At 38.9% G+C, this 72,089-nt stretch overlaps 3 protein-coding genes and 1 long non-coding RNA gene across 4 annotated transcripts; all 4 read right to left on the reverse strand.

The window, feature by feature from the left end:
- Window positions 1–9,389: 9,389 nt before the first annotated feature.
- On the reverse strand, window positions 9,390–11,645 carry LOC141592571 (putative polyamine oxidase 5). Its single transcript, XM_074413303.1, has one exon. It carries the CDS (start codon window positions 11,333–11,335, stop codon window positions 9,707–9,709), a length of 1,629 nt encoding a protein of 542 aa, XP_074269404.1. The 5' UTR covers window positions 11,336–11,645; the 3' UTR covers window positions 9,390–9,706.
- Window positions 11,646–34,011: 22,366 nt separating this feature from the next.
- LOC141590545 (uncharacterized) lies at window positions 34,012–36,661 on the reverse strand. The gene is made up of 5 exons (XM_074411126.1): window positions 36,588–36,661; window positions 36,323–36,480; window positions 36,092–36,211; window positions 35,898–35,987; window positions 34,012–34,068 (listed from the first exon to the last, which is right to left on the reverse strand). Exons 1-5 carry the CDS (start codon window positions 36,592–36,594, stop codon window positions 34,012–34,014), a joined length of 432 nt encoding a protein of 143 aa, XP_074267227.1. The 5' UTR covers window positions 36,595–36,661.
- Window positions 36,662–36,676: 15 nt separating this feature from the next.
- Window positions 36,677–37,190, reverse strand: LOC141591249 (uncharacterized). The gene is made up of 3 exons (XR_012520758.1): window positions 37,032–37,190; window positions 36,806–36,932; window positions 36,677–36,717 (listed from the first exon to the last, which is right to left on the reverse strand). It is a non-coding gene; the product is annotated as an uncharacterized LOC141591249 (long non-coding RNA).
- A 22,513-nt stretch (window positions 37,191–59,703) lies between these two features.
- On the reverse strand, window positions 59,704–62,700 carry LOC141590546 (uncharacterized). The gene is made up of 5 exons (XM_074411127.1): window positions 62,163–62,700; window positions 61,529–62,025; window positions 61,171–61,415; window positions 60,549–60,894; window positions 59,704–59,904 (listed from the first exon to the last, which is right to left on the reverse strand). The coding sequence occupies exons 1-5, from the start codon at window positions 62,698–62,700 to the stop codon at window positions 59,704–59,706; spliced, it is 1,827 nt and encodes a 608-aa protein (XP_074267228.1).
- Between the last annotated feature and the right edge of the window lie 9,389 nt (window positions 62,701–72,089).

Here is a 72,089-nt window from a genome sequence, read left to right on the forward strand (position 1 = left end):
AACCACTCGATCGAGTAAGCGTGATTTTGACTTTGGTTGATCGCGGACAATTATCACTCGATCGAGTGAAGTCTTCCCCAAAAAGTGCTCGATCGAGCCTAAAGCCACTCGATCGAGTACTATGTCCTGCAAAACACGCTTTCCAAAGCTAGAAAAGCATAAGGAGTTCGTAAAACAGTGTCTAAAGTTCAACGTAAAGCTAAAGAAAATAAAATGTTCAACACAAGTATAATAAAACAGTCTGGGCTGCCTCCCGGAGAGCGCTAGTTTAAGAGGTCCCGCACGACCTTTTTGGCATCAATTAACTGGCGCGTCAAGCTCGTCGAAGCGTAAGACTTCAACGCGATTGTCTGCTTCATTCGCCTCGTGGTAATGCTTCACATATTGGCCATTCACCTTGAATCTATGACCCTCGGAATCTTCGAGCTCCACGGATCCAAATTTGGTAACAGCTGTCACCGTATAAGGACCACTCCACCTGGACTTGACTTGCCAGGGAATAATCTCAATCGGGCATTAAACAAAGAAAGACCTTTTGCCCAACATGAAACTCACGAGGTAGGATTCTCTTGTCATGCCATCTCTTCGTCTTTTCTTTGTAAATGCGCGAGCTATCATAGGCATTAAGCCTAAACTCTTCTAACTCATCTAGCTGCAAAAGACGATTTTGACCACACAACTTAGGATCATAATTAAGCTCACGAATTGCCCACCGGGCCTTACATTCCAATTCAACAGGTAAGTGACACAATTTTCCATAAACTAACCTATAAGGTGATGCACCAATTGGTGTCTTAAAGGCAGTTCTATAAGCCCATAATGTGTCATCTAGCTTAAGACTCCAGTCCTTCCGTGATTTAGAAACTACCTTAGACAAGATCTCTTTCAACTCGCGGTAAGAGACCTCAACCTGACCACTAGTTTGGGGATGATACCTCAAACCACGCCGGTGTTGGACACCAACTTTAGACAGAATAGAAGTGAGTTTCTTTTCCCATCACTAATGACGACCCTAGGGACACCAAATCGGGGGAATATAATATTTTTAAACATCTTTATCACGGTCTTAGCATCACAATGAGGTGAGGCAATTGCCTCAACCCATTTCGACACATAGTCTACAACCACTAAGATATACCTGTTACCTTTACTGGATGGGAACGGTCCTTGGAAATCAATGCCCCAGACATCGAAGACCTCTACTTCTAAGATGCCGTTTTGTGGCATCTCATGTCTCTTTGAAATGTTCCCTGATCGTTGGCAAGCATCACAAGCTGAAACAAAAGACTTAGCGTCAGCAAACAAAGAAGGCCAGTAAAAACCAGACTGAAGTACCTTAGCCACGGTGCGCGATGGACCGTGGTGACCACCATATGAAGAGGAGTGACAGCCTTCCAGGACTATTTTGGTCTCCCACTGCAGAATACACCGTCTGTAGATACCGTCTGCACATTTCTTAAACAAGTAAGGATCATCCCAGAAGTATTGCTTAGCGTTATACAGAAAACGCTTCCTCTGCTGATGAGAAAGGTCAGGTGGCAGCTTGCCACTGACAACGAAGTTAGCTATATCTGCATACCAAGGTTCTTGGTTAACAATAGACGATATAACAGCAATTAAAATATCGTCAGGAAAACAATCATCAATAGGTAGAGAATCTTCCTCTTCTTGTCGCATCAGTCGCGACAAGTGATCAGCTACAACGTTTTCAGCTCCTTTCTTATCCTTAATCTGCAAATCAAACTCCTGAAGGAGGAGTATCCATCTCAGTAGCCGTGGTTTAGCCTCCTTCTTAGCAAGGAGATGCCTCAAAGTTGCATGGTCAGTAAAAACAGTGACTTCTGACCCAACTAAATAAGTACGAAATTTCTCTAAGGCATAAACTACAGCTAGCAGCTCTTTCTCAGTGGTAGTGTACTTCACTTGAGCCTCATCCAGAGTTCGGCTCGCATAGTAGATAGCACTCAAAGCCTTGTCTTTCCTTTGGCCTAGCATCGCTCCTAGTGCGTAGTCACTCGCATCACACATAATCTCAAACGGCACGTCCCAATCGGGAGGCTGTATGATCGGCGCAGAGACTAAAGCCTGCTTTAACTGTTAAAAGCGGAAAACGATCGTCGATAAACAAAAAAGGGGCATCCTTAAGTAGCAACTGTGTAAGTGGTTTAGCAATATTTGAGAAGTCCTTGATAAACCGGCGATAAAAGCCAGCGTGACCAAGGAAACTTCTCACCCCCTTAACATTAACAGGAGGTGGTAATTGCTGAATCACTTCCACCTTTGCTTTATCAACCTCTATTCCCCTATCAGAAACTAAGTGCCCTAAGACAACTCCCTCGTTGACCATAAAGTGGCACTTCTCCCGATTCAAGACAAGATTAACCTCAATGCGGCGCAACACTTTCTCAAGGTTAGGCAGACAGTTAGAAAAATCACTTCCATATACACTGAAATCGTCCATAAAAACTTCCATGATAGACTCAATATACTCTGAAAATATTCCCATCATACACCTTTAAAAGGTGGCAGGGGCATTACACAGACCAAAAGGCATGCGATAAGCAAAAACGCCTTGAGGACAAGTAAATGTAGTCTTAGCCGATCGTGCAGGTGGATAGGGATCCGAAAGAACCACAGTACCCGTCTAAATAGCAAAAAAATTTATGAGAAGCTAACCTTTCTACCATTTGATCAATAAAAGGAAGGGGAAAGTGATCTTTCTTGGTGGCGGCATTGAGTATCGTAATCTATGCACATCCGCCAACCAGTCACTACTCGAGTAGGTATTAATTCATTCTTCTCATTCTTAACAACGATTGTCCCTCCTTTCTTCGGGACCACCTGTCTTTGGACTCACCCATCTAGAATTACCGACGAATAAATAATATCTCGCATCCAGCACTTCATTACCTCGGCCATCACAACATCCTGCATCTTCCGGGTTCAGTAGGCGCGACCACTGTCTGCAAGGTTTGTGATCTTCCTCCAACTCTATCCTGTGCATACAAATATCGGGACTAATCCCCTTGATATCGTCCAGTGAATAGCCCATTGCTTTCCTGTTTTTCTTAAGCACAGCTAACAGAGAAGTCAGCTGATCATCATTAAGTTTGGCACTAACAATGACTGGATATTGCTCTGTATTGTCTAAGAAAACATATTTAAGATTAGAAGGGAGAGGCTTACGTTCCTTACCTTTACCTCAATGGAGCAAAGAGTGCTAATCATTTGTTCCACTTGCTCTCCCTCAGCTTCGGTAAGTTCAGGCTCATCTAAATCATCAACAAGCAAATCCAACACAGCGTCATCGTCGTCTGGGCTATCTGCGCACTCATCAAAAAGCATAAGAGCTTCTAGTGGGTCCTTCATAAAAGAACCCGACCAGAAATCATAGATAGACTCGTCAATAATATCAACCGAATAGCAAGTATCCTCTATCATTGGTCGAGCCAAAGTACTAGGCAGACTGAAAGTGATCGCGTCATCCCCTACTGCTAGAGTCAAACGCCCATTTCTAACATCAATAACAGCCCCAGCTGTACAAAGGAATGGTCTTCCTAGGATAATTTGGGTCCGGGTGTCCTCGGCTATATCTAAAACAATGAAATCTCTTTGGGATAAAGAGCTTGCCTATTTTCACGAGCACGTCCTCTAAGACACCTAAGGGCTTCCTAACGGATCTATCACCATCTCATCGTAGGGTAATGTTAGTCACTTTAAAATGACTCATGTTCAGTTTCTTGCAGACAGGAAGGGGCATGACACTAACACTGGCTCCTAAATCACAGAGAGCCTTATCAATGACCATGTTGCCTATAATACAGGTAATAGAAAAGCTGCCCGGGTCTTTCATTTTGGGCGGACTCTTATTCAAAAGCAAATTACTAGACTCTTCCATAAATGAAATCGTCTCAAATTCACTCAAATTTCTCTTACGCGTCACAATATCTTTCATAAACTTAGTGTAAGTGGGTACACAGAGTAACAAGTTCGAGAAAAAGGGACAGTTACCTGGAGGTTCTTCACAACGTCCACAAACTTACCGTACTGTCGCTCGATCTTTGCGTCCTTCAGACGGCCTGGAAAGGGTATCCTGGTGGCAACGAGTGGACCCGCAACTTTTCCTTTACCTTTATCAATGCGTGACGTCTCCACAGCAGGGGAAGATGACACGGTAGCGGCATTAGATAGCAAAATAGGATCTCCGCCATTTAAAGCACTCAATCGAGTACTTATATCACTCGATCGACCATTCTCTTCTTCTGTTTCACTCGATCGACCAGTTTGGTCACTCGATCGAGTGATTTCTGCAGCAAACTCATTCGATCGAGTAATAATATCACTCGATCGACCAACAGCAAATTGTGCACCACTCGATCGACCAGTAATTTCACTCGATCGAGTGATAGGATGAATTGATTCACTCGATCGAGTAGAGAATTCACTCGATCGAGTATCTTGATTACACGCTGCAAGTATTTCGGTTAAGAATTCCTCTAGATCGTCCTCCTGGTATCTTGACTATCAAAACCTCGTCTTCTTCATGAGTAAGGTCATTTTGAAAATTCATTGCCGATGGATCGCATATTGGAAGAAGCTTGGTTTGGTCTTTCGCGAGTGTTAACTGCGCGACTTGTTCTTTCAATTCCGATGTGACCGTTTCAGATTGCCGTGATATACTCATCAAAATAGATTTTAATTCGGCAATTTCTTCACTTGCAGAAGGAGAAACCGGTTGCGGAGCTGGCGTGGAAGGGGTAGAGACATTCTTTATTTCTTCATACAACTGAGAAAAAGGAACTCCTTGCTTATAATTCCGATAAGCAAGGGCACGCTCTACACTTGCCATGCATTCAATAGGACCATGCCCTTCCTCGCCACATCTACCACATGGCTCTATATGCTCAGTAATCGTAGGCATCTTGGCAAATAGACTTACAAAGCAACGAACAATCTGCAAAACTAATCAAAACTTTGCAGAAATGAGATCAGCCTCAAGGAATAAATTCCTTGAGACAAGGGACAAACTTAACTAAAGCAACAAAATTACGCCACCTCTCCGGCAACGGTGCCAAAATTTGACACGTCTGTCGCGTACCTGTCAAAAATACCAACTGGCTCTAACTAATATAGTTAGGGAAGTCGGGTCGAATCCACAGAGAGGTAGGAAATTGCAGCTTAATCTAAGTTCGTCAAAGTAACCAAATGGGGGGTTTTTAAATGTGATGTTCTAAACTAATAAGAATAAGGTAGAAGAAATTAAAAGGAAGGAATCAAGCAGATAAGGAGAAACAACTAAGACAGGCGGTTCACCATAATCATTTAGTCAAGTAATCTAGGTCTCAGGTCAATGCAAATACGGTCTAAGGGGTAGCGAACGTCACCTTTCGGTCCTTAATTCACCCTAAAGCGTAAATAGCTTAGCTTTCGCTCTCACTACAATACCCTATTGTTCGCTACTAGTCTCGCCTTTTCCAACCTTTCGGTCCAGGTCAAGGATCACTAAGAATTAAAGATCTAATTGCGTCGACTCAATTAGACGGATACAGTTAATTGTAGCATTTAACCAACAAAGACTATACTAGCATTAACCCAATAAATCGATTACTATTCCCTCATGATTATGGATCCCCTATATAGTCTTAGCCGAAGGAAATTAGCTACTCATTATTACTAAATTAACAATAACGACATATGAATAATTGAAACTAAACATAATGACAGAATTAACAAGAATTGAATTAAATCAATTATGATAGAAACCAGAGAGAGAAGAAATTAAAGGAATAAAAATGTATTAAGGGATTAAAGTAGAATAATAGTACCAATCGTTTCCAAATCTTAGTAGCAAAAAGTATAAAGGAAGCACAAAATCCAAAGAACAGTAGCAAGGTATATAGTGAAGTCAACGAACGAAGGAAGAGATCCCTCTAACGTAGTCCCCCTGCTCTGTCTTATACGAAAAATCCATCCTAAAACCTAATCTATGGACTAATTACAAAAGCCCATAAAATGATTAGGCGGAAATTAACTAAGGCAGGAAAAACCACTCGATCGAGTAGAAATAAACTACTCGATCGAGCAAACCAACACCAAACCACTCGATCGAGTGGAAATAAACCACTCGATCGAGCACTTCTTGTAAAACCTCCTCGATTGACTCCTTAAACTGCTCGATCGATCAATCTTGAGTATATAAAGCATTCGATCGAGTAGAAAACTACTCGATCGAGCTATATAGGCACGCTAGACTTTGAAACGCCTTCCGAAACCAGCTCACGCGTCTTCCAAATGTTAGATTTCCAAGCTCCAGCTCCTCATCCTCCATAAATGCATGCAAATGGAACGGATTAAGGCTCAGTTTAGCTCCTCTTTTGTCAATTCCTGCAAATTACAATAAACGGACCAAAGTAGAATATTCGGGGGTATTTGTAGCTAGATGCTACATAAAAAGTGCAGAAATGCGTGTGAAAATGAGGTGAAAACCTTATATAAAAGGCACGCATCAACGGGACAGACATAAATTTCACACTGATCCTCCAAACATGACAAGTTACCAGTGACATGATTGGAAGCTCCTGTGTCGATTATCCAGCGAGACATACCGCTCAAACGATCAGAGGCAAGGATAGAATTTGTAGAGGCTGCTGAAGTCACGACATTAGCATGAACAACGGGTGATCCCCACGACCAGCCGCAGCACCATAGAAAGAAGACACAACATTAGCATGAACAACAGGTGATCCCCCACGACCAGCCGCAGCATCATAGGAAGAAGACTTGACACCAGACCCTAAACCTTGGCTAGACCTCAAGCCACGCAAGCCCCCTATTCGAGCACGACGAAGATCACCCAAGTTACACGACCTATCGCCCCACCAGTCGGAAATTTCTGGGTCTTAATATAGCAATTAGTAATGTCATGGCCACGATTTTCATAATGATTACAATAAAACTTACGCCGTTCACCACGCTCTTTGTCATGTAAAGCAAGCCAATCAACCGCAGGACGAGACGCGGCTGGTGTAGCAAAAGCAACTACCTCAGACACATCGATGGTAGGTTCAACAGGCGCACGCAAACGTTATTCCTGAATAACGGCTTGAAACGCCCTATTAAGGGTAGGCAACGGATCGAGTTGAAGTTGCTATGACCGTATAATACTATATAAAGTAGCATCGAGGCCCATAAAAAAATTGATGCAATCGTTCATTATCAAGCTGCTTAATTGCACCGGGTCCAATTTGACACTCACATTTACCGCATTTAAATGCAAAGGGCGGTTCATGAACAATAATTTTCAATTTACCGTAATAAGTGGTAACATCCATACCTTTAGATTGCTTACAATTGTTCAATTGCGTCTTTAGACTGTGAATTTTTGTGCCAACCACAACCGCAAAATGGGCCTCCAATTCGGACCAAAGAACTCCTGCGTCTTCAACGTAGGGTACGGTATCCAGGAGCGATGGATCGATTGTGTTGCGAATCCATTGAACCAGGATACAGTGCACCACTTCCCAATTTTCGAGAAAGAATTTATCAGTTGGCTTTTTTATTATGCCATCAACAAATCCGAATTTCCGGTGAGATTCAAGGACATTTTCATTGAATTTTTCCAATCGTCGTAATTGTCACGACGGAGAACAACGTTCGATATTTTTGCACTTGGAACGTCATGGGAACCAAGGTAATAGGGACTAGAGAAGTCGAGCTTCGGTGGCTCGAGTGATTCACCGCCACCAGACATGACGGCAGATCGTATGATTTTCATGGTGAGATTAGATTAGGGTTTTGTGTGTGGTAGGGTAAAGAAAAAAAATCCCCGATACCATGTTAGACGATATGAGGGAAAATGTTATATTCTCATTAGCTAGCCAAGTCGGCTTATATAATTACACATATGGGCTCACTTGCTATGGGCCGAGATCATAGTACAATATCGCTTATAAAATATCTATATCCCTAATAGTAATACTGGGGATGGTGGATTTGAACCTGAGACTTAGGCTATGTTCTTTTGAATTTTTAGGAACTGAATTAAACTAAACTGAATTTATTGGAGCTGAACTGAACTAAACTGAACTTATAGGAGCTGAGCTGAACTCAACTTATAGGAGCTTAACTGAATTTATAAGAGCTAAACTGAACTTATAAGAGATGAACTTATAGAAGTCGAACTGAATTTATAAAAAATTTGCGATTTATATAAATTAATTTTTTTTTACAAGTACTACAATACTCTCGTACATTACAATAAAAAAATAATACATATTATATTTTTTTCCAAACCATCTATTTCCATATCATCATCCTCCTCGTCACTTTCATTGGCATCTTCATTTCACTGACATCATCGAATCCATTGTCTCGCCAAATGTCTTTTACACATAGCTTCCTTACGCTTCGTTCCAAACATGTCTGAATCTGTTGAGATTAATGAGGTATATGTGAATTAAGGATAAAAATATTAATGAGATAGGTGAACTTGTGTATAACTAATGAGTAGGCAGTTTAGCTAAACAAATTATAAGGGTCGTTTTGTTTTTTTATGAATAATGTGTATAGGATAATTTTAATATGGTTTTTTTTTTTGCATTGATATAAATGAAAAACGTACTTCCTTCATTCCAATCAGTTCTATACATTTAATTAAAATATAACTTACATATATTTAACAAATGTATAGAAATGATTGGAATGGAGGAAGTACTATTTTTTTCAATTCGTCAATATTAGAAAACGGGTATGAATTTATAGTTAATCTAAGTTGTATGAACTTGTTTAAACTGAATTTATAAGAGTTGAACTGAACTTATAAGAACTGAACTTATTGGTGCTGAACTGAACTTATAAGAGTTGAACTGAATTGAACTTATAGGAACTGAAATGAACTCATAAGAACTGAACTGAATTGAATTTATAGGAACAAAAACTGAACTAAACTTAAAAGAATGATTTTAAGCCCAAAAAAACAGGGCCTAATTGTCCTTTAAGCCTCCTTCTTAACCACTAAGTTAAAATATCTTCTATACGAATCGACTGATGTTGAGAGCTCGCAATCTTGGTTCATTGTGTTATATTTGTATGGCCTTTATAGAGGCAATCAATCTTGCTTGTTTCTCACTTTTCAAAATCTTATTCAAAGTGTCATTGTTATAACAATCACTAATACTTTGGCTCCTAATTAAATTAATGTTGGAATCTGGTCCACCTTACAAATCTTGTGGTCCAAATAAAATCTTAGGTCTTTTGCTTTAAAGAGCAAGAGACTAAAATACCTACAATCAAAGTAGCTTACCAATTAAGATAGGTTTAAACAACTCTAAATTGCTTTTTAATCTTTAGTCATTTTCATATCTTCCTAGCCCTAATAAATAAAGATAAAGTGTCATCACAATGAACATAATAAACAAAGGAAACTTACATAGCTAAGGAAAAATACACTCTACCACGATATCGTGCCCTACACGCGCCACACTCGCACCTCCGCTTGTTGTCGAGCGTGTTTTACGTGTCGGTGTCTCCCTAAACAAAGTGTACATAATAAAGGGGACAAATCCCAACAAAATTTCTTAGATAAAAATAAATAAAAGGAAAATGAGTTCTTGAGTTGTCTAATTATACAAACAATAATGAACAAATCTACTAGTACATTAGGAATTCTCAACTTGTAGCAGCAACATTGCAAATGGAATTTTGAGGACTAAACAACCAAATTGTACTGCTGAAGAAGCCTGTTAGCTTCTCTTAGACCACTGTAATAAGCACCATGAGTTGTGGAGTAATGGGTTCGATGTGTCGCTTCGCCTGCAAATAGTATTTGAAGAGGGTGTAACCCACATTCCTCAGGCATTGGCAATGGTTGAGCCAAGGTATCGAAATCGTCGCCACTAGATCGCACTGAAACATAGCTATATGACCCTAGGAATAAGGGATCAGTTCCCCATTTACTCCTCAAAACCCTTTTGAACTCGAAATTCGACTGACTTAACGCCCCATTGCCATTGCATTCATCATGGGAATGGTTGCTCAACTTTGAGACAAAGCTTGAGACAGTCGTTGAAACTCCCTCGATTATTGCCTCATCATCAAGAGATTCGAGCTCTAGAGCTTCTTTCCCTGCAAACCAAGATAGCAAGACACTAGAATTGCTGTGAATTGGGTATATAGAGGCTGTTCTTCTCATCCACCATGGGATCTTCCTATCCTTAAACTTGGAATCCGACCTATGAAATGCCATTTGCATAAAAGGGAACTTACAATCAATACCTTGACCCCCATTTTGATCTTGATTGTTGGGTGTGCTTAACTCTAGGAACAACTTGTTTACGACACCAAACCCGAGTCTAGAAATTGCCTCTTTTTTCAAAGAAGGAAGTGAAGGGCTAAATAACCCTCCAAGTTCATCACAAATTGTAGCCTTTAGGACTCCTAATGAAACCGTCACAATTACATGATCAGCTAGCATTATTGACCCATCACTGAAATGCAATTTCACTGGCCTGTAACTATCACCAATACTATGATTACCATTTTCAGATCCTACAAATTGATCCCCATTTTGCTGCCATTCAATTTTGACCACTTTCCTTCCCAATTGAATCAATCCAGGGGGTAAAACCGATGCCAAAGCCTCAACAATGGTTAAATAACCTCGAGGGATCGTGATTTCGTCTCCTGGAAACATCCGATACTCGCTTTCAGCAGCGTAATCAAGATTGAACAGATCACCAGCACCAGTATAAGTTCTCTGGGTATTCTCATACACAGCAAAAACTGCTTCTTCCAACATTTTCCTGCTCCAATTTCCACAAACTGTAACATCCTCACCATTTTCTTTAGACCCTAGATATTTCTCAAGCCCAAGCTTAAGAAATGAACCAATGCTGCTCATTTCCGACCCGCCAACAACACCATTCTCACTCTTCCCTTGAGCAAAACTCATCAAATTATCGAAAAGCGATGAAATGGGCTCAACAATAGCAGGATTAACCACAAACCCACCTTCAGTTCTGGTCTCAGCCATTGAAAGTCTCTCCTCATGCAACCCATCCATACATTCCCATGGCTTCTCAGACTCCAAAGATTTGATCTTTTGAGCAATCTCATACACTGGACTCCCACCAATCCCATGAATCCACGTGGCACCCATCTCAATTCTATCACCCACAAACTCTCTAGTGTTAATCCTACCACCAATTCTCTGCCCACCTTCAACAACACACAACTCAAATGACTCTTTTGTCCCTACTGCTGTATACAGCTTATGGGCAGCTGTTACCCCTGCCATTCCTGCACCAATTATAACAATTTTTGGTCTTTTAACCGCCATTTTCACCTACCCTTTGAGCTCTAAATCCCAAATCTTCACTTCCCTGGCTCAAAATAATATCTTTTTCTCTCAGGCAAAATATCAAACACCTTATGTGCACTTTAGAATGTGGTAAAAATGCAAGGGAGAGAGGCACAAATAATTGAAAGATGGTGTGTGGGTGTGGTGAGAAAGACGGTACTGATAAGGAATTTATAGAGGTGGGACTAGTGTTATTTTGTGGGGACGAAGATTTGATACCGCAATCAACACACTAAAGTTTACAGTCCTCTCTCAGTCGACCATTTTTTACGTTTACTTTCCACACACAGTGAAAGACCACGATTAGACCTGGTAAATCAGTTAGGCGCTTCTTTCCGCTTTTTAGAAATGAATCAATCAATCAATTGAATTGAATGGAGCTAATCGAATCTGAATGAATGAATCAATCGAATCAATAGAGTTGGTGAAATTAATGAATCGAATAAAAAGCAATTGAAATTTGAATTAATTTGAAATAATCATATTAATAATAATAATAGTATTCAATATTATGGTTATTATCAACTATAATATATTCATATTCATAGTATAATAGTAATACTAAAATTAATATTTATAAGAAAAAAATTATAATATTATATATGAATAATCATAAATTATAATAACGAAAAAATAGTATTTTTCTACTAATAATATTTTTAATAACAATAATAAATAATAAGGTCATATTAATAATGATATTAGTAAAATAATTGTTTAGAATAAAAACACTCAAGTAAGCGTTGCTCGAATTCAGGTCGAGTCAACGCCCTACTCTCATATGGCATCTCGAGCCTATGCTTGCACTCTTCGGATGGATCTTTCACGCGTAACAAAGGCCTCAGAGGGTATGCAAAAGGTTCTTCTCTGATGCCTTACGGTAATGATGGATAGTCGGGACCTTGCTTGAAGCTAAGGTCTATGTGCCCTCTTGTAGTAGCTCGAGTAGTCTTACTTTTAGAGAGAGAAAGTTGTTGGTGAGAAGTTTTTACCATTGATTGGTGAATAGTGAGATATTTATAGGTTTTATGTGTACCTCAAATGATGGTTTGGCAAGCACGGTTACCATATTCGCTATGAATACGCCTTACCGATTCGCGATTCGCTTATAGAAAATGTGTTACATGTATTTTCAGTAATCAACTTGATAGAATTCACTTTTAACGATTTGTGATTCGTAGGGTACCAAGCGAATTTGTAACCATGTTGGCAAGCGTGTTGACTTGTAAGACCACTTGCCTTAGTCGGTTCGGTGTGCCTCATTAATAATATTAATAATAAATGTTATGAATTTTAATAATAATACCAATAAATGTTATGAATTTTAATAATAATACCAATAATAATTATAATAACAACGACAATAATAATAATAATAATGTTAAACATCGGCATAACCTTGTCCGGGACACTCTTTTCGACATCTGCTATAGATCTGGTATTACTGCGGGGAAGGAGGTTGATATCGGTTTGGTTGATGGGCATGGTGGCTCTCTTCGTCCTGTGGATTTATTGATTTATTCTTGGGACATGGGGCGTGATGTGTGCGTCGACCTGACAGGTTCTTCACCTTTGACTCACACTGGGTTGGCAGATTTTGTGCCGGGCCGAGTTGTCACTGATGCTGCTCAGCGAAAGTGTGCTAAGTATGGAGATTTGTGCGCGGTAGCGGGTTATGGTTTCCTACCTTTCTCTTTCTCTTCACTTGGGGAGCTGGGTTCGGATGCTGTTGCCTTGCTCAAGCGGATCCAGAAATTCTCGGTATCTCAGGATGCGGGGGCTCGGGTAGCCGCTTACATTTTTACTAGACTTAGCTTTGCAATTGCTAAGGGTGTGGGGGCCCAGATTGTTTCTCGGCTCCTCACCAATTTCATGTAAACTTTTATTTTTATTTTAATGAAAGCTGCGCGCATCCCATAATAAAAAAATAAAAAAAAAAATAATAATAATAATAATAATAATAATATCAACAACAACAACAACAACAACAACAACAACAACAACAACAACAACAACAACAACAACAACAACAACAACAACAACAACAACAACAATAACATTAACATTAACATTAATAACATTATTATTCATTTTAATAATAATATTCATCATCATCATCATAATAATAATAATAATAATAATAATAATAATAATAATAGTAATAATAAATAAATAAATAAATAAATAAACAAATTATTAACAATATTATTAATTATAATTATAATTATAATAAATAATATTAATATTAAAAAAATAGTATTATTGTTAACAAAATTAATAATAACTATTATTTAAATTAGTAAAGCTAAAATGAACTGAATTTAATGGAGTTTGCTGAATCAATCAAATCGATGAATGAAGTTGAATCAATCAATCGAATCAATGGAGTGAATCGAATCAATCGAGCTCAATCAATCAATAGAGTAAAGTTGAATCGAAATGGTGAAAATAAGCCGAGAAAAACAGGCCTTAATCGGTCGTATTTGGGTCGGGTATTATTTTGGGTTGGGTTTTATTTCGGGTAATTATTATCAAGTTACTTGTGAAAAATAACTAGTGTGTAACAATAAACATTTAGCACCAGGTTAATTTGGGGTCGGGTCAAGCTCGGGTCTTGAATTCAAGTTTCGAGCTAGATTATTCAGGTAAGGTCAATTTTGCCGGATCTAGTTACGAATTACGACATACTCCCTCCTATTCGGAATAACTGTCCCATTTGGACAATGACACAAAAATTAAGGAATGGAGTTAAAATAATGAAAAATATTGTATATGGGTAAAAATATAAGAGTGAAATAATGAAAACTAATGAATATGATGATTTAGGGGTGGTTGGAGTGGTAAATAAAGAAAAGAGTCAAGGGTAGGAAAGTCAAAAAACATGTCCAAATATGGCAAATGGGACAGTTATGTGAATAGACGAAAATGACAAATGGGACAGTTATTCTGAATAGGAGGGAGTAGATCATACTATAGAAAAAGTGAAACAATAGCTTGCTCAGGGTTTAGATTGTCTTGTTTCTCGGTAGGTCTCCCTTAATGTGTAAATCTTAATACAGTTATACATTTATATTTCCTCTAATTCTTTGAAAATGTCCCGTTTATTTTTTTCACAAAGAATAAGGGTATGATGATTGGTAACGGGTCAGTCGGGTCAGGTTAGTTCGAGTTTCTCATTTTTTTCCGGGTTAATTCGGATTGGGTTGGGTAATTTCGCGTTTCGGGTTTGTTTCGATATATTTTTCGGTTCATTTTCGGGTCAAGTGGATCGGGTTATTTCGGGTTCGGTCATTCTCGGGCCAATGATTAAGATAGGAAAGGTCATTTCAAGTCTTTTTGGGTCAATTAAAATTATGTTTTGTCGGGTCATTTTCGGGTTGGTTGCTTTCGGATCTAGTCATTTTGGGTCGTATCAGTTACGGATCAAGAAAGCTCGGGTTATTTTCGGGCCGGTTCAGATCAATTCGGGTTGGGTCACACTCGAGTGTTGTAATTCTGGTCAATTTTAATTCTCGGGTCAGCCTTTTTCGATCGGGTTAATTTTATCGGGTTTAGTTATACCAGAGTATATCTATATCTATCTATATAATCTAATTAAAAGGCTAATGTGACAAGGCAAAAATAAATGTGACATGGCAAATTAAATGTGACATGGCGCAATATCATAATCCACATATTATCAATCTATACAATATAGTTTAAAAGACTACATAAAACATTAAATTTTATTCCATGAGCCATTTTTACAATTAATTTGTATTTTGTATTTGATTATATAATATTTGCTTAGTGACAAATTACAATACAATATTGACGTCTTGACGGATAATTCTTACTACAAAAACACACATTGAATGATAACTGAGTTAGTGCCCACCAAAAAAAAAAGTAAAAGCATATTTGGGGAGGTGTATGTATATCTATAAATAATTTTCTATAATATAAAAAATGCCACATGAACACCGAAACTTTGACTATTTCTAAAATAAACTGTTTATTTTGAATGAGACCATTACAAGTAACTAAATTACCCTACAAAGTAATATTTACAAATTTTTTGGATCAACTTAAAAATAGTTTAAGTATTTGTGACTTAAAAATTGAGAAAATATTGGGGTCATACAAAAGAATGGTCTCACAAAAAAGATTATATTTATGTAGAATTTAGAACATAATAAACACACATATTTATTATAATATTTATGTCATAATAATGAAAAAAAATGATGCTCAAAAGTCATGAACTTTGCTCCATATTTATGCCTATATTAAATTTGATAATAATGAAAAAGGATGTTCAAAAGTCATAAAAAAATATCCTCAATTTTTTATATATTTTTTATGGATGATAAAATTTGTTAGACAAAGAAAAATCTAAAACATTAAATGCAAATAGCATAACAAACATTAAAATTTGCCATTTTTAATTTCTAGATAAATTAAACAACAATTAAAAATTAAATAAAATTCATACTAAATTTTAAATTTCTACTTTATTGTTAGAATATTCTAAGCAACGGACAAATATCACATAATTCTAATTTTACGCCGTTTATAAAATAATACAGAATTTGTAAGATTAAGAGCAAATAATAAAATAATTAACATTAAACATTGATCTTTTAATTTTTCAAACTAAAATAGGTTAAAGGACAAATAAAAATTTACATCACTCTATATTTAAACTGTTTATATGTGCAATTTCCTCTTAAATTTTATTGCAATAAACTTGCTCAATTTTATTAATCGGATACATATATAAATCTGTAAATATTATTTATAAATAAAAAACAAGGCAAAATATCTGTCATCTTTTAGTTTCGTAAGATAACCCCCTAAACAATTCTCATGCAATGTGAATTTTGCAAAAAAAAAAAAAAAACAAACCTTTTACATTTCATTTCTCCTTACTCTATATTTATGTCTATATTAAAATGCTAATAATGAAAAAGAATGCTCAAAAGTCATAAAACTTTGCTACATATTTATGTATATATTAAATTTGATAATATTAAAAAAAGACGCCAAAAGTCATAAAACGCATCCTCATTTTGCTATGAATGTTTGATGGAAAACAACATTTGTGAGCCAAAATAAGCCAATATCTTTTTGCCCCCATCGCCAAAAGAATTATAAATATGTGTCCATAATCTTTCTTATCATTTTATCAGCATCAAGGTAAGTGTATTAAGGTTTTAAATTAATTAATTATTTATTTATTTTTAAGTTCCATTGGTTATGAAGTACTCTTCACATTTTTAATCTTCTCGTATATGTTGTTTTGTTCCATTTAGGGGCTATCAAGATTTGTGGAGTTGTGCTATTCAAAGGTAAATACACTAACATCTTTATGATTCAATGCCCTCTTTTTTTCATTATTTACGGAAAAACATAAATTAATAACGATAAGGTTAATATTACATAAATCAAATTCCACCATTTTGTTTGTTATTAATCACTCAGTGGTTTTGTTTTTTTGTTTTTGTAGGGATATTTCATTGGAGAAAGAAGAAGAATAAGATACTAGAATTGCATAAATAAATACTTCCTCCATTTCACTCAATACTATATTATAAACTAACTACAAGATTGACAACACAAATTGAATATGAATGACTAGTTGTTTTTAGGTTTATAATTTTTTTTTAGAATTTCAGAAACTTTCAAAAGTATGTTTTATTTGAGTATGTGTTGTTTTTTTATTCATCATTTTTCCTTTGAATAATAGCTCTCATAGAATGAAATTGGATTGCGAGAATCTCACTCTTATTAACAAGTTAGACAAAAAAATCCTATTGACATGAATAATGGATAAATGTAAATTATTATCTAATATTTATGCGTACATGTCATATTATCTATCTAATGTATATATACAAATAATATAATGAGATTACAATGAAATTTGTAGTAGGCTACTATATATTTAACTCATTTTATCATTTATGCAAAAATTTAAATTTTAGGATTTTTGACAAATTGATATAGATGATATACTAAAACTAGCATTTACTAAACTTCCTAACTATGTTACTATAAAAAAATACTCCCTCCCATTCACAATAAACCTCCCATTTCATTTTGGCACAAATATTAAGGAAACACACTACCCCACCATATAATTAAATTTGAACCATACAAATACACTACCCCACCATACAATTAAATTTGGACCACACAAACACTTACCAAAAAAGGAAATAGGGAGGTTATTGTGAATTGACGAAAAAGGAAATAGGGAGGTTTATTTTGAATGGGAGGGAGTATAATTCAACATTATGCATTAATTTGGCATTTCATCTTCACTTACTAACTTATTTATTCTAAATGACAAAGAGACGTTCAAACTTTCACATAGAAATTTTAGTACAAAATCTATACAATCTAATTAAAAGGCAGCATTAACCATTTAAATTTTTTTACATGGGTGCCATGAATTGTTGAACTCATTGATGACTTAAATGTATTTTTTTTGTTTTTTAAAACCACATGTTATTAGTATATTAATCAAAACAACAACTAAAGTACAATATATAGTTTAGTTGTCAAAGAAATAAGGCGTTAACTAACGAAATTTTATGTATTTCAAAACTACATTTTTTAAATGGATTAACTAATTGTTCGGACAAATATAAACAATACGATAAAAATAACAAAATTAAAATAGATAAACCCGTGAGATCAGAAACCTAGTTCTTAAATCAAATCCCAAATATCAAAACGTACGGAATTAATAGGGATGAAGCGAGTATAGTAATTTGAGCTACTTGGGGAGCGCTCCGAATTCTCTCCATTACCTAAAAGAAATGGATCTCCATTATTTTTAAACGGTCCAGATTAAATCTTGGTACGATCTAATGGTTGTAATTATTTCATAAAAGTAATGTTTAAATGAGTGAAAAGAGAAAATATATTAGAATAAGAGTGTATTAGAAAAGTAATAGAGAGAAAGTAATGGAGAGGATCCAAATTCTTGGGGAGGGGGGACAGTAAGCACAGCAAATTGCCAGTAGGACTAGGAAATAAAGACAGTACCCTACTTTTGTTGGTCTCAATTTGATGAATAGGGGTGTACACTACCCTCTGAGTCTAGGACTAGGAAAGTGCCCCCTACGGTTGTTTTAAGCTCTACGTCAAATGTTCGTACCTACGTTTTTGTGTATGGTCCTTGCTGGGTTGCCTCCTTGGGGACGACTGACGAGTAGTCTACTATTGGTATATTTAGTACGTTGTACGAATTTTAGATAATTGCTCACAAGTAGATGATTTAGTGTCGAGTGGTCACTCCATCAAGGTTTGTATTATGAAGAATATGTGAATTCTTACCGACGATTTAGTAAGACCATCTCCAAGCAGAAGGTCGAGATAATCGGGTTACCAATATTTTTCTTCTTAATTACACCTTAATTATCTCGACCCACTTTTATCCTTCCAAGCAGAAGGTCACGACCTAGATCAGCAACCCAATTATTTTCCACTTTCCAGCCAATGAGAGACTGTCACCTATCGGGTCACCATACTCAACCAAAGGTCACCTTCCCTTTATTTTGACGATTGTATTTTTTTTTTGTTTCCAGCCAATGGGAGAGTGCCACCTACCCGGTCACCAACAAGGTCACCAACTCAACTCAAGGTCACCAATTGACCCTGAGTTATTCAAGGTCACCAAATTATCATCTTAATACTCCTTAATTACCGTCATTAGCATGACCCAACAAGGTCACGACCCAGTTGGTGACCTTGCTTGGGCATGGTCTAAGAAGGTCGAGTGGTCACTCCATCAAGGTTTGTATTATGAAGAATATGTGAATTCTTACCGACGATTTAGTAAGAGGGTTGGATGATTAATGCGAGATTTTTCTTAGAGGAATTAAGGAATCTTTAATATAGAAAAGGATTCCTTAATGAAGAATGTGAATTCTTATAGACGTTTTAGTAAGAGAGGGTTGTACGAGGAATGCGAGATTTTTGAGGAATCGGGAAATCCTTGGATTAGAATTTAGGTTATGTTTGACATGATATTACATGTTGCTTATTTGACTAAATAATTTATTTGACCCAAATTTTAGTTACCTGATTTTTTTTGCAAGTGTTTGACAAGTATCTTATTTAACCAACAAATAAGCTACATACAATAAAATGTTACCCTAGAGTAGTATTTGAGATTTCAGATATCTGAAATAAGTTTATCTTCTACTCCCTCCAATTCATCATAATAATTCCCTTTGAGATGAGCACAATACTTAAGAAAAATGAATAAAAATGAATAAAAGATAAATGTGGGGTTTGTTGATAAGAGAGAGATGAATTATTAGGAGTTAAATAAGGAGTTGTGGGACCAAAACATAAGGAAAGTAATAAAATAAGAATAAAAGAGTAGTGTGAGGTTTGGTAATAGGAGAGATGAGTGAATAAAATAAGAGTAAAAGTTACCAAAAAAGAAAAGGGAAACATTACTTGAATAATCCTTTTCGGAAAAGAAGGAACATTATAGCGAATTGGAGGAAATATTTTTTATCTTTTCAATCTATAAACCCTATTAAATAATTATCATATTCTTATACGTCATTTTACCAAAATCAACTATCTTTTCAGTTAGTTTGCCAAACAATTTTTATATTATCAGTTACCTTATCAGCTTTTAATTTTCAATTACCTTATCAACTATCTTTTCAATTTCAACTACTTTTTCTATTATTTTTTTTTTTTACTAAACAGAGCCTAATAATGGAAGTGAAAATTTTCATATGTAGCTTATATGTATTGTTTATATATTGTACTATCATAGAAAAACGGCAACTATATATAGCAAAGTAGGATGAGCGATTGAAAATATTTTAATGTTTTGACAATGAAATATAAATCAGAGGCAATTATATTTTGGAAAATGAGATGGTATCATCCGATGGTACTTAAATTGGGCGCCACAAGGATTATTATTATAAATTATGTAGCTATATATATTCATTTCCTTCCCTTAAAATTTGACTTTCAACCAAATTAGTAGAAAATGGTAGCTTGGAATTTAAAATTGCATAACTAATTATAGTTAATAGTGAATAAATAAATAAAAACGAGTAGAATTTCCATTAAATTGTGCAACTTTTTTAAGAATGTCACAACAAACAAGATATGTGTTCAAGCATGAACTTAACATGTAAATGTTGCACATGTGTAGTTGATTCATAGCTAAGGCGGTGGATAATGATATACTCAGTGTTCGGACTTTCTAAATTGAAAATTAGGTAGTTAGGCCTGCATTAACTTTTGAACTTTTATTTGCCTTTTTAAATTGATTCGATTTAGTTGATTCAATTTCTATAAGTTCAGTTTAATTCCTATAAGTTAAGTTCAGTTCAGCTCTTATAAGTTAAGTTCAGTTCAGCTCCTATAAGTTCAGTTCAGTTCAACTCCTATAAGCTCAGTTTAGACAATTTCATACAACTTATATTAACTACAAATTCATACCCGTTTTCTAATATTGACAAATTGAAAAAAAAAATAGTACGCTTTTCATTTAAATCAATGCAAAAAAAAATCTAATATTAAAATTATCCAATACATTATAAAAAAAAAAATGACCCCTATAATTTGTTTATGCTAACCGTCTACTCGTTACTTATTCACAAGTCCACCTATCTCATTAATATTTTTACCCTTATTTCACCTATACCTCATTAATCTCAACAGATTGAGACATGTCTGAAATAAAGCATAAGGAAGCTATGTATAAGGTATGAAATAGCATAGTAAAAGACAATTGGCGAAACAATGAATTTGATGGTGTCAGTGAAAATGAAGATGAAGATGAAAGTAACGAGGAGGATGATGATATGGAAATTGATGGTTAGAAAAAAATTTAATATGTAATTTATTTTTTATTATAATGTATTGTAGTACTTGTATAAAAAAAACTTATATAAAACGCAAAATTTTTATAAGTTTAGTTCTTCTATAAGTTCAACTCATATAAGTTCAGTTCAGCTCTTATAAGTTCAGTTTAGCTTCTATAGGTTCAGTTAAGTTCAGCTCTTATAAGTTCAGTTTAGTTCAACTTATATAAGTTCAGTTCAGTTCCTATAAGTTCAGTTCATTTCAACAACTTGAAGTCCAAGAGAACAGGGCAAATTAGACATGAAATTTCGAGAGCTTGTTACTCCTCGAAATCTCGAATGCGTCATCTTCGTCCAGTAAGGGCATCATGGATTCATAGCCACTTTATTGGATACTCGAGTTCGTATTTGATTTATTGGTAAGGCAAATCAAATTAAGAGAAATCAATTGTTATACGAGTATATCATAATTTAAGAACTTATACGGTTTATCATATTGTATTTTCTCTTTGTTGGCCTGTCGATAAAGAATGAACCCTATCGATGAAAAACCAAAAAGATGAAGAGCACAATAAATAATGAAGAAATAATTTAGTGTAAGGTACTGGTTAAATTATTTCGGTGTAAAACAATATAGATAAAATTTAGTAATTGGAGTTTTATTTTAATTGAATAGATATTAAATAGATATAAAGTTACATAATTACCCTTCAAACTTTGGCGTAAAAACGAAAATTTACATTTTTTTTCTTTAATTATGATGGCGCTGAAATTCGGTACCACAGGATGACGCCCTATCGTCATCCTCTATTTTTGGGTCATTCTCTATTTATTACAGACTAGTTTTTGGGTTTTCCAATTTTTTTGTTATTTATATCCATTTGCGTATCAGCATTGTGCATAACACGATCCATAGATTTGCCCTATCTAGCGGAGTTTGAATCTCTTAGCTTGAATGGTCTTCATTGTCAAGTAGCACAAATTCTCATTTGTGTCGGGCAATATCAGTTATAAGTTTGTGACGGGTTAAATAAAATCCACTTAGCTAGATGAAGACAAGACATTTGTGATTCTCTGGATACTTTTACTTTTGTCTTATCTACTCAAGTGAATAATACTTTACCCGTCACAAGCTTATAACGGATATACCCGTCACAAGAAAGACTTATTAGTCAAGTAGTGAGCACTTCCTGCTTTTGTGTAAGAAAGCAAGAAAGATAGACAATATTACATTTTGAGATTTGAATACATATGTATGTTATATGAAATATTAACCTAGCAAAGTTAAACCATATTCCATCTAACTCAACAGATTGTTCACCTAATCATCTACTTTAATGGTTTATTGCCAAAATCCTCAAGTACGCAGTTTCGAATTATAGGCATAGGGTTATTATTGATGATATTAACTATGTAGGATGAGTCCAGATTCTCTCCAGTACATGGAAATTGGAAAGAACTGGATGGTTCAGTACTAAGGTAAGATGATGATACGTGAATGGCCCCAAAATCAAGGGTGTGATTTGCCCCCAACTAAAATTTGTGTATTTCCCAGAATTCTTCATCAAAGAAAGGTCAATTACCCTTTCCCCTCTTTCCTCCACTACTCCTCCACCAGTTGCCGCCTTGCTGAAATGTTGCCGAAAATGAAGTTGTACTAAAAGGGTGGCATGGTGTGGTAATAAAAAACGGCGACACTGATATCGATTTCGGTTCGCTACCACTTTGAGCTAATGGTGACGGTGAACATTTGATCCGGTGACTCGGTGAGGGATGACGGTCCGATAAAGGGTGACGATCCGGTGGTTTGTCGTGGCTAGAAGGGGGTGGTTGTAATGGTGGCATGGTATAGTAATGCTAATTTATCTTCTATCACCATTGATTTAATTAACATGAGTAATACCACGGATTTCTGACCATGGGGTACTCGGCCGAGTAGCACTTACTCGACCGAGTAGGCTATCGGGTGTGCCGAGGTTCGATTATGGAATGTCAGTACTCGACCGAGTAGGCTATGGGGTGTGCCGAGGTTCGATTATGGAATGTCAGTACTCGACCGAGTAGTCTTTGTACTCGGTCGAGTTGGGCGTGTCGGTCGAGTACATCGAGTACTTGGCCGAGTAACCGGCCTAACGGATTAATTTTCGCGGTTTTGATTAAAATAGTTGGAGAAGTATATAAATGCGTGTTAACAGTTTCTTAATCATTCTCTTAAAACCTAAACTACGTATAACTTCTCCAACCATTCTAATCACTGCTAGGGCTAGATTGAAGGGTTTTACATCTATTGTCCACCCCGATTTTATCGGTAAGCATCGTACTCTTGTTATTATTGTTATGTTGTAGTTGATAAACCCTAATTGGATCGATTGGGGGTTTAAGGTAGATTTTGATTGTATGATGTGGTTATAGGTGATGAGTTTGTAGAGGAGCCTTTCTGATTGATTGCTGTGGATGATTGGATTGTGAATAAGGTAGGGTTTCCCTACTTAGTTGGCTGTGTAATTGGTTAAATTGTGTGTGATTAATTGTTGGCATGTTACCTTTTGATTAGAATTGATGAAGGTTGATTGGATTATATTTGTTGGTTGGTTGTTCTTGTGGGACCGTGTCAGGAGATGGTTCCATTCCCATGTTTGCCCCTTGTGACTTCACAGGGGGGGGGGGGGGGTTGTGCACATTAAGGACCTGGGTTCGCTCGTTGCGATGAGCGGGGCTTAGGTGGTACGGTTGTGGCCCCCACTAGCGGTATGGATTACCTGTTGCGATGGGTAACCTGACAGGACTACACATCTTAGTGTGTAGTCAGTTATTGGTGATTGTTGGAGTTGGAGTATTGGCTGATTGTGTTGTTTGTAATTGTTTCCGCTGCGTATGCTTAATTTGGTTATACAGTTGACTGACTCCGTTTTATGTTTTCAAAAGTGTGGTGATCCATTCGGGGATGGTGAGCAGTTTACCTAGCAGGTGACAGATGTTTAGATAGCTCGCGGGATATGGATGGGCGGAGTCATCACTTGTTGTGTCATTTAGTTGTAGTTGAGTTTAGTTTCATGCCTTTTGGTTTTGGTTATACCGTTTTGGAGTTTTAAGAGTTGTAACCTTTTTATTTCGGTTGTTTTAATAAAAGTTGTTTCATTATAGTTTCTATGATGTGTACTACCTCGGATAACCGAGATGGCAGCACCCTTATATGCTAAGGTAACCCTTGGTAAGACACTTTGGTATATGGGGGTGTTACAAAGTGGTATTAGAGCGACAATTTTGGAACAAACCAATGAACAAAATGAACATAGGGCGTCTAATAAAATGAACCTGGGTAGGAATTGTTTGGTGTTACCGCAGAGGTTTGAGAGACGTTCTATGGCCGCACTATGATCCTTACAAGTTCGAACTGGTCACTACGAGGTGTGTCGTGGGGATCGGTGTTGATAGGTTATCGCACATCTAAAAAAGATAAATACCCTAGACACAAATGGATGCAGTAGTAGGGGTCGAACACAAGGAGACGGAAGTTGCTAAACAAGTTGTCATGAAGTGAATTCTATCAAGGACGGTTATCGACTGCTTGTTTGGTTAGGTTTGTAAAATAATGATAAAGCAATGAAAGAAATCAATAATAAAGAAAGAGCTTAGGGAAGTTGGGTCACACATGCAAATTACGTAAATACTCATGTCAGACTAGGAAATTGATAGTACGATAATTGTTTAGGCTTAAAGACAACCACCTCTCGGCTTTATTGTCAACCATAGAACGGGTTCTAGCAAGCTCTCGTTATGGCTAGATCGGTCTACTAAAACATGCTTGGTCTAATTCAATTTCGTGTCTCTCAATATATAGAAAGAATAAAAAAATTTAATCTAAGATAGTGGCCAACAATCAAAGACTAACAATTCAATACAATCATGTGATAGAAACTATTACACGATTACTATAGCAACCTAATTCAACAATTGCAAATACTATTTATGCATGGCTTCCCTACTCCCTAGACAAATGAACTACTCTTGCATAATGAAAACTAAACCAATGACATATGAAATGATAAACATGAACATACTAACTAGTAATGAAAATGACAAATGAATAACAAAAGTAATATTAGAAATGAGATTACCTTGATAATGGAAATATAACTTGGGAATGAAACAAGATAACAATTGAAAATAACTTGAAATGTAACTTGCATATAACTTAAAATGTTTAAATGAAATTATTTATAACATAAAGGAAACGCTTAAAGGAAATGTAATCTAAACTATACTAAGAACTTGAAATAAAGGGTATGAAAAACATCTAAAAGTGGTGTAAGAGTTCTGATGGAGGTCCCAGATCAACACCCTTTATATATGAATAAGAGGTGTAACGTAAACGAGCTAAGGAGGGGCAACCCCGATCGGGGACACCCCATCCTGATCTGGGACGTGTGTTTCTTGGTCTTTGTCTTAATTCCGCCCTAACTTCTTGCTTTATAGTGATGCGAAATCCAATGCTTGCATGTTTATGAGTCCGTATAAGGCATTCTAGGGATCATATGACATCCAATGCATGCTCTTAACTTGGCTTTTACTTGGACTTCATTTCTTTACTTGTCCACCAACCAAAGTTGGTTTCATCAAGCTCGGGATTTCCAATTTCTTCCCGAGACGCTCTTACATGGTCAAGACTTACTCTTATTAGACCCGTGAACTCGGGTGAATGGTAGTTTGACTGGAAAAAGCTACTGAGTACTTCATTTCCTACAAAATACAATGAATACAAGCAACATCACCTAGAACACAGAATTAGCTCACAAACACACTAATATAAGTGCAATAATCAAATAAACCGAGCTAAAATAGGGGGTTAAACTATATATAAATGTACCTATCATGTGTATGCTTGTGTTTATATCTGTGATTTATAGAGTGATGTACATGTTGTGGTTTGAGATAAGATGGCATGAGTTGGCCTTATGTGTTGTGGAATAGCCAAGATGATAATATGGCATAATTAGTAGTGATCATATGTCTGCTTTACTTATGGTAGTAATATGAGAATATGATGTTTGGCTGTAGTTCGGTACTTTGATTGGTTAACTATGTGGTTGAGAGGTCGTATCAGCACGATTCGGCCAAGGAGGTACTTGATCTAGTAGAGGGAACTTGACCGAGTACCGATCACTCGACCAAGTGAGGGTGTATGTGTAGTTGACACTAGCTTCTGGAGTATGAACACTCGACCGAGTAGAGGGGTTACTCGACCGAGTGGGGATTGCTCGGACGAGTACTTCAGGTACTCGACCGAGTATGCTTTATGTGGGATTTTGATCAAATTCTAGAGTTTGCATACTCGACCGAGTAGCCTCTACTCGACCGAGTACTGGTTTGGGCGGTTGTGTTATTGTTTTGAGCCGTAAGCTACATGCTTACGTTTATCTTCTTATATCAGCTCAAAAATGCCGTCAAAGAGATCTCATGCATACCTTAAGGCTTAGGATATGAGTCTAGATGAGGTTGCTTGGTTGATCGAGCAACACGACGCTCTTACTAAGGCTCTCAAGAATGTGGGGAAGGCGAACGAAGTGGTGGTCTACGCCACTAAGATGAGTACCACTATCCAGCGCTTTAATCCCACTACCTATGAGGTAGTGAACTGCCCGGAAGAGATGAAGGTGGAACAAGTTGCGTTATACCTAAGGGATGAGGCTGGAGCATCGTGGAATAGGGAGAAAGAGGGGGGCTCGTGAGTACTATAAGAACAAGGGTGAACCTGACATTCCGTGGGCAGAGTTCAAGAAGGCTATGAGAGTCCGGTTTGTTCCCGAGCACATTCGGAACAAAATGAGGGCCAAGTTTAGCACTTTTCATATGACTGAGAGCATGACTATGAAGGAGTATTAAAAGAGGTTCAATGAGTATCACGCTACGCGGACGATTTGGAGCTGAGTCCGTTGAATTTGGCTCTCCGATTTGAGCAAGGGTTGTCACTAAAGATTATAGAGAGGTTACTTACAAGGGTTCTTAAGGACCCGAAGGATGTTTATGAACGGGCTGCGAATTCTGAAAGATTAGTCGATATGGCTAAGGAAGCTAGAGAAAAGATGAGCGAGAAGAGGAAATCTGATAGTAAGAACAACGGGCAATCGGTGTTCAAGCATGGTAATTACAACCAAACTAAGGCTTACTCTGAAGGGTCTGGATTCAGTGGAGGGTCGTCGTTTGGTGGTCGCGATGGTCTTACCAGCAGTGGCCATGGGGTACTCGGTCGAGTAGGACTTACTCGACCGAGTGAGCTGTCGGGTGTGCTGAGGTTGGGTTCTGGAATGTCAGTACTCGACCGAGTAGTCTTTTTAGACGGTCGAGTCGTCCGAGTAACCGTTCTGACTGGTTAATTTTCACGGTTTTGATTAAAATAGTTGGAGAAGTATATAAAGGCGTGTTAAGAGTTTCTTAATCATTCTCTTAAAACCTAAACTACGTATAACTTCTACAACTATTCTAATCACTATTAGGGCTAGATTGAAGGGTTTTACATCTTCTGTCCGCGTCGATTTTATCGGTAAACATCGTACTCTTGTTATTATTGTCATGTTGTAGTTGATAAACCCTAATTGGATTGATTAGGGGTTTAGGGTATATTTTGATTGTATGATGTGGTTATAGGCGAAGAGTTCGTAGAGAAGCCTTTCTGATTGTTTGTTGTGGTTGATTGGATTATGAATAAGGTAGGGTTTTCCTACTCAGTTGGCTGTGTAATTGATTAAGTTGTTTGTGATTAATTGTTGGCATGTTATCTTTTGATTGGAATTGATAGAGGTTGATTGGATTATACTTGTTGGTTTGTTGTTGTTGTGGGACCATGTCGGGAGAAGGTTCTATTCCCATGTTTGCCCCTTGTGACTCCCGTCACAAGGGGATGTGCACATTAAGGAGTTGGGTTCGCTCGTTCCGATGAGCAGGGCTTAGGTGGTACGACTGCGGTCCCCACCGGCGGTGTGGGTTACCTGTTGTGATGGGTAACTTGATAGGGATACACATCTTAGTGTGTAGTCATTTATTGGTGATTGTTGGAGTTGGAGTTTTGGCTGATTGTGTTGTTTGTAATTGTTTTCCTTGTGTATGCTTAATTCGGTTATACAGTTGACTGGCCCCGTTTTATGTTTTCAAAACTGTGGTGATCTATTCGGGGATAGTGATCAGTTGACTTAGCATGTGACGGATGTTGAGATAGCTCGCGGGATAAGGATGTGGAGTCATCACTTGTTGCGTCGTTTAGTTGTAGTTGGGTTTAGTTTCACGACTTTGGTTGTACCGTTTTAGACTTTTTAAGACTTGTAACCTTTTTATTTCGGCTGTTTTAATAAAATTTGTTTCATTATGGTTTCTATGATGCGTACTACCTCGGGTAACCGACATGGGAGCACCCTTATATGCCAAGGTAGCTCTTGTTAAGGCACTTTGGTATATGAGGGTGTTATAAGAATATAGAATTATCTTTTAACTTTTTATAGTTGTAAAAGTTGAATGTTAATTTCACTCATTTTTCACTATTGATGAAGACTTATCAGTTGTCATTATAATTCTGCTGGAAGAAAAGTGGGAGAGAAGAGAGAGGGATTGACTTTCTATTGATAAAGATGAAGAAGTAATCAGAGAATAAGAACAATTTTTAAAAGGGAAATCATCAGAGCCTTTGATTTGGCCACAAGCCACATGTCATCATCCTAACGTAGAACTGGACCCTTCAGTTCTTTTAATAACTAGAGAGGATACATGTCCATCTAGGATATTCTTTTCATTCTCTTGGTTTTTGTTTCATTCCTATATCTTTAAATAAAATGGCTCGGAAGCTAGCTTTTAGGCCATTAATGTGTAATCTCATAACATTTTCAATTGTAAAAAAAAAAAAGATTGTTCACCATTGATCTAAATACTGCTCGCAAAAAAATAAAAATATAAACAACCTACTGAGTCGGAGAGAATTTTTTTTTTAAACTTGATCGTAAAAATATTTCCCTCAATTATTCCCTTGGTTTTAATGATTGGCTTAAAACATTAATTGGTCAAAGACCTAATTATATGTATGTTTATTTTTGTTTTAATACATGATTACATGGTTACCCATACTTTATATTTGGTGTCAATTTATCACCCATAACTTTAGATACTAGACATTGATTCTAAACTTTAAATCGCTTTCAACATGATTGTTTAATGTACAAGGAATAAAATGTGGTCGTAGTTTAATTGGTGCCCAATTGAGACATGTAAATCATATACAACTACACAAGTAACATCATTGTCTTGTAAAGAACCCTCAATATCACAACCAATACCCATTGTTTATTTGAATTGAGTTTTGAGTTTTTCTACCACCAATCAAAACATCAATAAACATAGGTGTATCTTTTTATCCTCCAATAGGGTTTTGGCTTTGGCTCGTGAATCCCCCAACATTTTGGTTATTATAAAAATATTCTTTTTAATAAATCTATTTTAAAGATAGCATATACTCTATATTACTCATCGAAGATGTATGGGATTCTAGTTTCAATTCTCTACTTTCTTTTAAGTCTTTTCAGATTATCATTAAGATCTGTCACTGTTCGTGAAGATAAGATACATAATTATTGTTACGGGAGTACTTAGTAGACATGATGAAGATTTGATTTGTGCTTTACTTTGAGAGTAAGTGCTTTATTAGTGCTTTGATTAGTGATTAAGATTAACTATAATAACAACACATGAGGCCATGCATTGGCCATTGAAACGGCCACCCTTTCGAGTTGTAGTTGGTTATAGGGTTAATTATCACTTATAGTTCTTTAAGACATGAAATCAGCATGAATTGACAATGACCCCATGGCTATCATCAATCATTCAATTACCAAAAGCTCATTCTCATCTTATAGGATGCCTTGTCAAAATAATTGTCCCTCTCAGCATAAATTTGATGGCCCATTTATACAAGGTCGAACCAAAAAAATCGTTCGAGTGTAAATCATTTTTCAATTGGTCTCCCTTGTGACGGGTTACCATTTGTGACGGATATTTTGTGAGATAAAATGGTAACAAAATGGGTTAGTGGAGAAAGGGGACCACATGAATAGTGTTGCAGAGAGAGAAAAAGTGGGTACATTGTGAGGTAAAGTGGTATCCGTCACAAGCTTGTGACGGATATGTCATGTCTTCAATGAGATTTTGTGATCATTTTTAGTCCTATTATCATCTGGTTTACTTTTCTTGTGTAAAGGGAGTTATAATGACAATTTTGATGTTGACGGGATTTGAATTCAAGTCATGAGCACCATATTTCATGACTTAACCACATCTAATTTACTTAAGAGCTCTAATTTTACTTTCTTGGTGTAAAGGAGTTATAATGACAATTTTAATGTTGACGGGATTTGAACTAGTGGCGGAGCCAGGATTTGAACTTAGGGGGGCGAAATATTTTTGGGGGGGCGGACGACTAATTTCATAAGGTAAATTCGAAAAAAATTCGAAAATTTCATTCGGGGGGAGGGCGACCGCCTCCCCCCCCCTCCCTCCACCACTGATTTGAACTTAAGTCATGACTCATGAGTACAGCCCCATATCTCATGACTTAATTAACCATATCTAGTATCTAGCTTCCTTAATTAAGAGCTCTAATTTTTAATATTTATTTTCAATTTACGTAAATTTAACAATGTAAAATCGTGCTTACTTAAAAATTTATAGGATCTCGAACCCCACAACTTACATCTATTCATCTACAATAACGTAACAATAGTACCAACTACTACCAAGGTTTGTGATCCTACATCGTGCAACACAAGTTGCTACGGCCAATAATCTATGCTTTATGAAAAACAATGGTGTCCTACGTATGGAGCCATGGAGGGGTTTGGGATAAGGGAAATCTTTGATCTAGGTAGACACAAAAGGATTCGCACGCATTCCAATAATTCATCAACTTCACTTACGAGGGTTGAGTAGAAAATATCTTAAGAGAGATTGAGTGGGAAATATCGTGTACGTATTTGAGTTCACCCATCAAATAGTGCATCTTGTTTTAATTAGTGAGAAATAGATTTCATTTTGATCAATAATGATCGAATTTTTTTTGGGTGGGTACCAACTGATTTAGTGCGGATGTGAGTGAGGTAAAGATCACAAGCAAAGGTGATGGTAAAACCCTCCTTCACAAGTTTTCATACTACTGTATTTTCAGGGTTCGTCCACAGAACATCTTATTAAGGTAGAGCAACGCTCACTAGCAGATCTAAATGTCCATGGTACAGTAAGTTTTTCTTATAAAGTTTTTTTTGGCAACATTAAAAAGCACTAAAGATTACAAGTCCAACTCTGACCTTGCAAAGTTATGGACAAACTTATTAAGACGACGAGGTATAAAACTAAAACAAATACAATGAAAATAAAGTGAAAAGGTTGGTAATATCCTTCAGAAGCCCCATTATCATGGAGCAAGGATCCTCTTCATTTCCTTCTCTCTATTTCTTGTCCATTTCCTTTCACAATCCTATATTATATTAGTATTCCACATTTATCTCATCATTCACTTGCACCGTTTGATCGTTTTAAAATCTAATCCGGATCATTAAAAGGAAATGGAGAGGAGAAGAAATGGAGAAAATCTAAATTGATCGTGATGTGATGTGGTTTTTCCACTCCGGCAATTACCATCCTTCTCCATCATCATATAAAGAAAGGAATACCAATCTTGATGCTATTTGTAAGAAAAAAAACTCCGGAGGATCAAGCCTACCAAACTCACAACTATTCAATTTTGGAACTGGAAAAGTCAAAGCCAAAATAGTACTTTAATCAATCAATCAATATATATAACTAAAAGAGGCTTTTTTTTTCTAATTATACTATTAGCATTAGAATTAGGAGATAATTAATTATTTACAATTTTTCTATTATAATTAAGAATATAATTTTTCTATTAGAAATGAGAATTAATTAATTATATTATCATTTTCCAATTAGAAATAGGAAATAAATTACCAATTTATTAAGGCTTTTTTTCATAATTATACTATTAGAATTAGGAAAGGCTTTTTTCCTAATTCTACTATCAGCATTAGAATAAGGAGATAATTAATTATTTACAACTTTTCTATTATAATTAGGAATATAATTTTTCTAATAGAAATGAGAATTAATTAATTATTTTACCATTTTCCTATTAGAAATAGGAAATAAATTACCAATTCATTAAGGTCAAATAATGCAATTACCGTTATTAAATAGAAACACGGAACCGTTATTGCAACGAATGTTGTTAAATATATACCACAGTTGTATGACCGTTATATAATATCAATAACGGATCGATAATACTGGTATCACTACTCAAGAACCGTTAAAAAAACTGTTGTTAATTATGTTTATGGCAACGGGTATATTCTTAAGAAACCGTTATTAGATATTAATAACGGTTTCAAACTCGTTGTCCTAGTTTACTATTGACAACGTTTAGTGGTTCCAAAACCGTTGTCATAGTTTACTATTGACAACGGTTTAGTAGTTCCAAAACCGTTGTTAAATATTATCTATGATAACGCTTCATTTCGTTATCTTATTTAATTAAATGTCAATATTTAACAACGGTTTTATTGCGTTATAAACCGTTATTATATTTATCAGTTGATGAAACTTTGACAACGGTTCTTCTTAAATAAACCATTTTGAAGTCGACAATGATTATCGTTCGTTATCTTATATTTTTGGCGGTTTGAATGGGGAGGGAAAAGATGTCAACGGTTATTTATCTAAATAAAACCTTTGTCAAATAACTGTTTGCAACGGATTGTTTTTAACCGTTTCCGTTTAAATTTTTTTTTTCTTTTTTTTTAGCTTGTTCTAGCAGCTGCTGAAATGCTATTTTTCAGCAGCGTTTGTAGCAGCTGCTATAATGCTATTTTTCAAATTTCTTAAAAATAGCATTCCAAAGAAATTGCATTGCAAAAATTCAATCCTGCATCAAAATATTACACCCCGTGATCAATTAAACCCAGTTTCTAAACAGTACAAACAGGATGATCAAAAGCCAAAGCACAACTTCCTCAAAAAAACAAAAGAAACCAATACACAATGGATACACACACACACACACACACACACACACACACACACACACACACACACACACACACACACACACACACACACACACACACACACACACACAAAGCATGAGCAAACTATTGAGACTCCACTAATGAAACAACATAACTGGCCCACATATTTGTCATCTGATTGATGTCCTCTGGCGAATATTCTGGGGCTTTGTTGAGTATTAGTGGAAACTACAATTCAAAGAATATATAATTAAAGTAGATATAATACATGGAGGTATACAAAATTAAACTCAATTTATATCTGAAATAGTTTTTAAATCACACTAACCCATATCGGAATGGTATAAAGTTTTCCGTCGATAACCTTCCACATGGAGTGACAAACGTAAAAGGCGCATTGTTTGTCGTCTGGGGCTTTAGGAACTATTATATAAATCACACACAAATCAGCTGAATTAGATAATCAACCTCTCGTATAAACATTAATTAAATGGTACGAGTAATTATTAAGAATACACTTACTATTGGCGTGATAAAATTGAGATCAGTGTTGCTTTCATATTTCCCAAATGGACATAATCTTTTTTTTTTTGCTTCAAAAACACTAATTCATAAATATACACACATGCCATTATTATCTGCATATATATGGCTCAAGTCATATAATAACAAATGACATTATTGAAGGTTATAAACTTACTCAATTATCATCCTTACACAACTGTCAGAGGGTTTGCCTTCGCGAGAGTCAATCCAGTACACTGTTTTTGTTTTCACTTGGATTGCCATTAGCACCCAATGCTTCCTATTCATTTTGAGACATTGAACTGTTAGTTCATTTATACGCATTTAAGCATGTTAATAATAAATTTATAGAACCGTGATTCATTACAATAATCATGTACTATACATACATATTCTCATTGTAGGGGGCAAGCCATAGTTTTTTGGACGACATCAACCGACGTGCGATACTATTGATTTGTTCTTCGTATGAAATTCTATTAACAGAGAACGCCTTAGGACTCAAGAATCCGTAGGCGTGACAAGGGACCTTCCACTCAGCGAACTGATTATTGACGTACCTATTACGCCACATGGAACGAAGATTGTTATTGTAATTGATAATTTTAACAAACATCATTATTCGTAAATGGAAATGACTTAATAGTTATATTAATAAATTTACTTCATCCAAATCAAAATGTGAACAACATCTATGTCATGGTCAACAAATTCCATCAGTTGCTTCGGGTCTAGTATGGCTATATCAGCTGCGCCAACAACTTCCTTTTCAATGCTAATCATGACTACATCACTTGTAGGTGACCTCTTTACAGCCAGGTTGTGCAAAGCCTTCAGCGAAGTAGTTTTCATCTTTTTCTTATATTCACACGATTCATAATAAGAATCATAAGCAGGCTTGCCTGCAACAACTTTCGTTAACGTAGTAGTAATTGCTTTAGCTGCCATCATGGCTTTGCTTAAGTTCTGCAAATCTAAAGATTAAAGTACTTACGATATGTTAATATTCGTACCCTAATATATTTAAAGAACAAGTGACCCCCTCAGTAAAGATTAACGTCTGCATATAGGTACCTTGGGGATGACAACATTGATGAGTTTGTCAGGCCATTGCACATAACACTACAAAAAGAATTAAAACAGGCGACTGATTTTGGCGACTGAAATCAGTCGCCAAAATCAATTTGGCGACTGAAATCAGTCGCCAAACGTCAGTCGCGGACCTTAGTCGCCTTTTCTAGCTTTGGCGACTAAAGTCGGTCGCCAAATTTGGCGACTGCCAAATCAGTCGCCAAATTCTAAAAATGGCGACTGATTGGGTAGTCGCCAAATTGGCGACTGATTAAAGGTAGTCGCCAAAATGGCGACTGAAATTCAGTCGCCAAATGCCAACTCAGTCGCCTTTTTTGGGTGACGTAGCCACTTTGGCTGACCAAATTTGGCGACTGAATTGGGATTTAGCGACTGCTATTCAGTCGCCATTTTGGCGACTACCTTTAATCAGTCGCCAATTTGGCGACTGAATTTCAGTCGCCAAATCACAAATCAGTCGCCAAACCCACTGTATGTTTTGGTGGTTTTTTTCGTTTTCATTGCTAGCCAAAAATTTACAACCTGCATACAAACCGATGTTCCACAACACCATACATCCCATTTCAACACACACAACACCATACATTTCAACCCAACACCTCCCAATTTCTCAAACTTCATTTCATATATTGAAAATGAAAGTTTTACAAGCTAAGCTATTCTAAATGTTCAAATCTAAATGTTCAAGTCTTACAAGCTAAGCTAACCTCCCAATCATCCTACTTGGAAGCCAACACCGGCTCCACTCCCCCCATGTGGACCATGCGGATCATTTGGATCGTAGTTGGGTCCACGTCCGGGGTTACAACCTTGCCACCAAGTCTCAAACATTGCCATTCTTTCCTTCATTTGGCGCAATTCTTCATCACGTTTGGCATCACGTTCATCACGCTCTCTTATTTGACCTTGAAGTTGACTAATAATTCCCGGTTGATACGTGTTGCTGGGAATTGTTGAAGTCGATCTCCTACGCGTTTTCTCATAGAAAGCCGGTGTTGAACTTCCGGTACCATACACGTGCCCTTTCTTGAAGCCATCCACCAACTTATACCATATGTCATTATCCTGGAGTTTCGGATTGGCGGCTTTTTCTTGTTCAAATGCTTCCTACAATATTAAACAAATGGTTGTAAGTTAATATGGTAACCACCTTATATACGACATTTTAAAAGAGAGTAAATTAACAAAAATTAAGTGTTACGGAAACTTACATATAATTGCTTGTCTTTTGGCTTAGTCCAAGTTCTAACCCCTTTGTGGTCAACCCTGGAATGCGTGTCCAGAAACAGTTCTGGTACCGTCGCAATCGGCTGTGACTTCTTCTTTCCTCTCTGAATGAAAAAAAAAACATACATGTTAGAAAATCAACAAAAAATCTAACATAAAATAAACATGTTGCATTGAAAACAAAAAAAAAAGTGTCAAATAATAGACAAACTTACCCCCAACATACGATTCCAGAACGATCGTGAACCCGCGTAATGAGTAGGCTCGTTCACGGCGTCTTCCTTTCCTCCTCTTTTGTTGAGGGATGCTTGCTTAGACTTCTTCTGAAAAGCGGGAGTTTTGGTATGCTTTATTAAGCCTTCATACTTGTCACCTGCAATTACACATATGAAATCATAACTAATAAGTTACTGATATTATTTATAATATAAGAGAGTATATACTAATTAATACAAATAACAAAACAAGTTAATTAAATACCTTTCATGTGCTCTGGTTCCTTTGGGCGCCTAACTACCTTCCAAATCACGTCCCGATATCGTCGAGTACCGACTTCCTCGTGCACGATACGGACATTCCGTTCTTGAGACGGTGACCAAGCATATGCTTGCTACAAAAAAAAGCGACAAAATTTCATATTAGTATTTATAAAAGTATAACCTTGGTTATTAAAACAAAGAAATACGGAAAATATATACCCGAAAGTTATTGAACCACGCATCTCTTTGTGCAGGAGAAGCTTGTGTCCACGATGTAGGAATTGGACCCACGAAATTAGTCTTCGTGCTTTTCGTGACACCTCGTACCACGCAATCGTCCATAAACCTGCATTTATTTTGAACATGTAAAATTACAAACAATTATTATTTAAAAAAAAAAAAAAAAAAAAAACAAAATAGTAGACTAATAAAGAATAAAACTTACCATAATCCCGCCGGCTCAAGAATCATCTTATGATCCGAAGTGTACCGTATCGGCACCCGTGGTGTCTCGTCGGTAGCGTCACTCTCCTCACCGTCACCGTCTGTCTGCATCGGATCCTCCTGCACAAACTCCTCCTCCTGCTCCGGACGCGTACTCTGTCTAGAACCTGAGAAGCCACCACGCTTCCTACCTCGACTGCTCCGGCTCCGATCTCATACGATGAATACAAATAAAAATTAACACAAATAATGATAAGTGAAAATTATACAGACTTCTAAATTTTAATAATTTACTCTTGAGGAATACAAAATTATACCAATTTAATCATCTTAATCTCCAAACCCCTCGTCCTCATCCTCTTCCTCATCCTCATCATCGTCATCATCATCATCATAATCATCTTCATCTCCAAACCCCTCGTCCTTCCTCCTTTTCTCCTCCTCCCTTCTCCTCCTCACCTCATCTTCCCCCCTCCTCTCCTCCTCTTCTTCCCTTCTCTCCTCCTCATCCTCCTCCGCCTCATCCTCCCCGTGAGTCTCTTTCCACATCATAATATTCTTCCTCTTCCATGTCTTCACCATCTTTATTCTCATGCTCATAGTTGATTTCATCGGGTGGAGACAAAAGCGTTTCATTTGAAACGTTTTCTTCTTGAAAAAAGTTGTATCAACTTGTGACCGTGCCTTTGTCTTAAAGATTGCACACCACGCATTTTGATTTCTATCATTTGTTGTGCTTGGATAAGTAGCAAAATACACTTGATGAGCCTGATGTGCAAGTATAAATGGATCATACTTAGAGTATGTTCTAGTACGATTCACTTCTACAAGCTTGTATTGTTCATGTACTCTCATTCCCGGCCACGAATTATCCTTCCAGTCAACCTTGAATAAGACAGTTTTATAAGCTCGGTCACGTCCACTATAACTAATTTCAAAGATATCTTCAACTATACCATAGTATTCGTTGTCATCAAGAGAAGAAATAGTAACCCCCAATTGCACCTAGCCTTACCTTTACCGTGGTTGAATGTTTGAAAATTAAACCCATTAACCGAGTATCGATTCCACGTTCTTACCATTTTTGAAGGACCAAAAGCCAAACTTCTTATCAAATCATCTTGAATATTCAACTCAATTACATGTTTCTGAAACCATGATGGAAATTGGTCCTCATGTTTGTCCCAAACATCATCCTTACTTATATTAAGATTCCTCTGAATGAAATCATTAACAAACCGTGTTTCGTATGGCTCCAAGAGGTCACAATTAGATAGCACGTAAAGGTGGGCACGATTATACTCTTTATCATCCAAATATCGTGTTTGCCCCTTTGATGAACACCCTTCATCATCTTGAGTTTGAAAAAATTCGGGTAAACTTCCGTCTACTTCATCCGGTTTCTCAACATTCAAGTTTTTTGCTTTGGTTTCTATATGTTTTTCAAAGTAAAGAGAACAAAAGTTTGCAATCTCTTCCGTTAAATAAGCATTGCATATAGAACCTTCCACCCTAGCTTTATTACTAATTTTTTCTTCAAATGATTAAGAAACCTATAAAAGTTAATGATGAGTTTTATTAATAATAAAGTTAACATATAATAAATAGATTAGTTATTATTATTAATTTTAATTTAAAAGTAGCTAGATTATCTTAATTACCTTTCAAATGGATACATCCACCTATATTGGACGGGTCCCCCAACTTTGGCTTCATATGGCAAATAAACCAGTAGATGCTCCATGGAGTTAAAAAATGCAGGAGGAAAGATCATTTCAAGCTTACACAATATCTGTGGTATTTGCTCTTCCAGACGAATCATGTCATCAACACATATTGAAGAGGCACATAAATCTCGGAAGAATTGACTAATCTTAACAACTGCATTCCAAACGTTTGTCGGCACGAGGTGTTTCAAAGCAACGGGTAATAATCGCTCCATGAATACATGACAATCATGACTTTTCAAGCCTTGCAACTTGACTTCTTAAGATCAAAACATCGACTAAAATCTGATGCATACCCATCAGGAAACTTCAAATTTTGTAACCACTCACACAATACTTTTCTCTTAGCTTTGTCGAGAGTGAAAATGGATGTTGGCTTAGACCCGTCGCCGCGAATGTGTAATTTGGGACGATGACAAAATTTCTGCAAATCTTTTCTAGAAGCAATGCTATCACATTTTTCACCTTCTACATCCATGATCATGTCAATTAGTTGCTCAAAGAAATTCTTTTCTATGTGCATTACATCCAAATTATGTCTTATCAACATTGTCTTCCAATAAGGAAGGTCCCAAAGAATGCTTCTTTTAAACCAACCGTTTTTCTGCTTTTTCAATTCTTTAAATTCTTCCTCGGTACCATCAATAGGGGATGGTAAATCACATACCGTCTTCCATATCTCATCCCCAGGCACTCGTTTCGGAGGGGCATCAAGCACCTCTTTACCTTTTGTGAAAGCTTTCTTGTTCTTCCTATGTGGATTTCCCTCTCGTAAGAAGCATCTATGACAATCAAACCAGCTTATTTTCTTGCTATTGGGAAGCCAAAATGCTTTACTTTCCTCCATGCAACAAGGACATGCTTTTTGTCCTTGTGTAGTCCACCCAGATAGCATACCATAGGCGGGAAAATCATTTATTGTCCACAAAAGGGAAGCTTTAAGTTGAAAATTTTGTTTTTTAGACACATCATAAGTTTCCACCCCAACTTCCCACAAATATTTCAACTCCTCCACCAATGGTTGTAAATAAACATCCAAATTACGTTTTGGGCTTTTTGGTCCGGGAACAATAAGTGACAAGAAGATAAATGGTCTTTTCATACATAACCAAGGTGGTAAGTTGTATGGTGTGACCATAACGGGCCAACAAGAATACTTCCTCCCAAAATTACCGAAAGGATCAAATCCATCCGTACACAAGCCAAGTCGTACATTGCGGGGTTCCTTGGCAAATTCAGGATACATCTGATCAAATCGTTTCCATTCTTCCCCATCACTAGGATGACTCATCTTCCCCGGAGCACGTGGGTTTTCTTTGTGCCATCTCATTTGTTCGGCAATGTTTTTGGTGGCATAGATTCTTTGAAGTCTTGGTGCGAGAGGAAAGTAAAAAAATTGGTTACATGCTATTGGTTTCTTACTCTTTTTGGCCCTCTTACTACCGTTGCCTTTTTTCAACACCAAAACTGTATCTCCTTCACTTGTCTCATATCTATCCGCCCCACAATCTTTACATTTATCAAGCAAAGCATCATCTTTCCAAAATAGCATACATCCTTCAGGACATGCATCAATCTTTTTATGCGGTAACTGAAGACCTTTAACTACTTTTTTGGTAGTATAGAAACTTCGGGTCATGATATTATCATCGGGGAAAGATTCCTCAAGGAACGAGGCAATGCCATCAACAGCAACAAATGGCATATTGAACTCACATTTCAAGGTAATTAGCCTAGAAGCTGCTTGTAACAATGTCATTCTGCTTCCTTCATACACGGGTTTTTCTGAGGCTTTTAACATGTCAAGAAAGGCTTTTGCTTGTGGGTGTGGCGGTTGTTCTTCAGAAATAGTTGTATGGTCATCACTATTAAAAATAGTGGAATCCATAGCATCAACAACCATCTCTCTATATGGGTTCTCATCATTTTGTATTTGTTGGGTGTGAGTTTGTTCATGAATTGGAGAATATGCTTCTCCATGTGAAATCCAATTGTAATAATTTGGCTTAAACCCGTTTATAATGAGATGTTCTTCTACTACAATGTCAAGCTGGTATTTCAGGTTTTTGCATTTGGCACAAGGGCACCTAAGTTTTTTGTCTACCAAGTCATATTCATCTTGTTGTTTAGCAAATTCAATAAACTCGCTAACACGTACTTGTGATTTATTAATGAGGAAAAAATTCGGCAGCAATTCCCTTCAGTTCTCCAAATACACATATACATGTATTCGGAGAACATTAAAGGGATCGCCACCAAACTCATTCCTCATTAATAAATCACAAGTACGTGTTTACTACCTAAATGACTTGAAATGTACAAAGACAGTCCCAAAATGGGGACTATTCAAGAATTACTCCTAATGAGTAATTCTTGAACGGGTACTAAGTCAACATCAAATCAAACAACAACACAATCAAGTACTAAATTAATTAAGTCAATCAATAGCCCAATTCAACCACATAGTAAAGGCTTCTATCCTAAAGTCCGTAACATAATTTGAACTAAAATTAGTAAATTTAAAAAGTAACTGGTAAGAGGAGGTTACCTAATCAAGTAAAAGCAAAAATGAAAAGAAAACAAGAAGCAACGACTACCGCGTGCGGTGGTGCCTAGCAAAGCGGTGACAACCCCCGAAAAGAGAAAAGAAAAACAAAAATAACAAGGTTATTCTACCTCAATTCATCAATAACATGAATTATCAAACTAAATTTATCAAAATCAAGTCCTAAAGAAGGTTCTACTTAGCTAATAGATAATTTCTCTTAATCCAAAAGACGGTTCCACTTAGCTAATTCCATTAATGCAAAGGACGGTTTCACTTAGCTTAACATTAATAATAATAAGGCGGTTTAATTAGTAATAATAATAATAATAATAATAATAATAATAATAATAATAATAATAATAATAATAATAATAATAACAATAATAATAATAATACTAATACTAATAATAATACTAATACTAATAATAATAACAATAATTCCCTTCCCCCACCGCCACCACCCACGGCCACCCTTCCCCCACCGCCACCACCCACGGCCACCCTTCCCCCACCGCCACCACCCACGGCCGACCAAACCCCCACCCATAACCCTAAACCTAAACACAAACCCCCTTAATCATTCCCTTTTAATTCAAACACAAATTAAACTAAATCTAACTACAAATTAATCTAACATACTAACTACAAATAAATCTAACAAACTAACCACAAATTAATCAAACTAACTACAAATTAATCTAACAAATTAAACAAATTAAACTGAAATTAAACAAAAAAAAACTAACCTAATTAAAGAGAGTGATGGAGGCAATGAGAACGGTGGTCACGGTGGTGGAAGTGGTGGAAGTGGTGGTGTGGTTGTGTGGTTGTGTGGTTGTTGTCGTCGCCCGCTGCTTTCCTCTCTTTTTTTTTTTTTTTTTTTTTTTTTTTTTTTTTGTTTCGAAAGAGTAAAGCAGGAGAGAGGAGTTCCGTTTTTCTATAAACAAATTTGGCGACTGAAAAGCCCTTTGGCGACTGCATTTCAGTCGCCAAATTTGGCGACTACACTCCAATCAGTCGCCAAATTTTAAAACGCGGTCGCCAAATTGATTCCCTTTTTAAAAAATGACAGCCTGGTTTCTACTAAAAACATTGGCGACTGATTTTTATTTTGGCGACTGAAATTCAGTCGCCAAATTGGCGACTACACATAAATCAGTCGCCAAATTTAAAATCTCGGTCGCCAAGTTTGATTCCCTTTTTAAAAAAGACAGTCGCCAAATTGGCGACTGATTTCAGTCGCCAATTTGAAAATCAGTCGCCAATTTGGCGACTGAATATATCAGTCGCCAAATTTCGGTCGCCTGTTTTAGTTTTTCTTGTAGTGTAAGAGCTTAGGGCTTCTTTCAAATAAGTGACCCCCTCAGTAGGAAATGGTACTTGTACTTCACCATACTCGTCTTTATATAATTGGGACACTTCCACTTTCCTGTAATTGAACACGTATACCCTGGCAACAACAACTTTCTGTTTTTCCTGTAAATAGGACAGACAACAAGCCACCTTGAAATCGCCCTTCACGTCAACTTTAATCAATTAGTACACATACATTCACTACCTTTAATAAATTTCCTAAGTAAAAAACGTGTATGATATGAATAATTATAAACTAGCAGCTATTACCTTTTTCGTTGTTGAGAAGAACATCTGATCATCAACTACCTCCACTTCATCCTGTGTCACGACCTTCCTGGCATCCTCTTCCTCTTCAACTGCCTGATATCGATCCTCGGCTCCCACTTCAGTCCCCTTTCCCATTTCCTTCTCCCTTGTCATGTCATCCTCGACTTCCTTCTGTATATTAACACTTGTCCATATAACACGTACTGATTTTCCAAATCATATAACACACTGTATATAAGATAAATATTATTACCTCTTTTTCCTCCTCCTCCTCCTCCTCCTCCTCCTCCTCCTCCTCCTCCTCCTCCTCCTCCTCCTCTGCTTCCTTTATGACTACTTGAACCATATCCAACTCCTTTTCTGATGGCTTTTCCCCAGTTTCCAACATTCTCATCATCAACCTGGCTATTTTATGTCGCTGTGTAGTAAAAATTAATGTCAGCATATATAGTTGTAAATTAATTACGTTGGTTCAAATACAGTGTTTATAGATTACCTTCTTGGAAGCATCACCACGTCGAGTAGTTTTCCCAAAATACTTAGTGATACTAACATGCATTCCTACACCTCTCACACGACCTGAATGCTCTGCTTTGCCGATTGCCCTAGCAAGAAAGTCATCACATCCTTCCAGCTTCCATTTTCCTTCCTTTACCTCCTTTTCACAGATCCTTTACATACACATAAAACCATTAAGCAACTCACAATTATATAACTCCGAATACCAGTGGTAGGAGTGACATATTTATTCAAACTTACAATTTTCTCTTTGATGTCCTTATCATATTCAGTTTCCGTCTTTTTATTCTTAGGAGTGTGACCTTCCACCCAAGCGCCGTGACGACTGAATTTTCCAAGCTTCGCCTACAGTTCATTCATCACATTGATATCCTCTCAAAATATGTATGATTACTATGAACATATATAACATTCATCACCTAATAGTCTAATACTATAAGAATTATGTACTTACAAGTTTCTTCTTAATCAGTCTATAACCACCTCGGGAGCCGTAAAAAACGGTCTTTTTCTTTGAAATGTTCGCCTTATTCCTCTCACTCATAGCCTTCATCAAATAAATTGTATCAAGAAACGTAAGCATGACCAAACACAAAACTAAGTATACTTCTTTACTTATTATTATTATTATTAAGTTATCTTAAACTTGTCAGACTGCCTATAAGCGATATAGCTATCCCAATGGTCCTGCCTGACATACTGATACTTCTTTTTTGGTGAGTTCTTGTTCATCTCCCCGGTTTCCTTGTTTAACAAGTGGTTCTCAACCATCTTTAACTTCCAAGATCTGAGGGTTTCCCCTGTCTTTTTTTTAGGTACTTATCATACATTTCGGGGACAACGTAAGCTAACTGCATATATGTTGAGCATAGTTGGTACAAGTGTTTCGGCTAATACACATATCAAGTAGTAACTTAATTTCAGCAAAAACATTTATTATTGTATATACATACCTTTATTTTGTTTATTAGCATGGTGTTCCGTATTTGACTCAGTTCACAGATACGCGGCGTACCGAGAGGCACATATTGTCTTACACAATAACCAATCCAACTCCCAAAATACCCGGCATACTCACCATATGACAGCCCCGTATCTTTATCCCAATGTAAAGGATTATGTATCTTTGAATTTATTGCTTCTAGGGAAACCCTGCAGCGCATTCGACCCACAATGTGTTGCAAATTATTCTCATCACCTGAGTCGTCGCCTGACGCATTTCCATCGTTTCTTTTGCGCTTTTGGACCATATCTAAAGCAGAAATTAATAAACAAATAATAACAATGCATACTTATAATAACAAACAAATCTCTAGAGAGGAGGGTTTATTACTTCTTTAAAGAGGATAATCCGGATTTATCTGGCGGCGACAATGGCGACGATGACAAGGACTGCGACGGCGTTGGGGTAGGCTGGTGGTTGAGGGGAAGCTCAATGTTTGAGAATATTATGTGGGGGGAGGGAAGCTTAGAGTATATATGTGTGAATAATACAACACTTGCAATACCTTGTTTATTGGAAAGTAATAAACACGGTATAAGAAAAACCGTTACATTTTGTTTTCAAACAGATTACGGTTTTGTTTGAAACCGTAATTGATTAGTACTATCTACAACGGGTTAGAAATAACCGTTGTCTGAAATATTTTCATTTTGTTTGATTTTCCCGCCATGAAATAAAGTAACATTTTTATATACATAACAACGGCCTCAACCATTATAACTGTACACGTCCAGAACAACGATTTGATAATATCCGTTTTAATTTATATTCCATTTTGTTTGATTTTATCGCCAAGAAATAAAGCATCATTTTCATATAGATAAAGCATCATTTTGTTTGATACGATTTTTCCTAATCCGCCCACGCATGACGTTTACAACGAAGTTTGATATATATAACAGCAAGACAATAATTACACATGACGTAAGATAACTCGATTGGATTGCTGATATTTTCACGGCTGTCGGGAACGTTTTTTTGGATTTTCTAGTCTCTTCATTAACCCAAATACCTTCATCATGATCATCCCGTATATATATGTTTGGAATGTTAACATTTTCAACATCATTACCAAATTGCAATATAAGATTGTGATCAAGTCCTTCAAATTCGACGTCTTCATCATCTGGAATTCGGCGATGGCAAGATAGAACAACTGACCACTTCTTATCCATAGGATCGATAACATAAAAAAACTTGTTTTGCTTGTGATGCTAATATAAAAGGATCGTCCTTGTTTCCAACCTTGTCAAAATTTACTAATGTGAATCCTAAATCAACCTTTCTAACACCATTATTGTTGTCAACCCACTTGCACCGAAATAGAGGTATCTCAAAATCCATTTATTCTAAAACCAATATCTCTTCAATAACTCCATAATATTGCATTGTACCCAAAATAGGATTTTCATCCTTTGAACTAGCAAAGTATATAGCCTGAGAATCTACGCAAACTCCACTGTTTTGCATTGTGTTCGCCTCATCTTGAATACGGGTGTAGAAAGTGTGCCCATTGATCGCATAACCGCTATAAAAAGTTGCACGAGCATCAGGACCGAAAGCGAGATGTCGTAGGCTGGTTGAGCTATCATCAATTGGGTTGTCATCATCGTAAATAGTATCCTTAAACCAGTCAATAAATTGCTTGTAATGCTCATTTGCATACCACCTTTCGTTCTTATGAGGGTGTTTTCCCTTAAGGTAACTCTAGTGTTACTCTCTGTAAGATGGACATGATCATCGTTAAATAGAACGTATGTATGAGCTCTATGTCGCATGTCAGATGACATATCCTTGGAAACACGACCCCTTACACCTTTTCTATTCATACAGTCACTATGACGATTCGTAGTAGCTCCAATTAACTCATCCAAGGAGAGGTACGCGTAACAATACGAAAGAGCTTCATCAATAATTGCTCGCTCAGCAATAGACCCTTCTGGACGATACTTATTAGATGTGTAATCCTTGTAAACTTTCATCAATCGTTCGAATGGGTACTGATATCTCAAATACACTGGCCCGAGATACAAAACCTCCTGGACTAGGTGGACAGTCAAGTGAACCATGATAGTGAAAAATGAGGGAGGAAAATACATTTCAAACTGACAAAGACTGGTGACGAGGATCTCCTGTAAAGTTTCCGCTGCATTAGGATAAATGACTTTACCGTTGATTGATTTGAAGAAATAGCAAAATCTAATTATAGCATGTCGAACCTTTGGAGGTAGAATGGAACGAACGGCCATAACCATTAGTTGTTGCATCAATGTATGAGAGTCATGTGACTTTAAACCAGTAAGTTTTAGGTCCTGCAAGGAAACAAGGCTTCTAATATTAGATGAATAGCCCTCTGGCACCTTAATACCATGCAAGCATTCGCAAAACTCTTTTTTCTCCTTTTTTGAAAGAGTATGAGCGAGCAAAAAAAAGTCTGATTTCCTTTTGTTTTAGCTGCCAGCTCGGGCCTAATACCCATCTCAACCATATCATCCATAGCTGCCTTGTTGTCTTTTGTCCTACCCGGGACATTCAGCAGAGTATTGATTATATTATCACAAACGTTCTTTTCAATGTACATAAAATCTAGGCAATGTCTAACCGGGAGGTCACGCCAGTACGAAAGTTTGGTAAAAAATTTGGTTTTTTTTTATAACCACGAGTAGACAACTTAGGTCCCTTCTTCCCATACGTTATCTCAATATCTTTCTCTTTCTCATACACTTCATGACCATTCAAAATCTGAGGACTCCAACGTTGCTTAGGACACCCACTAAACGCCTTGTGAAGCTTACGATAATGATGATCAGGGCATAACCATCGACGATTTCCCCTGTACACATGCTTGCGAGAATGCTTCAAATATTCTGATTCAACACCCCCTCCCCCAACAATGGGCAAGCCTCTTTCCCATATACATGATGTCCAGAAAGATCGCCGTACATCGGAAAGTCAGTTATTATACACAATAACATAGCTCTCAGATTGAAACTTTCCTTCTTATAACCATCAAACACCGGTATCCCTCTTTCCCACAGAATCTTCAGATCATCTAGAAGTGGTTCCAAATATACATCTATGTCATTTCCAGGTTGTCGAGGGCCATATATCAACAAAAACAACATCATATACTTCCGTTTCATGCAAACCCATGGGGGAAAATTATAGATGGCCAACACAACTGGTCAAGTACTGTGTTGGGTACTCATGTTTCCATGAGGGTTCATTCCATCTATGGAGAGCGCTAGACGCAAGTTCCTTACTTCTTTGGCGAAGTCAGGGTATTTAGCGTCAAACTCTTTCCACTGTTGACCATCCGTTGGGTGTCTTAACTTTCCATCTTCAATCCTTTCATTATTATGCCAAGTCAACATTCTTGCATCTTCTTCATTCAAATAAATCCTTATGAATCTTGGTATTATTGGAAAATACCACAACACCTTAGCTGGGATCCCTTCCTTAGTCTTATAACGCCATACAGAGCAGCGCGGACAATATGATAATTTCTCATAATCTTTACTGAACAATATGCAGTCATTAGAACAAGCATGTATTTTCTCATATTCCATGCCCAATTCTCTAATCATTTTTTTAGCCTCATATGTCCGACTCGAAAGAACATTACTGTCAGGAAGCATGTCACATAGAAAAGCTAGAAGATCTGTAAAACTCTTATCACTCCACCCTTTTGCCCCCTTCAAGTTATATAACTTTACCACCGCAGACAATTTGGTATACTTCTTACAATCAGTAAATAAAGGCATTTCAGATTGACTCAACTTCTCAATTAAATCATCAGCATTTATTTCCCCATCACCGGTAGCTTCAAAATCATCGAATCCATCATCTTCAGCAAACTTCTCACCTAAAACAACTTCAGGTGTAGGTGAACGATTGTTTACACACACATCATATGCCCCATCCCCTATATCTAAACCAGCAGCTTCAGGTGTATGATTATTTACCTCTACATCAGATTTCCCATCCTCATCCTCTAATTCTCCATGAAAAGCCCAACGCATATAATCTCTACTGAAAATATTCCTTTCTAAGTGTATTTTGACATATAGGATAGGCAAAACCCTAATATTACCACATCTATTACAAGGGCAGGGGATTGATGAGTGGAGATGAAAATTTTTACTAACGAAATTGTAAAATTCAGCAATTCCATCATTATAAATGGGATCACCAATTTCACCATCAATCATCCAAGTACAACCCATATATAGGCCAGTAGCTATGAAAATGAGATTACCTTTTTTAAGCTATAAAGATTAATGACGACGACGACGGCAAAGATGTGGTAATATAAAGAGTAATGTGTCAGCTATAAAGCGGGCAGCACAGCCGGTGGAATGGCCTCTTTCTTGTAACACCCCCTCATACCAAGGTACCTTACCAAGGACTACCCTAGCATGAAAGGCTGTTACCATCTCGGTTTCCCGAGGTTAGTATATCAAAGTTACAATTTCCAAACAACATTTATTAAAGTATAAAGAGTTAGCGAATACATTAACTCAAACCAACTCAAACTAAAAGTGTAAGAACTTCAATACAACTGAAATTATTGACGGCTAAACTCGTAACGGCAGAAACTAGACTCGAAGTGATGTCTCCCCATGTCTGTCCCATAACTAAACATCTGCATTACCTGTCATATCTGCTCACCATCCCCGAATGGATCACCGTAGGTTTTACAAAACAACAACACGGGGTCAGTTACCGCATAATTCAAATAAGACAAACAAATAGTGTAACCGACTGATCATCCTCCATCCCTGGTCTCTCGATTTCACACATTAACCGACTACACACCGAAGTATGTAGCCCTGCCAGATTACCCATCGCAACAGGTAATCTTCGCCGCCAGTGGGTGACCGCAGCCCCTCCTCACCTAGTCCAGCTCATCAACGAGCGACTAACAATCCCTGTCCCTTAATGTGCACATCCCCTCCCGTGACGGGTTCCACGGAGGGTGAACTAGGGTGTGAAGCCACTTCCGCAAGTGACTCCACCACAATCACACACACAACATCACAACTGTCACAACACCACAACCGTCACAACACAACCACATCAACACCATCACCACAACACCCAACCTCCGATGATCAGCAGATAACAATCATACACAGTACAATCACAATCTTAAATCAATTAACAGTAAACTGAGTAGGGAAACCCTACCTTTTTGCAATCCGCTTACGCTGCAATCAACCATACAAATGCATAACAATTACCACATCGTCACCTACAACAACAATCATATAGTTCCAATCACTAACTGCAAAACCCCATTTCCCCCAATTCATGAATAAAATCAAACCCTATAATTAATCATCAACAACATAGGGATAAAGACTTACCGACGAAAGAAACAAAGGATGAATGCACTTGCTATGCTCTCACACACACACAAGGGGAGATTTGGAGAGGATTAGAGCGTCGTTTGAGTGATTAGGTTTTATGAAATGTAATAGAAAACTGTTTTGCGTTTATAAATAACTCCAATCCTTTCTAAATCAATCGCGGAAAATATAACTCGTCAGACCGGATACTCGGTCGAGTAAAGTGTATACTCGGCCGAGTATCCTCTACTCGGTCGAGTATTCACCATACTCGGCCGAGTATTCCTCGGCAGAACCCAAACAAACTACACTCTTGGCACTACTCGGCCGAGTAGGCTCTACTCGGTCGAGTACTTAGCTTATAAAATCCGTAGTATTACAGTCTTCCCCCCTTAAAAAGAACTTCGTCCCCGAAGTTCCAACCCAACCTATAAAACATGGACACTTAAAACTAACTCCACAAACCACTCTTCCTTATACAACATGGCTCACGATATCGTCTCAACTATAGCATAGGCTCCCAATACTGACTCCATAACATTACCAAATAACCACAATATAATGTTGCCAACCTTGTCTCACTTCCATAACACTCAATAGCACTCAATCCACAAAAGAATATCAATCATCAAAACGGAATGTTACATTCTACCATCCTTAAAACGAACTTCGTCCTCGAAGTTTACTCAAACACATAAACATCATCTTCCAACTGTCAAAACTATCAGACTCATAATCATCATCATTCAACTGTCAACACTATTGAAATATTCTCTCATTCCTAAACATCGAACTATTACAAGCACGGTCATGACCTTTAATAAAATCAAAACAAATATCCGTCCTTTATGCTACACCAACACTCTACTTCCAATTATACTACCATATGCACAACCATCAAAATTTCTTTTATCGCATCCTACTCCTCTTAAGATAAATGTTACGTCCTCGTAACTCACTAATACTAAATCCTAGCTATATTTTCTCATTATCCCCATCACCACCGCATGTCAAAGATAACCACTTATAATCTGAACAGTCGCCATGCATATATATATTAGGCTCTCTTACTTAAACAACTCTCATCCTTCAATTCACTCGTCACACCCCCCTAACCTATACCACAAAATCTTTAACTTAACCCAAAACTTCAACCCTTCCACATTACCGCAACATGACACACCTCTCTATATAAACTATATAAAACTCATATCACCAAAAGCATAACTCACACTCCACACTTGTTACGTACACTCATATTAGATACTCAAGTTCTTTTCTTTCATCACCGCAAAACTCATACATAACTTAACATGACACCAATTCCCAATATCCTGCACTCACTATCTCAACAAAAGATTATGAACCACATGCCGCTTTCAGATCATTACAACACATATTCCACGAATCACTTGCCATGACTATGACTACCGATGCCTCATCTTAAAACGAGATCAAAATTACTGTAACAACTTCTCACAACTGTGTCCCATCAACAGAATATCACTATACCATGACAAAAACAAAAACATATACAACTCTCTTTCATATCATACTCTACCCTCATTCCCAAACTGAAACTGGTAAGAAACATCAACAAACAAAACAACAGTCTACATGTTCAACCAAAACTCACAAGGAACAGCAGCAAACAAAACAACAATCTATGTTTAACTGGTATGCACTTTCGAAAACTCGTATCATAATCATCTCATCTACTCCACCACATCGATGACGGCATCGCAATACCGCCACCAACAGCCGCACTGTAGTGCGAAAATACCCGCATCCCAACACTAAGTACCGTGCCCGGATCACCACCCGAGGCACCACAACCACACCGATAGACATCACAACATACACAATCCCATAAACACTGACTCAATATAACATCTCGGACAAGAAAAACTTACTCAAGACTGCTTTACCAGATCACAACACCATATATCATACGGAATAAATAGACAAGAATCTCATGCATACCATCCATACTTTTTCATGGAATAAACATATATCATGAATACACATGCAAGTATAACCAGTCTTGTCAGACCACCCAAACTATGACTTTTGATCATCATTCCATTAAGTTACCGTATCCAACATATATTCACGAACATTGGATAACAACATTATAACTATCACACCATACCGCTTCTCGTGAGGTCACAACCTCACACAAACATTTATATACATCTTAGACCCATAATCACATCCAACTAGTCAATCCTGATCACGTAAGTTACCACTTGACAATGAATATCTCTTATCCAGACTTAACTCAGGTGCCCTTCCTACATATCTTCTCTTACACACAATTATCACCACCCGGCGAACGTAGCCATATCATCTGTACCCAACTACCAGCGAATACCTCATATATCCATACCTTAAACTCCCTCACAACCAAACATTAATCACCTCCACAAAATGAACCTCGTTAGAACAACTAACTTCCCTAAAATAACATCATCCTCAATCACTAGTGACAATACTATGACACCAACATCCTTCATGTGACTACTCTCTTACTATCACTTCTTAATATAACAATCCGTTTCCTCCCTTGGGTTATCATCCCAAACGACGAACATCAAAGATATCAACAAAAATAACCTCAACACTATTTCCAATTCTATCCTTAATTGTATCGTCACCCGACTCACCACCAAAATCTCATATCGTGCAAATTCTTTACCCAACTTTTGCTTTCTTTAATTCCTCGAAACTCATGATTATCATGTTGTCCTGGAACTTTTATATAACTGTAAACTCAAATCCTCATGATAGTATCATACATCTCGACGATTACTTACTTTTGTATCACATAACCTCGGTGAACATGTTCCTAGTTTTTCTCCCCTTATTCTTTTCTTTTACCCTCGACAAACTCCCGTAATAAGTCAACTCTTCATTATTTCTATCTAACTCTCTAGTGCTCCGGTTACCTTCACATTGCTCCAAACTCAAATCCCATTATTTTATGTCGATATCATCTCACTCTTTCTTACCATGGGTCTTCTCTCATTATACAATAACTCCCAATTGTCACTAATCTATCCATAAAATAAACGTTTAATGTTCAAACAATTGTATCTCCCTTTTTACATCACTAGAAAACCAAAAATTCATCTCATACCGTTAATTGCCCAAAGAATTACACATTAGGCTCACCCCTTGATATTCCAACTTCCCAAACTTAGCCACTATCTACAAATCCACATCGCGACATAAATTCCTTTAAGTTCACTATATACCTCTCTTTCCTATCTTCTTACAACAACCTTCCATTACATATATCCTTAAGCAACTCTATCCTAGCTGTCTTCCTCCATAAATCCTTACACATCCAACTATGCCACTATTCGTATCCCTTATCTCAATCTTTCATTCTCATGCTTCTTTACACTTACATCACCCTTGTCCATATACACTTACTTTCATACTACTCAACACACGACTATATCACTCATCATATCTCACAAAACATGCTCTTTACCTCGATTAGCTCATCATTCTTCCCTTTTCTTTTTCCACTATCCTTCACAACCACATTAACACATGTCTTCCTTACCCAACACATGTCCCTCATACGCCGTCATTCTCCATGTCATAACTTCTGGTAACTTACGTATCAAGACCATCACACATATAAAAGAATGCGTTAAGACTCAAAACATACATGTGTATATACCCTACGACTCAAAACAATGTAAAAACATAGCCACCGGCTCAAAACAAAAGTAAGAACATAGCCACCGACTCAAAGTGGCCGCCCAATGAGGTACTCGGTCGAGTACATAACATAGTAGGTCGAGTACAAGGTACTCGGTCGAGTAACTATATTACTCGGTCGAGTTTGCGACTCCAGAAGCAAACTCAATTGTCGCAGAAGGATTACTCGGTCGAGTATTAGGAATACTCGGTCGAGTAAACCTTACTCGGTCGAGTATGAGACTACTCGGCCGAGTTCACTACTCCAGACGCTAAACAGTATTATCACAGAGAGATTACTCGGCCGAATATGGAATACTCGGTCGAGTATAAAAGATACTCGGCCGAGTAGGGACTACTCGGTCGAGTATCGGCGCAGTTCTCAACACCGTCCAGTTTTCGTAAAACAGTCATATCTCACTCGTTACTTGGTCATTTTGGGCGTGTGACCTATCGTTAGAATCGTAAGAGGACAAGCTATCACCTCAACTTAGAATCACAGCAATATCCTTTCCAGAACTCGACTTATGACAGTTTTAAGACAACCCTTCCAAAATTGGTTTGTATACAAATCAAAATTTCTTATCAAAACAACTTAAACATGCATAAAACAAACAATAACGACCCAATACTTCTAAAAACCAGTACATGGGTGAACTTTTATCATATCCACATGGAAATTACACACGACATTAATATGCATTGACACATGACCTTAATCACATGCTACTACCAACAATCAAGTATTAAAATCATCATGTTCATATGCACATGTACCACTACCATACTTCATGCTCAACATTGCATTAAACAGATAACATGATCACATTCTTCATACTCAATATCAATCAGATATAAATTCACAATTCACCTTTCATATTTTACCATGTTCCAACACTTAACATGCCAACATATTCCTTCTCAAAGTTTAACATGAACAATCCTCGATGCATCTTTCAACAACTATCACATTCCACTTCTTTCATCATTTCATCCAACCATGCACAAGGTTCAAACTATAGATATCAAACTCAGAGAACACAAGCATACAACAGTTTTCCCCCCCATGTGACCGGCTTGAGATCGTAAGGGCCTTAATGCGATTTCGGGACGTCTCCCAAACAACTCTCCCCGGGTTCATTTTATTTAGACTCCCTAAGTTCATTGGGTTCATTTCTTTTAGGTGTCGGAATCGTCGGCTCTGATACCACTTTGTAACAGCCCCTCATACCAAGGTACCTTACCAAGGACTACCCTAGCATGAAAGGCTGTTACCATCTCGGTTTCCCAAGGTTAGTATATCAAAGTTACAATTTCCAAACAATATTTATTAAAGTATAAAGAGTTAGCGAATACATTAACTCAAACCAACTCAAACTAAAAGTGTAAGAACTTCAATACAACTGAAATTATTGACGGCTAAACTCGTAACGGCAGAAACTAGACTCGAAGTGATGTCTCCCCATGTCTGTCCCATAACTAAACATCTGCATTACCTGTCATATCTGCTCACTATCCCCGAATGGATCACCGCAGGTTTTACAAAACAACAACACGGGGTCAGTTACCGCATAATTCAAATAAGACAAACAAATAGTGTAACCGACTGATCATCCTCCATCCCTGGTCTCTCGATTTCACACATTAACCGACTACACACCAAAGTGTGTAGTCCTGCCAGATTACCCATCGCAACAGGTAATCCTCGCCGCCAGTGGGTGACCGCAGCCCCTCCCCACCTAGTCCAGCTCATCAATGAGCGACTAACAATCCCTGTCCCTTAATGTGCACATCCCCTCCCGTGACGGGTTCCACGTAGGGCGAACTAGGGTGTGAAGCCACTCCCACCACAATCACAATCACACAGCATCACAGCTGTCACAACACCACAACCGTCACAACACAACCACATCAACACCATCACCACAACACCCAACCTCCGATAATCAGCATATAACAATCATACACAGTACAATCACAATCTTAAATCAATTAACAGTAAACTGAGTAGGGAAACCCTACCTTTTCGCAATCCGCTTACGCTGCTATCAACCATACAAATGCATAACAATTACCACATCGTCACCTACAACAACAATCATATAGTTCCAATCACTAACTGCAAAACCCCATTTCCCCCAATTCATGAATAAAGACAAACCCTATAATTAATCATCAACAACATAGGGATAAAGACTTACCGGCGAAAGAAACAAAGGATGAATGCACTTGCTATGCTCTCACACACACACAAGGGGAGATTTGGAGAGGATTAGAGCGTCGTTTGAGTGATTAGGTTTTATGAAATGTAATAGAAAACTGTTTTGCGTTTATAAATAACTCCAATCCTTTCTAAATCAATCGCGGAAAATATAACTCGTCAGACCGGATACTCGGTCGAGTAAAGTGTATACTCGGCCGAGTATCCTCTACTCGGTCGAGTATTCACCATACTCGGCCGAGTATTCCTCGGCAGAACCCAGACAAACTACACTCTTGGCACTACTCGGTCGAGTAGGCTCTACTCGGTCGAGTACTTAGCTTATAAAATCCGTAGTATTACATTTCTCCCATGACATAGGCACGTTTGTAGGAATGTACTGCTTCCGGTAATGTGTCAGCAGACGATAATCAACATGGATCGCAACCCATAGATAAGGGCCCTTTTGTTTAGAATCCGAATAAAAGTCCTCTTTCCCCGCATCTTTATCCGCAAATCTAGCCCCTAATGTTCTTGCCTCACGAAAACTATCATGGTAGTTGGCTTCATTAAACTCGATAAAAGCAAAGCCTACAAAAACCTTGCTTGTTTGTAGACACACGGTACACTTTTTTAACCGCAGTGAAACCGGAGTCATGAAGCTTTTGCGTGAACTGTTTTGGTAAATTTCTACCAATTTAAGGTTAAAGCGGTCTTAGAGTTAGGTCTATGTCGCGATTTGAATGATTGTCGTGTGTTATCCTATATGAGCAATGTAAACAAAGAACACAAGCAATTTTGGTGACGCGGAAAACCCGATGTGGGAAACAACCGCGGGGGGAGACGGAATCCCACCAATATTTTCACTATAATTCGAGAGGAAATACAGTTCGTATGCTTTCTATCAATGCTAGGGTGTAGTTCTTGTATTTTCTGATGATCATTCTTCTTTGCATTGAGGCTCTTTATATAGGGGAGCTCGTTGGCCTAGGGTTTCTTGCTTTCCCTCCAAGTTATCCCTAATTTGACATTGGGTAGGACTTTCCTTCTTCGGATCTCGTAAGATGTTGGACTCTCATAAGCTTCTCCCGCGTGGACCAAAGCCCATATCCTACGCTGCTTCTTGTGCCGCACACCCTGGCTCCCGATATCCTGCATCCCGTGGCGCTCGCAGCCTGCGCCCAAGTCACCCCATATCCGATTTTGGGCCTAACAGTTTGCCCCCAATTTTCTGCGAAAAGTGCAACCCTAATTATTTAAGCGGGAAATTGCAGTGTATCGTTGAGTGACTTCTCGCATACTCCATTTCAATTCACATTTCTGAAAACCCCAACTACCCCTTCCTATTTAATCTCATCCGCCCACCATTTTCTCTTTCATCATCATTTTGCCTCCTCAAAACCTTCAACTTTCCGTCTCCCCAAATCTCTTCTTCGTCAACGTCCTTTCACTGCCAGCGCCGCCTTCCACCTTCCTCTCAGGTTCTTTTACTTCTCTCTCCTCATTTATCATGGCTAAGACCCGTTTAACATCATCTTCCTTCACCACCATCGACCTCGAAAACGATGACTTCCCTTCACAGGGAGTCCTCAAGAGACCGCATTCCGGCGACTCCCACCTAACCCAAGAGGATATACCTAGGATCAAAGCTCTGCTGGGGTTGGGCGACGATGTGGTGATCCTCATCCCCAAACCTGGCCAGAAAGCAGACGCCCTCCGAGCGGGGTGGATCTGCTTGTATACCTATCCCTTCGCCCTTGGCCTTAGATTTCCTTTTCCCCTGATGATTCAAGAGTTCATTTGTTTGAACTCCCTACCCATGGCCCAAATCGCCCCTTATGCATGGAGAATCCTTTTGTCCACCGATGCTCTGAACAACAGCCTGGGCGCGGAGATTGGGTTACCAGATCTGGCCCATAGGTTTGAGTGTCGGTCACTGGGGCACGGCCAATATACGTTCAGGGCCGTGGAGAAGACTGAAAACTTCCTCCAATCGGCTGCTAAAGGGAAGGACGACGGGTGGTATGAGGATTTTTTCTATGTCAAGCTTGATTCTCTCCCCATTCATGCTGATTACTTGTTCGAGCGCTGGGTTTTTGCTAAGAGTAAGTATATTTTGCATATCTACTTTTGATTGTTCTTGTCACTTACTATTCTTACTCTTTGATCTGACGCAGAACCCACAAACCCCGAGAAATCCGAGGACGAGGATACTTCTGTTGCCAAGCTCTTTTCCATTCCTGAGGACCGCAGGTTGTTCCCCTTTTGCTCTCTGGCCTAGCCGACTCTGCTACCGAGGAAACCATGTCTTCTGGTAAACACCCTTCAATCTCTTGGAATTTCCTGCCCCACCGATTTCTTTATTCGATCCCTGCGTTCTTGTGCCCCTGCAGGAAGTGCTAGACCGTCTGCCTCCGAGATCCTGATGCGCCATGCCAGGAAGAGAACTGCTGATTCCTCTCACTCTCCCGCCTCCTCAAGAAGAAGGTCCTCTTCTAGGCCTTCTCCAGAACCCATTGAAGTCACTCCAATATCACGCGCACCTGGATCCCCCGTTCATACTGACGAGCTGCTTCTGCGCCTCCCTGCTGAGTTTGGGGACGCTGACCGTGCCAATTACTGGCCTGCACTAGAAAGGCTTCTGACCCCAGCTTGCTCAAATGCGTTTGACTCGACTGTCCCCCAGGAAATGACCGACCTGGCTGCAGAACACTGCTTCCTGGTAAGCCTCCTTTCGCTGCTTCTCTTCTTCCTTTGCCCATGTGCTTCCATGACTAACGTGTTTTTTCTTTTAGGCTCTCCAATCTTCCCTCTACCTTCGTAAGATGCTGCAGAGGGCCAAGGTTGAATGTCTGGTCTCTGTGGGGAAGAACAAGGAGCTCACAGCTACCTGTACTAAGTTGAGGGAGCAGCTCCACGCGGCCCTAAAAGAGAAGGAGGCGGCTAAAGATCAGCTGGCTAGGTCCCAGGAGGCCAACGTGTTCATTGCCCGGGTTGACTAAGGCGAGAGGCCCGTCTTTGAAGAGATGGCTGAGCTAGCCAAAAATGTGGGTGCCTACACTGCTTTTGAGGGGCGGATCGACTGCATCCGTGCTTATACTGAGGGGAGGCACACGTCCTGGAACCTGAAGGAGGAGCTGGCAGAGTTTGCTCGTGCATTTCCCAATGGCATGGACGTGAGCGCCTGTTCCCCCTCGGCCGGGCCGCCAATCCGAGCCCGAGTACACGGCCATGGATATTTCGGAGCCATGTCCGGGACCGCGAGGAGATCTGGCCGGGAGGCTGGTGATGGCGCCTCTGCAACTCCTGAGGCTGTTCAGGCACTTGCAACGGAGAAGCAAACAGAGCACGGGGAGCAGACCAATGGTTAGGAAGCAGTTATCGAGAGGATTGACCTCTCTTAAATTTTATTTCAAATTTTCTGGGGACTTGGCCCTGTGTGGCGCAAGTTTTGTAAAAAACTATTTTCTTCCTTGTTTTGGTACGTTTTGTGCCTGCCGGTGTGCAGGTTTTGAACTTTTAATGGCGCCTACTAAAGGTAGCAGGTGCCTGAACTTAAAATGGCTCTGGGCCCAGGTTTTTAGGCCCTACTTTTGTTATACTTGCGTTTTTGCCATTGATTTCTGGAGTTTTGATTCCACATAGACATACCCAGGAAGTTGACCTGGCTCCAGGTGCACAGCTCCTGTTTCTGGCGACAGATTTTTTGATAACATATTTTACCCATGACGTAAAATATCTTATCACTAGGGTTTGCTGACTTAGAGCTTACCTCCATTGAATGTTTCTGACTAACAAGGAATGTTGCGTTCTTTGTGGTTCCAGACGTTTGAAATCCGTGCGTGCACCCATTGATCTACGACATAGCTAGCTAAGGAATTACTGAGTTAACGTTAAGGTATGGGTGGTCTTAGTATGCCGAACCCTGCGCGCTACCTCGGCGTATGCTCTCCATGTGGCTTGACTTAAGATAAACGTCTTCGTAGCCTCATATGGCAAGGGCTGGACCCTCAAAGTGTGCCTCATCTGATAAGTAACCAACATTAGTACCAAAGCCTTTCTTCGTAGAAGCGTTATAAAGTCCAAAGTAGTGCAAATTACCTGGTGCTGTCTCATGGTGTTCCAGGGCAACACCTGGATCCAGGAAGCCACAGCCTGTACTACTTGGTTTAAAAATGACTTTTTCTGACTAAAAAAAAGAAAAACTAAAAGGAAACAAAGTTTGTGTAAAATACTAACACCTAAAGCATACACTAACCCCCACCCCCTTTTTTTTTGTTTTTTTTTTTTTTAAACTTTTTTGGAAACCTTTTTTTTTTGCTTCACGGACTTTCGAAAGGTCCTTTGTACACTAAATCTTTGGCACTTTGTCAGACAAAGTACCGTTTCAAGTGACGGATGTTCCAGGGTTTATCCAGGATTTGACCGTGCATGGTCATCAACCTGTATGCCCCATTCTTGACAATGCTTTCGACCTGATATGGCTCTTCCCATTTGTAGGCAAATTTGCCTGCTTTGTGGTTCTTGGTATTTTCGAATACCCTTCTGAGTACAAGGTCCCCCACTTCAAGGGTCCTTATCTTGACATTTTTGTTGTACGTCCTTGCGACAGATTGCTTATACGATGCCATACGTATGTAGGCACTTTCTCGTAGCTCATCAACTGTATCCAGACTTCTGGTCATTTCGACTTTGTTCTCGCTCTGTTTGTCGGCGGCCCGTATCGTGCGTGGGTACCCGAACTTCCGAAGGTATCACGCCTCCGCTCCGTATACAAGGCTAAACGGAGTTTGACTGTTGCCATTTTAGGTGTTGTTCTATCCGACCCAGTACCGGTGGTAGTTCATTTGCCCATTTTCCCCCAACTCTTCCAGTAGTTTCTGAGGTTCTCCACAATGATTTTATTCTTGGACTCGGCTTGCCGTTGGTTTGTGGATATCCGGGGGCTGATTTTCTTACTGTTATGTTCCATCTTGCACAGAAGCCCTCAGTGTTGTCTGATATGAACTGGGACCCATTATCGCATATGATCTCGGATGGTATCCCAAATCTGCTTATGATGTTGCGCTTGATGAAAGAGATCACCTGTTGCTCCTTTACCTCCATCATTGCTTCTGCTTCGATCCATTTTGAGAAGTAATCGGTCATAGCTAGCATATACACTATGTTTCCTGGAGCCCTGGGCAGCTTACCCACTATGTCCATGCCCCACATCATAAATGGCCATGGAGAGATAATCGGATGCATTGGTTCTGCTGGCTGGTGGATTGCTGGAGCCGCCTTTTGACATGACTCGCAACGTTTAGCATGATTCACTGCGTCTGCGCACATGGTGGGCCAGAAATACCCTTGTCTTAAAATTTTGTTTGACAGATTTCGTCCTCCAGCGTGATTCCCGCATTCTCCGCTGTGCACATCTTTCAGTACCGTTTCAGCTTCCTCTTTGCCTAAGCACCTGAGGCATGGTCTTGCCAATGATTTCCTGAAGAGAATATTATCAATCATGATGTATCTGGAAGCTTTTATCCTGAAACTTTGCGCTTCCTTTCTGTCTTCGGGGAGTGTCCCATCCCTTAGCCAATTTAGGTATGGAACCCTCCAATCTGCATCCTGCGGTCCTACTGTGGAAACCAGCGTCCTGGCTCCTTGTGCACACTGCATGTGTACATCCTCTTTCATTGGTTTCTGATCTGGCTCTCCCTGGATGGCTGGGGTCAACACGTGAGTAATCGGTATGTTTGATAGTTCTGCGGGCTGGAAGGTGGATCCCAACGTGGCCAGAGCGTCTGCCTCCACGTTCGCTCCCCACGCACCTGAGTTATCTTGAATGTTCTGAATTTTGACTTTCGCTCTGTGGCTATTTTCAAGTAAGCTATCATCTTTGGATCACGCGCTACATACTCGTTGTTTACATGATTTACCACAAGTAAGGAGTCACTGTATACCCTCAAGTTCCTCACCTTGAGCCCTGTCGCCATCTGCATCCCAAGTATAAGAGCTTCATACTCGGCTTCGTTGTTGGTTGCCTTAAACTCACACCTAATGGCTTGCACTATCATGTCTCCTTTAGGAGATCGAAGGACCAGACCTACGCCGGCCCCTCTTGCATTTGAGGCTCCATCAATGTACAAGGTCCAGATTTCACCATCTTGATTCCCTGTTATTACCAGCATTCCTTCTTCTGCCTCCCTACGGGTGGCGGGGCAGAAGTCAGAGACGAAATCTGCTAGGGCTTGGGATTTTATCGCCGTTCTGGGTTCAAATTGCAAGTCATAGCCACTAAGATGTATTGACCACTTAGTCATTCTACCTGAAAGTTCAGGTTTCCTCATAATAGTCTTTAGCGGGTAATTGGTTATGACATGGATGGTGTGAGATTCAAAGTACGGCCGCAGTTTATAAGAGGCAGTAACCAAAGCCAATGCTAATTTTTTAAAGGAAGTGTACTGGTCTGCGCAGGAGCGAGAGACTTGCTAATGTAATACACGATGATCTTTGCACTCCTTCCCCGTTCTTTGACCAGACTCGCGCTTACTACTTTGCCGTGACGATGATACAAAAATAGTGGTTCCCCTTGCTCAGGTTTCGCGAGCAATGGTGGCGTGCTTAGGTAGCTTTTGAGTTCTGCGAATGCTTTTTCATGCTCTTCAGTCCATTCGAATTTCTGACTCTTCCTCAATATATCATAGAACAGTTTGCACCTATTCGAGGCCCTTGATATGAACCTATTTAGGGCCGCCACCTTCCCTGCTAGCCTCTGCACATCTTTTGGCTTCTGGGGTGATTCCAGCTGGAGTATTGCTCTTATCTGCTCTTTGCTTGCCTCAGTTCCCCTCCGGGTCACCATATACCCTAGGAATTTTCCTGAAGATACCCCAAACGAGCACTTGGATGGATTAAGTTTCATTTTAAATTCCCTTAACGTCTGGAAGGTATCTGCCAAGTGCTCCATGTGCATTTCTGCTTTTTTAGACTTCACCACCATGTCGTCAATATATACTTCCATGGTCTTTCCTATTTGTTGCTTGAACATTTTATTTACCAACCGTTGATAGGTGGACCCGGCGTTCTTTAGGCCAAAGGGCATGACCTTGTAACAATATATGCCTCTCTCCGACATGAATGCTGTTTTCTCTTGATCTTGTGGATGCATCTTGATTTGGTTGTAACCAATCCAGGCATCGAGGAAAGTGAGTACCTCGTGTCCTGCAGTAGCGTCCACCATTGCATCGATATGTGGCAGTGGGAAAGGATCCTTGGGACAAGCTTTGTTTAGATCTGTGAAGTCTACGCACACCCTTCATTTGCCGTTCTTCTTGGGCACCACTACTACGTTAGAGAGCCACTCAGGGTAACTGACTTCTCTAATTTTATCTGCTGCCAGGAGACTGTCTACTTCTTTGTTAATGACCTCATGTCTTTCTGCCGCGAATTTTCTTCTCTTCTGCTATACCGGGGTGCAGCTTGGATTCACGCTTAATTTATGCGAAATAACGGATGGGTCTATGCCCACAATATCATTGTGGGACCAGGCGAAGCAGTCCATGTTGTTCTTGAGAAATTGAATCAGCTGGTTGCGCAGCTCTTCACTGCAAGTTGCCCCAATCAACACCGTCCTATCCGGGTGTTCCTCGTCCAGTGTGTATCTGGTCCAGCTCCTCAGGGAGGTTCCTTGTATTCTGTCGAGGTTCCCGGTCCCGTAATTGCTACGAGGGGAGCTTGGTTGTAGCCTTGAGGGCTTGGGTATAGCAGCGGTTTACGGATTCCTCTTGATCTCCTTTTACAAGAACCGTGCCCCATGGTGTTGGGAACTTGAGACACTCGATGATATGTTGAAGGCACTTTGCCTTCATCTCGATGCGACCACGATCTTCCTAGTATCACGTTGTAGGTGGTTGGACCTTCGATGACTAGGTATCTCACTAGTTTATTAACTCCTTCAATATACGTTGGGATGGTTATCTCACCTACTCTTTGAATGCGCGGTCTCCCACCGAATCCCACCAGGGGCACAAATTTCTTTATCGGGTTTTCTTTATCGAAACCCATGGTTTTGAGGTTTCGAGCATGATAAGGTTCACGAGCTCCTGTATCTACCAATGCTTTTAAATGCGGTGTAATTGCCAATGGATAACGTTATAGTTAGGGCATCGTCGTCTTTGCTCTGCGCCGCTTTCCATGTCAGTTTCATCGAAAGTTACCGGGGGTAAATTGCTCTGCCTTACTCTGTACGAAGTTTCTGGATGACCCCCTTTGCTCCCGGTGGCTTTCCTCTTGGCAGCGGAATATGTCAAACCTGCCAGCTCAGATCCGCCTGTTATCACGTTAATAATCTTCGTGCATATGGGTGGAGCAGAAGGAAGCACTTGATTTGCTGCTTCTCTTCTATCCTGCTTGCCCCCACGTGATAACAGGTGGTCCAAGTTTCCCTTGCGTACCTGGAACTTCACTTCCCTTTGCAACTTGTAGCAATCTTCTGTTCTGTGACCTATGTCCTGGTGCCATTCGCATCTTTTGCTGCTGTCTCTGTCGTCGTTTGGTCGGTCCTGGGTGGGAGGTTTCGGCCACCTTACCTAATCACCCAGGCTCCTTAGTGCTTTCATCAGTCCTTCCATTCCGGTGTTGAATCCGTATTCAGATAGCTTAGGAGGATGCGGAGAATCGTCAATTTGCTGAGTTTTTTCTGCTATTCTGCTGACATTGGGTCTGCTGTACGGCTTAGGTATGTCGTTTTTCTTTTCTGGTGCGAATTTTCTGCTTGTCTTGTTGAAGTTTGCTATACCCTTTCTAGCCTGTATATCTTCTTCCAACCTTAACGCTGCAGTAGCTCTCTGCTGGACTTCCTCGAATCTCTCACAAGGATACATCGTTAATTCTTTGTAGAGGTTTGAATCCTTATCCAAGCCCTGCCTGAAGGCGTTGATGGCAGTGGATATATCACAGCCTCGTATTGAGACTTTTTCCACATTGAACCTAGTGACGTAGTCTTTGATTGACTCACCTATCTCCTGCACGATCCTGTATAGATCACTTGGCTGCTTGGGTGTCCTCCGGCTGCTGGAGAACTGTTGGTTGAAAGCGTTGACCAGATCGGCGAATGATCTTATGGTCCCGTTAGGCAAGCCAACGAACCATTGTAATGCTGCTCCGGTTAAGGTTGAACCGAATCCTTTACACATACATGCCTCCTTTGAGGCTCCCGTGGCGGTAGTAATCATCATCTTCTGCTTGAATTGACTGATATGATCACAGGGGTCCGTGGTTCCATCGAAGAGGGTCATCGTTGGGATGCTAAATCCTTTTGGTAAGGCTACTGTAGCTATATCATCAGTGAATGGTGAGTCAGCATAGCTTTCTGGTGCAGCCATCTCCATAGGCAGAGGCATTCACAGGACCCTCCCGGAGGAGGCTCCGTAGTTCCCGGCTGCTTTGTTCTATGTATGTCTCTCTCCCGGTGGGTCGCAGATGCCCCTGTGACTGACGTTCTGCTCCTCGTGCGAAGTTCTGCTGTTCCAGGGCTTCTGTTTGACGTGCCTGCGATGTCGCTGCCGCCGGAGTGCCTTCCCAGGTATATTCAACTTGATTCGTAACTGGCATCCTGGTTATTGGGACCGCGACTGTAGCCCTGCTTTTCTGCTGTCCCACCGCGCCTGATGTAGGTGTAGGCTGTGGTGTTCCATCCATGTTTAACCTGAGTGCTACTTCGCGTGGTAATATCCGTGTCTGCCTTCGATCCCCGCTTTCTTCTGGCGGCCCTCCGGATCTATCTTCTTGCATCGAAGGGGTCGAACTAGCGGCCTGGTTCCTTAACTCGTTGATCTGCGCTCGGAGGAGATTGTTGTCCTCTTCCATCTGGGATCTCATGCTTCTATTCTCGCTCTGCATAGTCCTGATGGTCCTGGCTAACGTGTCCAACCCGCTTATCATGATCTTTGGTGGGACTCGGAGGAGCTCCGAATCATTGCACTGGGTTGTGCTCCTCTTTCTGACTGAATGACTCCCTGCTGTCCCTGAGCGACTCCTGGATCTTTATTCTGAGCCCTTCCCGAAGATGGGCTTGCTGCTACCTAGGAACTCTGACTTTGTTTGGCTGTTGGTATACGACGAGCAAACGAGTGGTGACTTTACCCGAAGTTACTGTGCCGCCGCTTTGCCGAGGAGATGGTATCTGTGTTCTTGATGAAGGGGCGCACCTGTGTTCTTCGGTGCACCGCCGATGTTGCCGAGGTTGTTTCTTTATGTCCGGACATGTTTTGATTGAGAGTAGACGACTAACGAAAACGACCACTATGCCCCACGGTGGGCGCCAAACTGTTTTGGTAAATTTCTACCAATTTAGGGTTAAAGCGGTCTTAGAGTTAGGTCTATGTCGCGATTTGAATGATTGTCGTGTGTTATCCTATATGAGCAATGTAAACAAAGAACACAAGCAATTTTGGTGACGCGGAAAACCCGATGTGGGAAACAACCGCGGGGGGAGACGGAATTCCACCAATATTTTCACTATAATTCGAGAGGAAATACAGTTCGTATGCTTGCTACCAATGCTAGGGTGTAGTTCTTGTATTTTCTGATGATCATTCTTCTTTGCATTGAGGCTCTTTATATAGGGGAGCTCGTTGGCCTAGGGTTTCTTGCTTTCCCTCCAAGTTATCCCTAATTTGACATTGGGTAGGACTTTCCTTCTTCGGATCTCGTAAGATGTTGGACTCTCATAAGCTTCTCCCGCGTGGACCAAAGCCCATATCCTACGCTGCTTACTGACGCTGGCACCCTGGCTCCCTGATATCCTGCATCCCGTGGCGCTCGCAGGCCTGCTGCCCCAAGTCAGCCCATATCCAGATTTTGGGCCTAACATGAACCACCGAAAATTAGGGTTTAAACCTTTTCCATTCCCATCATAACGAACCGGGAGATTATGGAGAATGCAAGTAAAAGGCTATGCATAACGATGACGTGATTGTAGCTCCGATACACCAACCATAGTTTTTTTAGAGAGAAATTTAGAGAGAAATTAAAGAGTAAATGTTTGATAATTTAGATTTTAACATTATGAAGACATATTTATAGAATTATTTTGGTCAAATTGAAAACGGTTGGTCAAACTGAATATTTATTAAAGTTCTGATAAAGTTTTGCATGCAGTGGTCAAACTGAGAAAGCTAATCAAATAGTGACAACGCTTGAATTCCAAAACCGTTATTTCACAATAGCAAATGATAACGGTTATAAGAAACCCGTATCTATAACATAACAACGGGTACGACAAACCGTTATTGTTGCTAATTTAGTAACGGTTTTCGAAATGTCGTTTCTTAAATTGGCAACGGTTGTTTAACAACCGTTGATAAGAGTGATTTTACAACGAGCTTTTGGAAACCGTTAAACGTTTTTGATAATGGTTTGATAAACAACCGTTGTCACATTATAATAAGAACGGTTCTCGACGGAAACCGTTATTCTTATTAGCGTGGTCTAGGTTTCCGCCAATATTTTGAAAACGGTAATCTAAGTGTCGTTATTAAATGCATTAAACCGTTATGATACGCTCCTTATTGATTGCCAGAATTGACGTAGTGTCAAATTCTAAATTATCAAACATTTACTCTTTAATTTCTTTCTAAATTTCTCTCTAAAAAAATATGGCTAGTGTATCAGAGCTACAATCACATTGTCGTTGCGCACAGCCTTTTACTTTCATTCTCCATAATCTCCCGGTTCATTATGGTGTGAATGGAAAAGGTTTAAACCCTAATTTTGGGTGGTTGAGGCAAATGCTTCATGACTCCGGTTTCACCGCGGTTAAAAAAGTGTACCCCGTGTCTACAAATAAGCAAGGTTTTGTAGGCTTCTCTTTTATCGTGTTTGACGAAGCCAACTGCCATGATAGTTTTCGTTAGGCAAGAAAATTAGGAGCTAGATTTGTGGGGGAAGATGCGGGGAAAGAAAGCTTCTATTCGGATGATAAACAACAAGGCCTTTATCTATGGGTTGCGACCCATCTTGATCATCATCTGCTGAAACATTGCAGGAAGCATCGCATTCTTGCCACCGTGCCTATGTCATGGGAGAAAGAGGCCATTTCACATGCGCTTCCCGGTGATAATGAAGGGACGATCTACTACTTGATCTATACCGAAATTCATAATGAGTATCCTAATACTTCATCAGATTCTAATAATTAAGTCTTTAATTATTATCTGGCATTGTAACTTGTATTTGGATTATGGCGGTGGTTTGAATTAAAGTTTAATTATTTATGTTTTTTGTTACGTTTTTTGTTACTCCATCCTCTGGAATTCAGAGACAATATCACCAGAAAAATATCAAACTTTTATTATAATGACTTTGGTTTTTAGGAGTATATTAAAATATCAAGTTAAGGAAAAAAATCGCGTAAAACAAGCGTTGACAAACGTGAAAAAGTAAATGTGTAGTGTGGAGTTGAATGGAGGGAGTATGTTCTTTGTTACCCCATCCTCTGAAATTTAGAGACAATATCACAATATATGTCTCTTTCACCTTCAGTCCAATCCACACAGTCGTTTTCCCATTGCAACGGCACTGTCCCCTGTTCGGCAATGCGACTTTGGCGGTGCAGAATTGTAAGTAGTAGGAGACGGTCAGATTCATTAGCAACCCATAAATATGGGCCTACCCGCTGATTCTCGTGATCAAACTAGAGTCTCGAAGAGTCATTGTTATAGAATGCCCGCTCAAGTTTGCGAGCCTGATGAAAGCATTCCCGCTCCTCACCCCTGCCAAACTCGATGAGGGCGCACCGCTCGAAGCCATCATGCGCATCATTGTCCGGGTAGATAGTTTGAACCAAATTCAATGTGGCTAACCGAATCAAACCTATTAACCAGTCAAGGCTATACAAGAGTATAGCCTTTCCATTCCCATCCTCTGTATACGGGAGATTGTGAATAATGCACGTAAAGGGTTTAGCGTACATAAATCTGCTTGGGGGTCCTGCAAGAGGTTCATATGATGCTTCATCACCATCATCATCATCAGTGGATGAATAATATGAACCAGTGGGGAAACAACAATGGAGACCAAAGCAGAAGAAACCTGTAACTGCACCTCCTGTTGTTACTACTCCTGCAGCTACTCCTGCTGCCTCAGTAAGTACCCCTGTTGAAAAGCCTAACAATTTTGAAGTGAATTGGACTAGGGATGGAAAATATCATGTTGCTAATACGCCTGCCCGTAGGATTATAAGGTATAACAGACAAGAAATGGTGGAAACTGGATTACAAGCTATTCAATTTGGGAAGCAAAATTTCATGGAATCGATTAACAATGTAACCCCTAAAGTAGGAGTGGGTACGAATGTAGTGCATTATCCCCAATGGGGGATAATGTATAATTGGGGTTTTTGGAACATTAGGGGGTTAATTAGCCTATCTAAGCAAACCAGCATTAAAAATTTCTTACATATTCATCAGATAGGATTATTTGTCCTCCTGAAGACAAAGGTGAAACCTTTGTCTCTAAATGCTGTGAGGAACAATTTATGCAGCTCTTGGTGTCTTACTACTAATACACATTGTCATAAAGGAGGTAGGGTTTGGCTTTTATGGAACCCTGCTATGTTTAGAGTGCATATCTTAGAATACAATGCCCAATTCATACATCTTATGGCTACTGATTTGGGTTCTAACACTCAATTCCATCTTACTATGGTGTATGCTTTTAATGGGTTACATGAGAGAAAAGTGCTGTGGAGTAAACTTAGTCAGTTTAAGGAGCACATTCGAGGAGCCTGGGCTATATGTGGTGATTTTAATACTGTTATTAGCCCTAATGAAAGACTAGGTGGGAGCTCCCCAGAAGAAGAAATTACTGACGTTAAGAATTGTATTGATGACTGTGATGTGATGGACTGTCCAGCTACAGGCTCATTGTTTACATGGTGTAATAAGCATGAACCTGCTACCAGGGTTTATAGTAGATTGGACAGAGTCCTTGTCAACCAGAGATGGCTACAAGACTATCCTCAGGCTTATGCTCATTTCTATTGTGAAGGGATTTTTGATCATTGCCCATGTGTTGTCCAATCCAAACTTGTTGGGGGTAAGAAAAAGAGAAGTTTCAAATACTTTAATATGTGGAGTAAGTCTATGGATTTTTAGCAGTGTGTGAAGACAATTTGGGATCAAGATTGGCCTGGAACCAAAATGTATAAGCTGGTTTGTAAACTTAAGCACCTGAAGGGGCCTATTAAGAATCTTAATAAAAATGATTTTGATTATGTTGAGAATAACTTTGCTAGAGCCCAGATGTACTTGGAGAAGGTTCAACAGAGTCTTAGGACTGAGCCTCTTAATCCAGACTTCATTGTGCAGGAAAGAGAGGCTGCTAATAGTGTCAGGTTCTTTAATGATGCCTGCTATGAATTTTTGTTACAGAAATCTAAGGCTGTTTGGGTGGAAAAAGGTGACTGTAATACAAAATATTTCCACAGCATAATTAAAGGCAGACAGGTTAGGAACAGAATTATGAGATTGGCTGATAGTAATGGCAATTTATGTGAGACTCCTAATGAAATCCAGAATGCTTTTCTTGCTTTTTACACTAATCTTTTGGGTTCTTCTACTGAGACTATCAGTGTTGCAAAAAATGTGGTCCAAATGGGAAAGATATGCACTGATGATCATCATGCTACCTTGCTTGCTCCTGTCACTAATGCTGAGATCAAGCAGGTATTATTTTCCATTCCTCCCCATAAGGCAGCTGGGCCTGATGGGTATTCAAGTGCATTTTTTAGGGATTCTTGGGAGACTGTTGGTGAGGCTGTGTGTGAGGCCATCTCTTATTTCTTTCAACATGGACACCTTTTAAAACAAATGAATCATACTCTAGTTACCTTGATCCCTAAGTGTGATATACCCCAAAATGTTTCCCAATTTCGACCAATATCATGTTGCAATGTAATTTACAAAATCATTTCAAAGCTAATCTGTAATAGACTTGCCACTATCCTTCCTAGCATCATCAGTGATAACCAAGGGGGTTTTATTAAAGGGAGAAGCATAGTGGAGAACATACTAATTTGCCAGGATATTGTCAGATGTTATAATAGGAAGTCTATCTCCCCTAGATTCATGCTCAAGGTTGACCTTAAAAAAGCCTATAACTCTGTTAATTGGGAGTTTATGAAACAAATGCTGACCTTCCTGAATTTTCCTCAGAAATTTATTGATCAGGTTATGGAATGCATCACTACTGCTTCTTATTCTCTTGTATTGAATGGAGAGGTATTTGGTCACTTTAAAGGAGCCAAGGGCCTAAGACAGGGAGATCCCTTATCTCCCCTCCTCTTTATCATAGCCATGGAGTATTTGAGTAGAATATTTAAGTATACAACTTCTACAATGCCTTTCAAATTCCATCCTATGTGTAGTCAATTGAAGCTTTCCCATTTAATGTTTGCTGATGATCTATTACTTTTTTGCAAAGGAGATGTTAATTCAATAATGATTCTTTTAAGGTCCATTGCTACCTTTTCTTGTGCTTCTGGCCTGCAAATGAACTCCACTAAGTCCAATGCCTACTTCAATGGAGTCCATAGTTGGGTAAAGCAAGATATTCTACAAGTTTCTGGTTTCAAAGAAGGTCATCTGCCTTTTACTTATTTGGGGGTCCCTATTACTTGTGGAAGAAGGAAGAAAACTGACGGCAATATTCTTGTTGAGAAACTGGTCAGTAAGATTAGATGTTTTGGATCCAAGAAGCTGAGTTACTCGGGAAGATTAGTTCTTGTAAACTCTGTGCTGACTGCTTTGTATAGCTACTGGATCAACATTTTTGTTATCCCTATAGGTGTTCTGAATAAGCTTAATGCCATCTGCAGAAACTATCTTTGGGATGGGGATGCAGATTTTGTTAGAGTGCCTATGGTAGGGTGGGAGAAAGTATGATGTCCAAAATCTGAAGGAGGTTTAGGCATAAGAGATAGCTTTGCCTGGAACATTGCTGCAATAGGCAAGCTGGTTTGGTGGGTTTATTATAGCCCTGATAGATTGTGGGTGAAATGGGTAAACCAGGTCTATTTAAAGGGCCAAGCCTGGAAGGACTACAAACCTAGTGGTGATCTTAGCTGGGGGTGGAAGTCTGTTTGTAAGGTAAAAGATAAATTGGATACTGGTTACCAGAATGGAGATTGGTTACTGGATGCTAGAGGTTACACTTTGAGTAGTGGCTATGATCTAATCAGGCACAAGTCTCAGAACGTGCCTTGGCATAAACAGATATGGAATTCTTGGAGTCTCCCCAAGCATCAATTCATTGGTTGGCTCATTGCTAGGGAAGCTCTTATGCTCAAGGATAAGTTGTTTTCTCTTGGTATTGCCCCAGATGATGACT

Source organism: Silene latifolia, chromosome 7, assembly GCF_048544455.1.
Source record: "Silene latifolia isolate original U9 population chromosome 7, ASM4854445v1, whole genome shotgun sequence".
Lineage (NCBI taxonomy): Eukaryota > Viridiplantae > Streptophyta > Magnoliopsida > Caryophyllales > Caryophyllaceae > Silene > Silene latifolia.

Coding starts and splice junctions, on each gene's coding strand:
- LOC141592571 (XM_074413303.1), bottom strand. CDS start 11,335: ATGGCGGTTAAAAGACCAAAAATTGTTATAATTGGTGCAGGAATGGCA.
- LOC141590545 (XM_074411126.1), bottom strand. Junction 36,212..36,322: donor TCTGGAATCGTATGTTGGGG/GTAAGTTTGTCT, acceptor TTTTTCATTCAG/AGAGGAAAGAAGAAGTCACA. Junction 34,069..35,897: donor ATGGCTTCAAGAAAGGGCAC/GTGTATGGTACC, acceptor CAAAATGAATAG/GAAGCATTGGGTGCTAATGG.
- LOC141590546 (XM_074411127.1), bottom strand. CDS start 62,700: ATGGTGGTGAAGTCTAAAAAAGCAGAAATGCACATGGAGCACTTGGCA. Junction 62,026..62,162: donor TCTCGCTCCTGCGCAGACCA/GTACACTTCCTT, acceptor CTGAACTTTCAG/GTAGAATGACTAAGTGGTCA. Junction 59,905..60,548: donor GGGCAAATGAACTACCACCG/GTACTGGGTCGG, acceptor TCTTTTTTTTAG/TCAGAAAAAGTCATTTTTAA.